Raw genomic sequence first — 72,089 nt, 5'->3', positions numbered from 1 at the left:
CGGGTTTCTCACGTATTTTAGCTCTTTTCCCGCTGTCTTCCCGTTTTAGTATTTTCCCGTAAAATATCCCGTATTTTTAAGTTCTGATTGTGTTAACTCAGAACACGCAACTATCTGGTTTAGTGCCAGAAGACGCGAATGAGAAGTCGCGCGCACTGTGAGAAAATTTTCCGTGCACTCATCCGAGAGCGCGCACACGTCTCTCAGCGCGCAAATATTGAGTTCTCTTTCAAGTCTTGCTCTTGAATGGACAAACTCACGCAAAAAGTATGTCAACATATTGATGAGTATTCTAGCAGACATAGTCTGTATATGGCTTAAGTAAGCTTTATACAGTCCAGAAAAGACGACGCATATCCGAGGTCTTAAAGGGGCAGTAGCCTTTACTGCTGTCTGTTTAATGTCAAACAAAAGACAAGGGCATCACTCACTGCTCTTGATTGAATAACTTTTTTAAGTTTAATAGGATTAATCTTTAATTTATACAGTCATATATGCAATGTTATTTTACATTTGATCAATTTCTGTACCTGAAAACTAATGTTAGACGTACCTGAAAAACCTGAAAAGCATAGTTTATTTTATTAGTATCTTTGCTCAATAGTATTTATTTGTGCTGCTGCTTGTATTTAAATGATTTGTTCTTATTATTTTCTTTTGTTTTATTTGACAGTAGTCCTTTTTTCCCTGAACATAGCAAATACTGAACCGTACCGAAACGGTGAACCTTAAACCGTGATACAAACCGAACCGTGAGCAATCTGTACCGTTACACCCCTAGCGTAACGTATGATAAAATGACTGAAAAAAGGTTGGGAAACACTGGCTTAGGCTACTATCGAAGAAGAAGAAGACAGTTGCAGCCGCGCGGTTGGGAGGAAGAGGGAAAAAGTAGCGGGAAGTAAACTTCAAGGAGAGTATAGTAATAATAAATGATAATAAATGGAATAAATAAATAATAAATGAAAATAATAAATGTTATATTTACCCATGGCCTTCCCTGTTATACAGAAATGTAATAGTTATCAAACCTTCCTTAACTGTATAAATAATAAATGAAATATAGATGAATCATCATTAAAGCTACAATTTTCTCTGTTCCCGTTGTTCTTTGATGAACATTAATGACAGGCTGACTCCACAAAATGACTCTAATTTGCCTCTTTGAAAAATAATTCTCTAATTTAACCTTATTACTATACTAATTGTAATATAAATAATACAAATATTAGAAGAAAAATATTTTAAGTGGTCATTATTGACAATAAATATTGCACAACTAGTATTTAGTACCAAAAGATCTCCTCAAAATATTCAATAAATATTATTGAACTAAAATATAGAACATTTATTTAATTGAAAAATAGTTAAGGTGTATGGTCACATTTGACCATCAATTAGTATGAGTATGACCAATTAGTATGGAATACCTGAAGGCTAAGTACAATAAAAAACATTAACATTAATGTTAACATTGTTGCATTACTCTCCATTATAAAACGATCCTGTATGGTTGATGTAATAATCAATGCACACTATGCTGTACTGTTTACCAAAACTTGCTGCAAACCCCTGTAAAGTGGAGCTGTTGTGTATCAAGCCATTCAAATGTATTGACACAGCGCTAGAAGTATTGAGATTTCTGTGAAGCACGACTGCGCGCGCCGCCGGGAGATGATAGAGCATGTCGCAACTCCGTATGGTTTTTCAACACTCTGGCTTTAACTGTTATGCCATATTAGCGCCAAAACGCTATTTATTGTTTGAATTTCGCATTAAAACTTTAAAAAATGTAAAAGCTTAGACATTGTTTAATATCAAAAGCAGGTTTGGCAATTTGGCGTGAGATTAAGTTGGGCAGCGTGAGAGCGTGAGACAGAGCCTGAAAGCGTGAGTGTCACGCCAAATGCGTGAGAGTTGGCAACCCTAGGCAAAAGAGAACTCGATGTGAGCAGGAAACTGACGCGAGTCTATCTATGCATCGAGTGTGTGTGTGTGTGTGTGTGTGTGTGTGTCAGTGTCCCTTGAATAGCTGACATGAGACGCATCCACACAGACAGGACACTGACACACACACATACACATACACACACACACAGACAGGACACACACACACACACACACACACACACAGACAGGACACTAACACACACACAGACAGGACACTGGCATACAGCGCGCTCTCTTGTGTCTTGTCGCGCTTGGAAGCATGTACATGAATAGGAGCGTGATCATGTAACGCTAAGCAAAAATGGATATAAAAACGGACGCTGTGTTATTTGCGTTAAATATTTTTAATGCGTTAAGCTTCCGTTTCACGTTGACCGAGTTTGGTGGAGATTGAATAAATCACCTACGAGGAGAACGTAAAAACTCAGACCCTGAATTATACAAATATTCACGTTCAAACAAAAACTTTCTGTGAAAAAAAGACACTTATAAACAGACACTTGTAGAAAATAATGTGAATTTTTTTTAAAAATAAATTTGAACTATGTCAGTAAATAATGAATTTAAAGACAAATGTGTCAAAAGTGATCTTTGCAAACACAGCACATGACCTTCTGTAAAGCACATGTATAGAAAACACACTCACACTCCTCTGTTTTAAAAAAAGAGTTCTGTCTGAATGAGTACATGAAATCACGGCTGTCAGATGATAAGAATTGTAACTCAAATGTGATTTAGAAAATGAGTTCTGTAGTGATATAGTGTCATAGTTCATGTCCACATTAACCACTACGTTGTAATACCAATAGCCATGTCATCATACACATTTGTGTCCTCATAAATCACATAAGCAAGCACAGAGAGAGAGAGAGAGAGAGAAAGGGAGTTTCAAAAATAATACAACACTGCCCCCTTTTGGTGATAGAGGGGAGGGCACACAAACAGTCAAAAACATTATTAAACTTTGACATGTTGCCATGGCAGCATTATTTGAAATATCAGGAATTCATTCATATGTCTCTATCTGTCATGTTTTCACATTATACTGATGAAGTTTGAAGTCAATCGTGTGAAAATAAGATGGTGATTCAAAGCATTTTTGAAAGTGACACACTTCCTGCTGCCAGTTGGTGGCGCTATAACTTTGACTCACAAAAGTCATATCCATGTGATCGGCCTCTTACAACGAACACACAGCTGAAGTTTCATCCAAATCAGTCAATGTTTGCACAAGTTATTACACACTTCCTGTTTACCTTTTCTCGCCATAAATTCGTTGCTTCGCCACGGCCAAACCGTTTAAGATATCAAAAATCCGTTCGCAATTTAGCATCCTCTGTGTCTTGACTTCATGCTGACCGAGTTTGGCACTGATTGAAACAATGGCCTCGGAGGAGTATATTAAATTCCAGAGCATGTGTTTTCAGAACAACCCATATTAGCTCACTTCCTGTTGGGCTGACACGTAACTTAGAGCACGAAAGTTGTTTGGCCCGATGAGGTCTATATGTGTACCGAGTTTCATACATGTACGTGCAAGTGTGTTTGATATATAGACCAAGTTTTCAGACCCCACTTTAGGGGGCGCTGTCGAGCCCCCCTGCCACGCCCGGGTACCAGCTTCAGCCCGGCTCTGATGGCCGCGCATTCCGATGTGTGTGCAAAGTTTCAAGAGTTTTTGAGCATGGTAAGGGCCCCAAAAGTGCCCGAGAAGTCGATAAAATAATAATAATAATAATAATTAAAGCTGCGAGCAGCGATGACGGGCCCAAGCCGGTGGCACCGCCACCCCGGTGGCATCAGTTTAACTGTGCACGGCAGGCAATAGGCATTTAAAATGGGAAAACATAAAAGGACTATGTCAAAGTCATCTGAATTCACCACATTAACTGCAGCAGTTGGTGCTGCTATGACATCAAACCACAACAGCCACATCTATGAGATCAATTAAATTTATATGAATTTCATGTCAGATTATGTCAAAGGTCAAATTGGAATGAGTTCAGAATACCATTCGAATGCTGATGTTGTTTTATTCTAACACTTCTCTTCATGTGTTTTTGAGCTACCTTAGCTACCGTTTGTGCACCAATCTTATGCACCATAAAACATGCTTTCATTTCAATATGGGTGGTCCAATAAATTTCTTTTAATAAAAAATGTATAAATGGAGCCAAATCACAGAAACTGCAAAGATGATTTTAATATCAGTGTCAGGTAAGAGTAAGATGCGTGTCTACATTTTATGGAAGTTTATTATAAATAGCCACTTTTATAAAATCATGTGAAATTTATGTTTTAATACATTTATATTATATCAGTAAATAATTAATTTAAAGACATGTGCATCATACGTGATCTTGGCAAACACATCACATGACGTTTTTATTTCAAGTGATAGTTATTTGTGATAGCCTATATGAAAGGGTTAAATTATGATCAAGAGAGAAAGTCACACACACACACACACACACACACACACACACACACACACACACACACACACACACACACACAAACACAATGATAGAGTGAGAGTGAGGGGGAGGGTAAGGACTGAGAGAAAGGCACACACACAAACTCACAGGGTGAGAGAGAGACCCCCCCCCCACACACACACACACACACACACAGATAGAGAGGGGGAAGGGGAAAGACAGGCAGATGGCATTCCATAGACTTAATGGTTTGTATACTGTACAAACTGTACATTCTATCCCCCTACACTACCCCTAAGCCTACATATCGCACACACACACACACACATACACATACACACACACACACACACACACACACACACACACACTACCCCTAAACCTACCATCACAGAAAACATTCTGCATTTTTACATTTTTATAAAAAAATTGTTTAATATGCTGTTAAAGCTATTTTGATTTACGGGGACACATGAAATGTCTTCATAAACCATGATTATGTTGTAATAAACACCCCTCCACCTATATATGTTATATATATATTATGTTATATATACCATGATTATATCCCAAAATAATAAATGTTATATTTACCCATGGCCTTCCCTGTTATACAGAAATGTAATAGTTATCAAACCTTCCTTAACTGCATAAATAATAAATGAAATATAGATGAATCATCATTAAAGCTACAATTTTCTCTATTCCCGTTGTTCTTTGATGAACATTAATGACAGGCATCATCAGTGCTACTGTCACTTTAAGAACAACCGCGGATCTCACGCGCGGTCCCGCGCATCTCATTTCCTCACAACTCTTTAAAGTTCATTTAAGACGTTATTTAACTAATTTAAGACTCTAATATGAGAATACTCAAAATCCTCTGTGTTATTGTTTGTTCAAGAGCAAAAGAGAACTCGATGTGAGCAGGAAACTGACGCGAGTCTATCTATGCGTCGAGTGTGTGTGTGTGTGTGTGTGTGTGTGTGTGTCAGTGTCCCTTGATTAGCTGACATGAGACGCATCCACACAGATAGGACACTGACAGACACACACACACACACACACACACACACACACACACACACACACACACACACACACACACACACCGCAGCATAGCCATACAGTTTAAGTTCACCCACACTATATATTAATAAAAAGGTTTACAGTGCAAATACTGTTGTATAGCTAATACAATAATAATAGTATAGCTATAAATAATAGTTAGTATAGCATGCTATGCCACTTTCATCAAAACATATTACAAAGCTATAGCAATCTCATGTCATTCCGTCTGTTCGAAAAAAAAGTTGCACTAACTGTTCGTTACAAGCAGCATTTGCCGTCAGGCAGGTAACGATAGCTAACATAAACATATTTTTGCTAGCCTACCTGCTGCAAACTTACACTTTTTTTGTACAAGACAAGTAGAGCTATTTTATCCAGTGTAATTTATCACATACCACTATCTTGTTTTTTCTTATCCTCCTCTTCCTTTCTCTTTTTTCTTTTCTGGCTTCCTGAAGCATAAAATTCCGCTTCAAATCCGAAGATTTTGTATTTTGCCGCAGCAGAGATCGCGTGGTTGTCTGGCTGCTGTCAGCGACTTCTGAGAGGGGCCCCTTAAGGGGGATCCCGATAACAGTGTCATTGCACTTTACTGCATTGACTATCAATGGGGCGCTCACACAGTTTGTCGTTTCATTTTATTCTTAACCTGTCGCTGTCTTGGTGCCCCAGGCCAGCTCGAGGCCCCAAGCAATTGCTTGGTTTGCCTGCCTTGTCGCGACGGGCCTGCACACACACACACACACACACACACACACACACACACACACACACACACACACAGACAGGACACTGACACACACACACACACACACACACAGGACATTGGCATACAGCGTGTTCTCTTGTGTCTTGTCGCGCTTGGAAGCATTTACATGAATAGGAGCGTGATCATGTAACGCTAAGCAAAAATGGATATAAAAACGGACGCTGCGTTATTTGCGTTAAATATTTTTAATGCGTTAAGCTTCCGTTTCACGTTGACCGAGTTTGGTGGAGATTGAATAAATCGCCTACGAGGAGAACGTAAAAACTCAGAAACTGAATTATACAAATATTCACGTTCAAACAAACTTTCTGTGAAAAAAGACACTTATAAACAGACACTTGTAGAAAATAATGTGAATTTTTTTTTTTTTTTTATAAATTTGAACTATGTCAGTAAATAATGAATTTAAAGACAAATGTGTCAAAAGTGATCTTTGCAAACACAGCACATGACCTTCTGTAAAGCACATGTATAGAAAACACACTCACACTCCTCTGTTTTAAAAAAAAGAGTTCTGTCTGAATGAGTACATGAAATCACGGCTGTCAGGTGAAAAGAATTGTAACTCAAATGTCATTTAGAAAATGAGTTCTGTAGTGATATAGTGTCATAGTTCATGTCCACATTAACCACTACGTTGTAATACCAATAGCCATGTCATCATACACATTTGTGTCCTCATAAATCACATAAGCAAGCACAGAGAGAGAGAGAGAGAGAAAGGGAGTTTCAAAAATAATACAACACTGCCCCCTTTTGGTGATAGAGGGGAGGGCACACAAACAGTCAAAAACATTATTAAACTTTGACATGTTGCCATGGCAGCATTATTTGAAATATCAGGAATTCATTCATATGTCTCTATCTGTCATGTTTTCACATTATACTGATGAAGTTTGAAGTCAATCGTGTGAAAATAAGATGGTGATTCAAAGCATTTTTGAAAGTGACACACTTCCTGCTGCCAGTTGGTGGCGCTATAACTTTGACTCACAAAAGTCATATCCATGTGATCGGCCTCTTACAACGAACACACAGCTGAAGTTTCATCCAAATCAGTCAATGTTTTCACAAGTTATTACACACTTCCTGTTTACCTTTTCTCGCCATAAATTCGTTGCTTCGCCACGGCCAAACCGTTTAAGATATCAAAAATCCGTTCGCAATTTAGCATCCTCTGTGTCTTGACTTCATGCTGACCGAGTTTGGCACTGATTGAAACAATGGCCTCGGAGGAGTATATTAAATTCCAGAGCATGTGTTTTCAGAACAACCCATATTAGCTCACTTCCTGTTGGGCTGACACGTAACTTAGAGCACGAAAGTTGTTTGGCCCAATGAGGTCTATATGTGTACCGAGTTTCATACATGTACGTGCAAGTGTGTTTGATATATAGACCAAGTTTTCAGACACCACTTTAGGGGGCGCTGTCGAGCCCCCCTGCCACGCCCGGGTACCAGCTTCAGCCCGGCTCTGATGGCCGCGCATTCCGATGTGTGTGCAAAGTTTCAAGAGTTTTTGAGCATGGTAAGGGCCCCAAAAGTGCCCGAGAAGTCGATAAAATAATAATAATAATAATAATTAAAGCTGCGAGCAGCGATGACGGGCCCAAGCCGGTGGCACCGCCACGCCGGTGGCATCAGCTTAACTGTGCACGGCAGGCAATATGCATTTAAACAGGAGAATATTTTAGAATCGCTCGAATATGCCACATTTACCGCAGCAACTGGTGCCACTATCACCACAAGCCACACCCATGATGTAATTTAAATCTAGATTAATTTTAATATCATAGGATAAAATAAATAAAAGTTATATTTTCCTGCTCAAAATTTTGTAAGTCCAGAAGGCCAGTATTTAATTCAAGGTGTTTGTAGTTCTTTTTTACTTATTCACACTAAAGTAGGGATGAAACGGTATGGAAATTTAACATCACGATTATAGTGACCCAAATTATCACGGTTATCAATATTATCACGGTTTTGTTCAAACAAGATGAAAGTGTTCAAAAAGAACAGATGCACACACTTAAAACATTTCAACAAGTTTTATATTTGAAATTAAACAAACAACAAATAACTAAAGCAGCTCTAAGCACTTTTTTAAGCTAGATTCTGTGGGATTTCTTTACTTAATGGCCGTCGTCAATAGCAACGCATAACGCATAAATAATAATAATTTGTCGTAAATATAATCTCTAATATTATCTCTGTAAATATATTCTCAATAAATATTCTCATCAGTGTTCAGCTACGATGCATTTAAATCAAGCATATTTTGTGTTAGAGCCCAAACAGTATCCAAGTGAAATAATGCATATCCATATTTCCATATGATTTGACAGTTTATTTTATTAAATATCAAAATGTGTGCATCATACCTGACACCTAGATGAACACTTTACAGTCAGTTTTATGACTGTCATTCTCTTTAAATGCTAGTGAAGTTTGGTAACGTTATACACGTTTCAATGTTGTATGTAACTTTGCAGACGGTCCCTAACTTCGCCAGCGTTATGCCAGTCATATCAGATGCGCTGTGGTTCTGCTGTGTTTTTTTTAAACCATTTTACCTAAATCACCAAAATAATAAATGTTATATTTACCCATGGCCTTCCCTGTTATACAGAAATGTAATAGTTATCAAACCTTCCTTAACTGCATAAATAATAAATGAAATATAGATGAATCATCATTAAAGCTACAATTTTCTCTGTTCCCGTTGTTCTTTGATGAACATTAATGACAGGCATCATCAGTGCTCCTGTCACTTTAAGAACAACCGCGGATCTCACGCGCTGTCCCGCGCATCTCATTTCCTCACAACTCTTTAAAGTTCATTTAAGACGTTATTTAACTAATTTAAGACTCCTAATATGAGAATACTCAAAATCCTCTGTGTTATTGTTTGTTCAAGAGCAAAAGAGAACTCGATGTGAGCAGGAAACTGACGCGAGTCTATCTATGCGTCGAGTGTGTGTGTGTGTGTGTGTGTGTGTGTGTGTGTGTGTGTGTGTGTGTGTGTGTGTGTGTCAGTGTCCCTTGATTAGCTGACATGAGACGCATCCACACAGATAGGACACTGACACACACACACACACACACACACACACACACACACACACACACAGCATACCAGCATAGCCATACAGTTTAAGTTCACCTACACTTTATATTAATAAAAAGGTTTACAGTGCAAATACTGTTGTTGCATATACTGTGCATAAAATTTGAAAACATTTGCAAAAAACACCACTGTATCATTAATTTTTTTTAAACCTTTAAGTAACCATTTTTTAAACATCTATAAACATTACTTTTACATAGATAGACGGACCAGATATTCCTAACACTTTGGGAATACTTAAGGGTTACTAGTTGTTTTGTAAACTGTCTATAAACATTATCTGGATGGTTATTATAAAGTTGCAACCGATGACTATAATACCTTGTTAAATAGTTAATAAACAGTACCAGTAAAACGTGGGCAGTACCAGTAAAACATGTAAACAGTACCAGTCAAACATGTGGGTTGTCCTGATACTGTACTTCAAAATGTAACAGTGTAAAAATTGCCACAGAATAAAGTAATTGTTCAAGATCTATTGGTAACTCATAAAAATAATGTCATATTTGCATAAACTGTCACTACCGTATATATCCCGACACTAGCACATTAAGATAAGCTATGAAAAAAATCATGTTCCTCTGCCTCTTTCTGGTTAAATAATGTTTATAATAATTGTTAATATAGCATGCTATATTAACTATTCCAGGTTATTTATGCATAGCATAAATAATAGTTAGTATAGCATGCTATGCCACTTTCATCAAAACCTATTACAAAGCTATAGCAATCTCATGTCATTCCGTCTTTTCGAAAAAAAAGTTGCACTAACTGTTCGTTACAAGCAGCATTTGCCGTCAGGCAGGTAACGATAGCTAACATAAACATATTTTTGCTAGCCTACCTGCTGCAAACTTACACTTTTTTTGTACAAGACAAGTAGAGCTATTTTATCCAGTGTAATTTATCACATACCACTATCTTGTTTTTTCTTATCCTCCTCTTCCTTTCTCTATTTTCTTTTCTGGCTTCCTGAAGCATAAAATTCCGCTTAAAATCCGAAGATTTTGTATTTTGCCGCAGCAGAGATCGCGTGGTTGGCTGGCTGCTGTCAGCGACTTCTGAGAGGGGCCCCTTAAGGGGGATCCCGATAGCAGTGTCATTGCACTTTACTGCATTGACTATCAATGGGGCGCTCACACAGTTTGTCGTTTCATTTTATTCTTAACCTGTCGCTGTCTTGGGGCCCCAGGCCAGCTCGAGGCCCCAAGCAATTGCTTGGTTTGCCTGCCTTGTCGCGACGGGCCTGCACACACACACACACACACACACACACACACACACACACACACACACACACACACACACACACACACACACACACACACACACACACACACACACACACACACACACACACACACACACACACACACACACACACACACACACACACACACACAGAAAGAGAGTTTAAAAAATAACACAACACTGCCACCCTTTAGTGAGGGGAGGGCAGACAGAGAATAAATATTCAGAAGAAATATATTAAATAAAATAAATATATTGATCTGAAAAATAGTATGATTATTTTAAAGCTATTTGGTTACATTTTAATAAAACATTGTTTTAGTATGTTTTTAAACACACACACATACACGTTGTAATACCAGTGTAATACCCATGTCATTATACAAATTTGTGTCCTCATAAATCACAAACAAGAGAGAGAGAGAGAGAGAGAGAGAGAGAAACAAGTTTTTTTTTTATCCTGCTTCAAAACTAATACAATGCTGCCATCTTGTGTTCATTGAGGGGAGAGCAGCAGACAGAGAATTTCTGTTCCCCTTTTTTGTCCTTATTTAATCCCTCGCCATGGAAACACCGTTTGAGATATCCAATATCCGTTCACATTTTAGCATCTTCAGTATCTTTGTTTCATGTTGACCGAGTTTGGTGGAGATTGAATAAAACGCCTACGAGGAGAACGTAAAAACTCAGACCCCGATTTAACCAAAAATTTACCTTCAAACCAAAATATCTGACTTCCTGTTGGTCGGAGCTAATGACTGTAAATTAGAAAGTTGTCCGGCTCGATGAGGTCAATATATATACTGAGTTTGGTGATTGTAGATGAAACGAAGCCCTTCACTTTTGTCAAAAGGTGGCGCTAGAGAGCCCCTCATCCCCGCCCGTTTCTGAGGCTTTGTCCATGTGTACTGACTGACATCTCTGATGCGTGTGTTGAGTTTCAAGCAGTTTCAAGCAATTTCAAGCATGCTAAGAGCCTCAGAACAGCCAAAAGATTATTAAACTTTGACACGTTGCCATGGCAACAGTATTTGAAATTTCAGGAATCCATTTCATACGTCTCTATCTCTCATGTTTTCACATTATACTGATGAAGTTTGAAGTAAATGGGGTGAAAATAAGATGGTGATTCAAAGCATTTTTGAAAGTGACACACTTCCTGCTGCCAGTTGGTGGCGCTATAACTTTGACTCACAAAAGTCATATCCATGTGATCGGCCTCTTACAACAAACACACAGCTGAAGTTTCATCCAAATCAGTCAATGTTTGCACAAGTTATAACACACTTCCTGTTTCCCTTTTCTCGCCATAAATTCGTTGCTTCGCCACGGCCACACCATTTGAGATATCAAAAATCCGCTCGCAATTTAGCATCCTGGATATGTTCTCTTCATGCTGACCGAGTTTGGCGATGATCGAAACAATGGCCTCGGAGGAGTATATTAAATTCCAGAGCATGGGTTTTCCGAACAACCGATTATAGCTCACTTCCTGTTGGGCTGACGCATAACTATGAGCACGAAAGTTGTTTGGCCCGATGAGGTCTATATGTGTACCGAGTTTCATACATGTACGTGCAAGTGTGTTTGATATATGGACCAAGTTTTCAGACCCCACTTAAGGGGGCGCTGTCGAGCCCCCCTGCCACGCCCGGGTACCAGCTTCAGCCCGGCTCTGATGGCCGCGCATTCCGACGCCTGTGCGAAGTTTCAAGAGTTTTCGAGCATGTTAAGTGCCCCAAAAGTACCCGAGAAGTCGAAAAAAAAAAAAAAAAAAAAAAAAAAAAAAAAAAACAAAGAATAATCTGAGGAAGAACAATAGGGCTCTGCGCCCTTTCAGGGCTTGGGCCCTAATAATAATAAGAAACAGAGGAAGAACAATAGGGCTCTGCGCCCTTTCAGGGCTTGGGCCCTAATAAGAAACAGAGGAAGAACAATAGGGCTCTGCGCCCTTTCAGGGCTTGGGCCCTAAAAAAACAAAGAATAATCTGAGGAAGAACAATAGGGCTCTGCGCCCTTTCAGGGCTTGGGCCCTAATAATAATAAGAAACAGAGGAAGAACAATAGGGCTCTGCGCCCTTTCAGGGCTTGGGCCCTAATAAGATTTACTTTAAAATGACAAAGAATAATGTTAAATTGTTCGTATGGACATAAACATAAACCTTTAATATAATGAGCTAAATATTGTATTACAGTTGTTAATTTACAGATATTGTTTGTAATTTTGCATGAATTTGTTATTTATGAAAACAGAAAAATAATACAGTGATGTTCCTGTATAAAAAAATGAGAATTACTGTAATTTGTCATTAATGATATAATCCTTAAAATAACAGTCAAGTTGTTAATTTAGATATTGTTTGTAATTTTACATCGTTTTAAACATAATTCAAAATTACAAGAAAATACTGTAAAAAACTGAAAAAAAACTTTTTTCTGTAAAATTAGGATTATTTTTATTGGTTGCCTTATTGGTTGCACCTACATCTATTGTGCGTGGTGGATTTCAAACCTCAAAACGCCCCTTTTTTGCATCTTGTTAAAGTTAAGAATCTTGGAGTGACACTTTTTGTTAACAGTTGCAGAGCTGAAAGATCTGCTTGTGTTTCTGTGTTTCTTGAGCAAGTGAATCCCTGCTCTTTTTTATTCCATATTTTTATTTTGAGCATATCAGTTTTTGGTGTTTTTAAAACAAACTTTTTCATTTTCCACATTTCATCTCCTTTTTATTTAATTCTATTATTGACTACAATTTGTAAAACTTTGCAAAAATTGTTTGGGGATAGTCTAAAATGTTTGGTTAATTATCCTTTGTTAATTCCATTACATTTCTTTGTTTATTTCATTACATATTCAGATTTTTTTGTGAACGTATATGTTCAGACAGGGTTTTTATTTTGTACTGTTTTTATAAAAAATATTTGATTAAGAGACTCTTTTCATGCAGTGGTTTTAAGGCCCTGCCACACCATTCTGATGGTTTGACTCAGACCCAGGCAACGTGAACCAACCCCACAGTCGGCTTTAGTCATTGCTAGTTCAGTTTAGTGTTTCAGGGCCTTAAGAATGATTTTTTCTGTGCAAAAAGCTTGTTTGCTGTAGCCTACAGTAGACCAGAGATAATTCTCAATCCTGAAGTCCTCCCCTGCCCCCCCTCTCTCTGAGAACAGCCAGCACAAGTGTCAGTCATTAACATTTGAAAGGTCTTCTTCACACCTAACAGTCTTCAGTCCTAGCACACCCAGCAGTGTTTCAGCTGTATATGTCCGTGAAATTTCACTGATTCCTGTATACGTCCGCATACGTGAGGTTTCCGGGTTTTTCTGGAAATATACTGTTCCGTGTTACTCTGATCCGCTTTTTCCCACATACATCCGGTAAACATCAAATTACACAGGAGTATACCATGCCCGGATAGTGCCGGATTTCAGTGTTTTCATGCAGTGAAACATAATACATTTAGTTCATCAAACAGTTAACAGAAGGCTTCATAGTAAGTACATAAATCAACTTACTTCATACAATATATGCACACAAAGGTGAAGCAAACACAGAGTCCGTTTGATGCACTCACTCAATTCTGAGCCATTCGCTAACACTAATCAATGCCACCTGCTGGAGATGGGCGGAGCCAGGGCCGGCCCAAGCCTTTATGGGGCCCTAAGCAGAATTTTATTTGGGGGCCCCTTGGTAATTCTTGATAATTCGCACACCCATTATCAATGTTATTAGATGTAGCTGTGTTGCTTACATCATGTCTGCCTGTCATGTTTTTACCCTTTTATGGTCTTTAATTGTAACAGTAGCAAACCCACAAGAGTGGTCAGGTGTTAACTTGCACTTTAATATTCAAAGTCTTACAGTACTACAGTTCAGACTAGGGCTGGGTATCGATTCAGATGTTCCAGATCGATTCGATTTCGATTCACAAGCTCTCAAATCGATTTGATTTCGATTCTCGATTCGATTTTCTTTATTCGATTCTCGATTCAACTCATTGAATATAGATTTAATACATATACTATATTTATAAAAAAGAACAGTGAACATAAGTTTAAAAGTGGGTAATTAATAAAAAGAAATTAAGCCACCTGTATATTAAACTCTTTTATTTTAGGTACACTTGGGTACATTAAAACAGAACCAAGCTTTAATTTTCAAATTCATACAATTATGCTAAATAAAAACAATACAATTTTGATGCAAGATGAAAAATGTATGCTGAAAAAAGTCAGAACAGTCGCATTCCTTGATCAAACAGGATCAGGTTATTTCATTTTTAAGATAAAATAATCATAAAATCTTACAAAATTAGCTGTAACATGGCTAATACTGGCTTATTGGTGGAAGTTCACCCAAAAATAAAAAATATATGTCATCATTTATGCATGTATTCATCATGTATAATAACTGTTTTCCTTTGCTGAACAAAAAAATTTTTTTTTTTGAAGAATATGGGGAACCAAACTGTTTTTGTTCTCAAAATGACTTTTTTTTTCAATATTATGGAAGTCAACTTTTGTGTTCAACAGAAGAAAGAAATTCACATGATGAATACATTCATAAATGACACTTTTATATAAACTAACACTTTAACACTATACTAACAGTAGGCTTAATGTACAGTAACATTGCCTCATTGGAAACTGTAATATTTTTGCAAGAAAAGGAGTTGGTCAACGTGCTCTGGCAGAAGGCAACTTCTTTGAGCGGTAATAATGTCTCCAGCTGTGGAGAAAATTTGTTCAGCTGGGACACTGCTCCCTGGAACACAAAGGTAGCGTTTTGCCTGGAGGGACAAAAGTGGGTACACTCCTTCATGCTTACACCACCACTTAAGTGGATCTTCTGAGAGAGGTATAGGTGTAACTTCTCTGTATTTGCCAACTTCTTCTCGTGCCCTGTCTGCTGCAGTAGCACAGACTACTGTAGCCACTGGTGCATAGGCTGCCACAAGCAGATCCATCAGCGCACATGATTCTTTTGACCTCTTTGTTGGGGCTGGGGAGGGGTCACCTTCACCAAGGGATTTTTGCTCCTGTACAGGTGCACTGCCTCCATTACCAGCACTATCAGATCCTTGCTGCTGATAGTTAGAAACAAGGAAAATGTCAATTAAAATTACATTTGAATTTAATGTTGCCCATTTTATTATTTTACTTTAATTCATTATACTTCCCGGGAAGGTGTTTCGGGCATGTCCAACCGGGAGGAGGCCCCGGGGAAGACCTAGGACACGCTGGAGGGACTATGTCTTCCGGCTGGCTTGGGAACGCCTCGGTGTCCCCCCGGAAGAGCTGGAGGAAGTGTCTAGGGAGAGGGAAGTCTGGGCATCTCTGCTTAGACTGCTGCCCCCGCGACCCGGCCCTGGATAAAGCGGAAGAAGATGGATGGATGGATGGATGGATGGATTATATTTATATGCAGTTGCAAAATATGTGTTTACATTTTTAGTTTTAAAACTTAAAACTTTATACAACTTGTAGCCTACCTTAACTTGCTCAAGAGTGACAATCTCATTGATCAATGTTGTGAATGTGTCCTCGCGTTCCGCTTCAGAGATGAAAGGAAGAGTCTTGAAACGAGGGTCCAGGGCAGATGCAACATACAGCTTCTCTTTTAGATTTGCATATCTTTAAAGATTAAACAAAAACATTTAAATTACCTTATGGCATCAACATATCTTTAAAGATTAGACAATAACATTTAAATTACCTTATGGCATCAACATACACACACTTCCCTTACGAAACAAAAATATATTGCAGTATATTGGAAAATATCATGTAATACATTAGGCGATATATACCAATATATGGGATTTAATATTTATATTTTCCAATATATTGCAATATATTGAAAGCGGCAATCATTTGTATATTTTGCAATATACTGCAATATATTACATATATTCTATATATGTACCATCAATATATTAACAATATATTATAATATATTTCAAGTAATATATTGGTAAATATATTTTCCTTTCGTAAGGGTTACAATTAACAATAAGGTGATCTGTTGTAACATTCACACAAATGTTTACATTTTATATATAGTACTAGCTGTTTTTGTAAACATACCTAAACCTCAAGTTGTCATGCACGGCAGATTTGAGTTCCTTAATGACAGTCGAATCACTGGCAGTCGAGCGCATCTCATCAAGGAGCTGTGCGTGCAATGGTGCAATAATAGAGAGGGTAGCGGAGTTCTCCCCAGAAATCACCAGAGTTGCACTCTTCATCGGCCGAAGAGCTTTCACGATGTCCTCGGCCACAGTTATATCCGCCTCTGTCAGAGTGCAAAGATCCTTTTCGCTCCGACGGACTTCAGGAGAAAGAAGCGCGGCTGAGATTGCCGGTTGCTGCTCCAAAAATCTGTCGAGCATGTCCAGCGCGCTGTTCCACCTGGTCACTACGTCAATTTTAAGTTTGCGACAGGGCAAGTTCAGTAGCGTCTGTTTTTCTTTGAAAACTTTGTTTGCATTAGCACTCCTGTGAAAGAATGTCACTATGCGTCTAACTCGACCTAGCAATCGAGAGATGGCCGGAAGTTTCAGCGCAGCTTGCGATGCTAGATTTATTGTATGAGCAAAGCAGCCAATATGGAGCAGCTCCATCATCTCCACGGCACGTATCATATTGGTAGCGTTGTCGGTAACACAAAGACCGGCTCTTTCTCAGTAAGCCCCCACTCTTCCAACGCATCTGAAAGCAATGCACATATATTTGCCCCTGTGTGACTATACTGCATAGCTCTGGTCTGCAACGCATTTAAAAACGAGAACCCAGTCATCTAAATAGTGACAGGTAATTGTGATATAGGTCTCTTGATGTCTTGACGTCCAACCGTCACATGTGAGGGCCACTCTGTCCGCTGACTTTAGGGACAGAGTTATGTTTTGCTTCACTTCATTGTACAGTCTTGGGATAATCTCTTCGCTCATCCTTTTGCGACTAGGAATGGAATAACGAGGCTCCAGCACATTCAACATGTAATGGAATCCGTCGTTTTCGACTACGCTGTATGGACGTATGTTTTTGCAAATAAAAAATGCAATCGATTCAGTTATCGTTTGTGCACGAGGTGAATTATGAGGAATTTTGCTTGTGAATGCATTTGAAATCTTCGGCTGTGTGCTCGGCTGTGGGGGTGTTGTAACGTCTGGGTGATGTCTCATCAAATGGTTCCGCAGATTCGTAGTATTACTACAGCATTTCACCTCTGCATTACAAATCACGCATATAGCTTTGTTCTTGTCCACAACCCTATCGTCGTCGTCTTGCTTGCGAAATTTAAAATGCTTCCATACCACTGACTTTTTATGTGAAGGTGGTGGCATCAACGTTGACAACGCACCTGAAACCGCCATTTTAAGCACTGAATGAATGAATGACAGGTTTGCGGCGCCTCTCGCTCCTTGGTAACATCGCGCTAGGCAAATAAGCGGGTGACATCTAGTGGAGAAGACTAGTAATTAGATTAACGTTAATCTTACCAGAGAATGTCTAATTACGTTCAATGTTTGCGGAAATAAATATGGAAAAAAATCGATTCGTGGCCTTTGAGAATCGATTTTGAATCGACCACGTTATAAAAAACGATTAATCGAAAAAACGATTTTTTTGCCCAGCCCTAGTTAACATACATGGTTAAAATGACAAATTTTGGAGTTTATTTATTTATATTTATTATAGTATATTTATAACATATGATACAGTTAAGCAACATCACAGAACCTTGAGTGTTGTTTTCCTGAATACCATCACGCCTGAAAATGACAGATTTCATGACAGTTCCATAAACAATTAATTAACATTAAGTTACTTACATTTTAGATTGAATATTCACTGTTTTTGTTCGATTTCAGCAGCAAAAATAGTTCCAAACAAAGATCACAGCAGAACCGTAACGCATCTCACAGCAACAGTGTGTGTTACTAAATGATTCAGCGTTTGAATGAATCGGTTGAATCAAAGATTCAATAATCTTCAAGCCTCATTCTTGAATGAATCATACATTTGAATTAATCAATCAATCAATGACTCACTCATTAAGACTGGCGGTTTAGTTTATTTCTTATTTGTATATTCAAAACATATTTAAAAAATCTTTTTGTTTCAAAACAATCAAAAATGTTTTGCCATTTGGGTATAAAGTGTTTTAATTCTATAATATATAGTGTAAAACCGCCTGAGTGCTGCCCTCTTAAGGTTGAACGGTAGAAGGTACAGAAACATACGCCCTATCTTTAAAATAGATTGTAAACATCATGGAACAAATGCATGCCACTGTATGCATCAGTGGAAACCTGTACATATTCCTGTACCAAATATAACTCAACCATGTATCTCCTTGGGACTAATGTACAGACACAGCCTGACTTCACATTGTACATTTTACAAATAAGTATAACAATTAATAAAACAAAACAAACACTGAAAATGTACATTAAACAATAAAATTGATATATTCAGAGTTTATGCTCTCGCACTGCAGGATTATTGCATGTGATGTTAACTGCGCATGCATCTCACTTGTGTGACTAAAATTCCCTGAGACACCGTTTCAAACTTACACAATATAATATAAGTTCACATCAAATACTTCACCGATAAACAACACAGGAAGATTATATGGCATTAAGACAATGCATTAAAGACAAGATAATGTGCAAACCGACATATTTATGTAAACATTCAGACGGAATGAGTCCATTTGTGAGGGTGGCCTTCTTTACATTACTGATGTATTACCCATAAATAACTGCATTGTCTCTCAGTAGAGCAGTTTAACAGTCTTTTGTCATATATCCTGACTGGAATAATGTGTTTGTAAGAGCAAACAGTCAGAATAAAGTGAGATGATCTGCTGATGATCCTGAATGTCTTGTTGAATGAGTGTTGATAGTCTGAGGCTCATCAATATTAACAGAGCTGCTGAAAAGACTCTTTATTTCATCTCAATAGTTCCTGTTTTCACCTCATTTATTATGATGATGTATTCACATCTCCTGTAAATTCACACTTAAAAGCTCATTTCATTGGTGTCAACAGACACTGCTCGTCTTCACTTGTAGCCTGATGGGATTATTCCAGCATTTATTGTTGCAAGAGAAGTTTGAATTACTCGACACATAAGATAATTAAAACTTCTCTTGCAACCTGAACATTTCACAATTGAAGCATTCAAATTGACTTTCCAACATAAAACACTCAACGTCATTCATTCATTTCTTATTCAATCTTTCCATTTGTCTGATAACCTTCATCTGATTTCATCTGATTTCATCTGTTTTCCTCTCCAGATCAATCCTCCACTGTGAGGATAACTGTACACAAACCTGTATTTTACTGAAGACATGCACCAATATAATATTTACGTACATCCTTCTCCCCTACTGGCCGCTTCAGGAACAACAGGGGTGTAAAACTCCCGTATAGGAGACTTCTCTGGGTCTGCACAAGAGTATTTCCTAAAAGGAGCATTTATTAGATCAAGACTTAAATGGTTAAAAAAGGGGGAAAAATATTAAATGTTTTTTTTTAGGGGGTTTGGCCTTGAAAAAAGAAACAGTGATTTTGCCTCAGTTTCAAAACTAATGATTAACAACAAAATTGTAGATAATTCTTTAGATATTCCGAAATTTGCTGCTCAATTTTTCAGTAATTTGTATTCTTCCCCTTTGACTACTTCCAACATTGATGCTTTTTTAAATATCTTTATGAGTGAGACCAAACCATTGACGAGAACTTTCAGAATGTGTGAGATAAAGAAATAGACATTGATGAGTTGAGAGAGTGCATTAACTTGCTAAAAAATAATAAATCTCCAGGCAATGACGGCCTAACAAGAGAATTTTAGTGAGCCATGATATTATTTTCAAAGTTATCAAATTGTTAGGTTTTGGAGATGTATTTTTGAAAGCAGTTAAAACATTGTACAATGGATGTAATAGTTCTGTCAGACTTGCTTATGTTATTTCACAAAGGTTTGATATTCATCGTGGCATTAGGCAAGGGTGCCCTCTCTCTCCTTTTTTATTTGTATTGTTCACCCAGGTTTTGGCAATGCATGTATAAATAAATCAGTATAATGGTATCTCAGCTTTAGGTGTAGAATTTAAACTTATCAAGTTTTCTGATGACACTGAGAAACAAATTTGAGGTACCCAAAATAATTAGATATATTGAGACATTCACTGCTGTGTCAGGCCTTAAAATGAATTGTGATAAATCTGTATTGTTTCCCTTTAAAGACGGCTCCTCAGAAATAGAAAACATGTTAAACACAAATTAACATATCTAGGTGTAATAATTTGCACATATGAAAAACAGAGGAGTCAGTTAAACTTTGAACCAATTATTGAGAAAAAATTATAATTTGTGGTTAATGAGGGATATATCAATAATTGGGAGTGTATTATTGTCAAAGGCGGAAGGAATATCTAGATCTGTATATACATCTTTATCATTAGATGTGCCTCCTAAGGGGATTAAGGAGTTGGATAAGATACTTTATGAAATTATATGGAGAAAAAAGCCACATTATTTAAAAAAGAGGTAATATGTAATACGTATGTGTAATGTGTTACAGTGAGACAGTACCATGAATGAATGAATGAATGAATGAATGAATGAATGAATGAAGCGTTCATATAGTGCTTTACTATGTTCTACTGTACACCCGAAGTCTGGCCTCACCCACCACTGATGACACCAGCCACAGTGATACAGCACCTGTGCGCTCACTAGCCATAGGTGAGAGGAGCGAGAGATAGAGCCGGTTTAGTGGACGGGATTATTAGAAGGCCAGGATTGATGAAGGCCAATGAAGGGTGTTGGTGTAACAGTTTAGGACCCAGGACCAGTAGTGAAAAATGAAGACCAAGAGTCAGGAGTTAGATTAATTAAAGAAATATTTACTGAAGAATAGTTTGCAGTTTCATCAAGTCTCTCAAGGAGTCTCTCCACCTAACGCACATACAATTTCTGAACAGTTATAATGTTTTCAAGGTCTAGCCACGTCATTACTGCCATGTGGAATGATTCTGATTGGCAGAGAAAATGCACAATCACGGTAAATTTCCACACCAGGATAGATAGCAGAGCATATCACAAAAATGGGTAGACTAGTTGTTGCCCCATGACTAGATTTAGATCACAATGACCCAGGAGGTCCTAGAAAGGCGTCTTCAGGTCTGGTGTCGTGTGCAGAAAACGTCCATCTTCAATATTAGGCCTGCACAGATCATGCAACGCACACACACAAAGCACCCTAGATCACAGCTCTCCCAAGGTTGGAGAGTCTTAACTACAAATCAACAAAACACTTCCCCAAAACATGCTGATACTAGGTGCTTCTCTCTCAGTAAGAGGTACAGACAATAGTACAGTTGTATTCATACAATTCTTTAGGGTTTCAGTAAAAGAAAATATAAAATAAAATGAAAGACAAATCCGTATTTCATCTCTGGAAGCCGGGCTAAATGAGCAATCACTATTATTGCATTCCTGTCGAGTTGGAGGTGTGTGATGCCTCTAAAATCTAAACACACGACAACATGTTGAAATCAAGTGTTTTTGCGAAACATCACACACAACCAGGACAGACCCTCAGTCACCCACTCAGAGGACCACATCGAGGGCTTGGAACCAGAGGGGCGTAAGTGGCATTTGACAAACTTTACAGGAGAGCCAAAACAAAATTTTGACCACACTTCAATCAACTGTATTTATTAACCTTCAACCACAACATTGCAGCCACATTCATACTTATATGAGTAAGTACCTACGTGAACATATTATGGCATATAAACACGATGAACATATTCTAAAATCTTGAAAATACAGCAAAAACATCAAATACGCCTTTTTGGCACCAAACATTTCCAATTCTTCGAAAGAAAAATAGGACGTATCTGCTGATCAATGCAGAAATTACTGGTCAAAACATTGGTTAAAAACACTCTAACTTCATAACATTTCATTTTATTTAAAATACTGTATACATAGTCATTTCATCATTTCAAACTGTTTAACATTTAATTTCTAACAGTTTAATTTCAATTTTTATTCTTGAGTTCACATTAATGTATTTCATTTCAAACAGTTTAATTTCAGTTATCTTGTTTATTACACTTATCACATTTTAGTTCACTTATCTGTTCACTCACTGCCCACTGTCAGTGTTATAGAACTCTGCATAACAGTGATTAATACTTCCATTGGTGCACAGGGTGAGTAGGTCTTTTTTCTTTAAGGCACTGATCCCTGGAGGACTTTCATACATTGAGCTGCAGTGTGTGGTTCTGGTGCCTATGGTGCCTCTTGTTGCCTGTTGTGCCACCATCAGTTTTTGGAAGGTTGGGGCAGTGAAATCATACTTGAAGAAGATTGTTTTTGGTTCATCTTTCGTGTAGCGGAACCATTTAATCTTCTGCCAATGAACTGATTGTCCCTCCTCATCTTTTGTTCTGTTTTTGAGTATGTGGTTGGAGAGGGACTTGAAGTCCAGAAAGTCCTTGTGTCATGTACACTGTATGGGTCGTTCTTTCTTGCAATTCTCACAGGTGTGTATTAGCCATCAGGGGAGTAAATAGAAACCTTTCTTCTTGCAGTTTCCACTGCAGCATGCACACTATCACACTCCCATCTGGCTGTGAGCAGACTCCATGTATTTATGGTCAATAGTGGAGAGGGGCAGTGAGCTGACAGCACGCAGGCACATCATGCTAAAGGCAGCATTCTTGTTCTGTCCACCACAAGTATCTGAATAAAGAACTGCATGTTTTACATGTGGACAAAGTTCTTTAAGGTACTTGTAAACACATGTGCTAATCTCTGAAGATCCACGGCTGCCGACCCTTTATGAGGAGTGCCATGGGATTTTTATGACCACAGCGAGTCAGGACCTAGGTTAGCTTCTCATCTGAAGGATGGTGCATGTTGTGCGCCATATGCATCAGACGTTCAGCCAATGGTCCATGGGGATAACTGGGCTGCCGCTGGAAGAGGTGTTAGTGAAGCCAGCAGGGGGCGCTGCTCTCCCTGTGGTCTGTGTGAGTCCTGATCCACCTTCACCAACACCTCTTCCAGCGGCAGCCCAGTTTTCTTTCCCTGACTAACTGTGCTTAGCACAAAGATCAACTACTTACCGTGATTTCAGACTGTGCATGGATCCTCATGTGTTTCTTAAGGTGACTTTCAATAGCGAAACTCTTTCCGCACTGATCGCACCAGTGGTGTGCGCTGGTGCTTTAAAATGAGGAGGCAAAGTCCTCACAATTTTTATATACGTCAGATGTTAATTTATGTCCCTGGTACACTTAATAAACATTACATAAAAGAGACCAAATCCAGTTCTATTTTGTATTTTTACACTATGTAATGTTTTATTCATTATTTTTACATTTATTCCAAAATAACAACTAAAGGCAGTAACAATTTAAACAATATATTGTTGGGGAGAACAGTTCAGGACGCAGGGACCAGATATGTTTGAAAGAAGACCAGGAATCAAGATGTTCAATCAAATGAAGAGAATTTACTGAAGAATAGTTTGCAGTTTCATCGATAGAGCCAGCGACAGAGTCTCTCGAGGAGGCCAGACTCGACCTTACACAACATTTGATTACATCATTGCCAACAGGTAGACTACTTCTGATTGGCTAAGAACACATATAGTCGAAGCAATTTCCCACACATGAATAGATAGGAGAGCATGTCACAATTACTCAAAACAGTCGTCCCACAATTCCAAGATTTAGACCGGTGGTGACCTCGCGAAGGAGTACAAATAATATTCACTTTATTAGAGCAGGGGTCTCCAATCTCGGTCCTGGATGGTCACTGTCCTACAGAGTTTAGCTCCAACCCCAAATAAACACACCTGACCCAGCTAAACAGTGTCTTTTCAAGGCATTACCTGTTCAAATAAACACACCTGACCCAGCTAAACAGTGTCTTTTTAAGGCATTACCTGTTCAAATAGACACACCTGACCCAGCTAAACAGTGTCTTACAAGGCATTACCTGCTCAAATAAACACACCTGACCCAGCTAAACAGTGACTTACAAGGCATTACCTGTTCAAATAAACACACCTGGCCCAGCTAAACAGTGTCTTACAAGGCATTACCTGTTCAAATAAACACACCTGACCCAGCTAAACAGTGTCTTACAAGGCATTACCTGTTCAAATAAACACACCTGACCCAGCTAAACAGTGTCTTTTCAAGGCATTACCTGTTCAAATAAACACACCTGACCCAACTAAACAGTGTCTTACAAGGCATTACCTGTTCAAATAAACACACCTGACCCAGCTAAACAGTGTCTTACAAGGCATCACCTGTTCAGGTGTGTTTAGTTGAGGTTGGAGCTAAACTCTTTAAGACAGTGGCCCTCCAGGACCGAGATTGGAGACCCTTAAGGTCAACTAGGAACAGATATATGGGTGGCATGTTGAGGGACTCAAAATACCCAAATACCAACATCAGAATGTGCCTGAAAAAGGTGAATAAACATATGGAAACATATGACAAAAAGTATATTTGAGTCACTTATTGAATATAGAAATGATTATATAAAAATGATTATCACTGATTATATGTTGAAGAGGTTTCTTACCCAACCCTTCGGTATATTATTTGTGAACAAAACAATCACATCCAATCATAACCAATCATATCCACTCATAACTGATCATATCCAATCATAAGCGTTGGAGGCATTGCCTCCTCTCATGTGACTTCACGCATTAGGGAATCTGCTTTAAGTCAATGCAGAGAGAGGAGGCGCGTCTCCTTCTGTAACTTCACCTGCGGGTGTCGCTGCTGGACAGTATTACTTTATAAAAATCAGCGACTTTTACTCTTTTATTAGTCAATTTTATTCATATTTGCTTTGTTTCATCTTTGTAATATGAATTATTTTGTCATCCAGTTTTTTTGTTTTGAGGAGGCACTGCCTCCCTTGCTTCCTAGCAGGAAACACCCCATATCACACATGTGGCTTCTCTCTGCTGTGGATCATCTCATGTGTTTTCAGATTTCCTGACTGACTGAATCTCTTGTCACAGTGTGAACACTTGTAAGGTTTTTCTCCAGTGTGAATCCTCTGGTGCAGTTTTAAACTGTTCACTGCAGTAAAAGTCTTCTCACACTCAAAGCACATGTACTCTCTCACACCAGTGTGTATTTTCTCATGTATATGTAAATGTTGCAGCAGTGAAAAACTCTTTCCACACACAGAACATGAATGTGGCTTCTCCTTCGTATGAACTGTCAGGTGTTTCTTCAGGTTTGATGGACAATTAAACGTTTTTCCACACTGATCACACTTGAAAGGTTTTTCTCCCGTGTGGATCCTCATGTGAAAATTAAGGTTTGATAATTGTGTAAATCTCTTCCCACACTGATCACATGTGAGCGGCTTCTCTCCAGTGTGGATTTTCATGTGTCCTTTAAGATCTGCTGGTCGTAAGAAACTCTTTCCACACTGATCACATGAGAACGGCTTCTCTCCAGAGTGGATTTTCATGTGTCCTTTAAGGCTTGATGATCGTAATAAACTCTTCCCACACTGATCACACTTGAATGGTTTCCCTCCAGTGTGGATCCTCATGTGTCTCTTAAGGTGTGCTGACTGTGTGAATCTCTTCCCGCACTGATCACATGAGTATGGCCTCTCTCCGGTGTGGATCCTCATGTGAAACTTCCAAAACATTTTTTTTGAGAATCTCTTTTCACACTGATCACACTTGAATTGCTTCTCTCTGATGTGAATACTCATGTGTGATTTAAGGCCTGATGAATGTGTGAAACTCTTCCCACACTGATCACATGCGTACGGCTTCTCTCCGGTGTGGATCCTTATGTGTGATTTAAGGCCTGATGAATGTGTGAAACTCTTCCCACACTGATCACATGCGTACGGCTTCTCTCCGGTGTGGATCCTCATGTGTTCTTTAAGGCCTGATGATTGTGTGAAACTCTTCCCACATTGATCACATGTGTGTGGTTTCTCTCCCGTGTGGATCCTCATGTGCCGCTTAAAGCTTGATGATTGTGTGAAAGTCTTTCCACACTGAACACATGTGAACATCTCTCCCGTGTGGATCCTCATGTGAAGGTGAAGACTGTTTTTGTTAGAGAATCTCTTTTCACACAGATCACATGCGTACGGCTTCTCTCCAGTGTGGATCCTCATGTGCTGCTGAAGTTTGCTTCTTTGTGTGTAACTCTTCCCACACTGATCACATGTGAACAGCTCTCCAGTGTGGATCCTCATGTGCTGCTGAAGTTTGCTTCTTTGTGTGTAACTCTTCCCACACTGATCACATGCGTACGGCTTCTCTCCGGTGTGAATCCTCATGTGTTCTTTAAGGATTGATGCAACCGTGAAACTCTTCCAACATTGATCGCATGCGTACGGTTTCTCTCCGGTGTGAATCTTCATGTGTTCTTTAAGGCTTGATGCAACCGTGAAACTCTTCCAACATTGATCACATGCGTACGGTTTCTCTCCAGTGTGAACTCTCATGTGAATCTGAAGACCTGGTTTTTGTTGGAATCTCTTTCCACACTGATCACACGAGTACGGCTTCTCTCCAGTGTGGACTCTCATGTGCTGCTCAAGACCACATTTCCTTGAAAATCTCTTCCCGCATTGATCACATGAGTACGGCTTCTCTCCAGTGTGAATTCTCATGTGTCGCTCTAGATGGCCTTTCTCTGAGAAACTCTTTCCACACTGATCACATTCAAACGGCTTCTCTCCAGTGTGAACTCTCATATGGACATCAAGATGTTGTTTGGTTGAGAAACTCTTTCCACACTGAGTGCAGGTTTTAGATTTCTTGGCTCTTGTTTTCTTTATAAATGTCTTTTTAGTTTTTGAGCGACTCAAAGGTTTTTCTCCAGGTTTGGCATGATGTTCCTCCTCCACTTCACTCAGTTCTTCACTCTCCTCGCTCTCTTCCATCATGTCTGAAATGAGATAAATAATTAAATTGAACTTTTAGTACATCAAAATTTTTATGAAAGGACATACGGTGAAAGACAATATTATTAACCCCATATGAAAGGTTTCATTATGTTTCATATAGTGCTGTTTAACAGAGCAAATATTTCTTTCAACACAGCATTTCTAAACAATACTTTATTTAGGAAACCTGGAGGTTTTGTAATACAAATTTAAACAAAATTATACCGAAGAATAAAAAAGTCTACAGGGTATAATTATTAGCCCTCTGATTCTAATAGTCAATAGTGTTTCCCTTTTGCTTGATAACAGCCTTTAGTTATTTGTTGTAGTTCTCAACAAGTTTTAGGCATATCTCCTGTGTCGCAGCCCATTCCTCCTTAGCAATTCTCTCAAGCTCCTCCAGATTTGTTGGTCTCCTGACATGGACTTCAGTTTGCCCCACAGATTTTCTATTGGATTCAAGTCTGGGCTTTGTGGAGGCCAGTTAAGGACTCACTTTGCTTGTTTGGAGGTAGTTCTACATTGTTATTCGGTGTACAATCTATCTAGATCCCACACACCTTCTACCTAGTTTTAGTTTATATTCTCAGGCTAGGTAAAGCAGGTCAAATCCTTAACTAGATCATAAATATAAATTTATACTTACTCTCTAGAAGAACAGACCCCCTCCGTGTCTGGTTCAGATCAACTCATTTAGAAAGCAGAGATGTGGCAAACGGTTTCTTTTATAAATCAATTATAAGTAGATTTATTTATTATTTGTTATTTTCTATTAACAAAAAGTTTTCCATACAATCAATAAAGGTTACAAAAAGAAAAGTTTTAAGTTTCAATAAGTCGGTTCACAAGAGTCACCAGCACATGTCAGGCTCGGATCATCAAGCAATGGAGAAGCAGCATGTCGCTCTCAGCTTCTGATATTCATACAGAGATCAAGACCTTTTATACCTTTTTTAACATCACACCTCTTCATTACATATTCATTCACATATGCACAGTTTATCCAATCCCAGATTTTGAACCATTGTCAACTCCCTAAACTCCTTCAACATTTTAGTATGAAATGCCCTGTATTCTTTCATTCTTCTTTTTCTTCTTGCTTGGATCCTTAATCTCCTCCTTCGTCTCGTCTGCAAGACATCAGCCCGAGGCAAAACCCGCTTCCCGGTTTAATACTTTGTTACATGCCTGCATGCCAATACAGAGCACATCTCACATACCCGTCTTCTACATCAATAAATTACTTTCATACATATGGCTCAGTGTCCCTCTCCATCCTCTCAATAAAACATATTCTACAAAACATGTCTCAGTGTGGTCACCACGACAACCCTAATAAAATAATGTCTAATAAAATAAAACCCCTTCACCAAACAATGTCTCCCGTGTTTCTACTATAAAACCAATAAAACATCCCTCTACAAAGTCCCTGTTTCTGTCTCTTTACTATAAACCAAATTAAAACATTTTCACAAACTCTTTGCTTCTGTGTCTTTACTATAAACCAAATTAAAACATTTTTACAAAATCATGTGTTTGTGTCTTTACTACAAATCAAGAGATAAACATTTATGCAAAATCATGTTCTTGTGTTTTTCCATGTTTACAAAGTCATTCATGAAAGTTGTAAAAGAAAAGCTTTCTTTAATTTTTTCGGCCTCATAAACAGCTTGTACATAAAAGTTCTTATAAAAGTTCTTATAAAAGTTTTTCTGTCATATAAACAACTTCTCACTTCACTTTGCTATTTATGTTTCCCTTTTGAAAGGGAACTCGCGCTGCGTCAGCTGACGCTACGGGGAACGCCTCCAGCGTGACAGGTGTCTGAAATCACAATCGAACCAAATCAATCCTATTGACCGGTGACAGCCCATGATGTCATCAAGGTGCGACCAGGAAGTATATAAGGGCCCCTTGCCAACATGACACCGCTTCTTCGTCTTCAGGGACTGTTTGTCTAAGTCTGAGTAAAGAACCACTAAAAACTGAGAATGAAACGCTCGCAGAAGTCCAAGCACGTGTTCAGGAAGTGCGCGAATCCGTGTCCCAGGTACCTCACGCCTGAGGACACCCACACTCTGTGCGTTTTTTGTCTGGGGGAAGAGCACGCACAGGAGGTTCTCGAGGGAGCTTCCTGTGCTAACTGTGAGAGTCTTCCCATCCTGAGCCGTCTCGCCGGTCGGTTTCTCTCCGATCATAATCCAGCAGCTCCTGGGAGCCTTCCATTCCTCCCGGATCTTCACGATCAGATCTCAGGGGCATGGAGGAACCCGTATTCAGCGCGAATCTTCCGGTATCAGCGAGGGAATTTCGCTGATATCGAGGGATCCGCTGGGTCCGGGTATATGTCGATGCCTCCTATCGACGAGACGTTCGCAAACTATCTCGCGTCCGGGAGGCTATCGACACTGAGTACTCCCACCCTGCCATCGAAGGCAAGGCAAGGCAAGTTTATTTGTATAGCACATTTCATACACAGGGGCAATTCAAAGTGCTGTACAGAAAAGAAGTTAAAATATTCATAAGTGAATAAAATAAAATAAAAAATATACATAGCATAACAGTTATAATAGGAATTAAAAGAAAATATAAAATAAAGATGAAATCCCCTATCTGGGGTGGAAGAAAATGGAGAGTCAGGTTGACTTTAAAAATATTTGTCAGGTAACTGTGCGTTTAGACAGTACCCTTACTTGAGGGCGTTATGTTTTACCCATCAGAGCAGATCTAAACGGGTCTTCCTCGCACTATCTAAGCACTTCTTCTCAACTAAATTGAGGATAACTATGTGGACTCGAACCACAATAACTGTTTAAGCGCTTCTTCTCAACTTAATTGTTGAGGATAACTATGTGGGCTCGAACCACAATAACGGAGGGATTTTGATTTATCGCTCCCCCGTCTCTCAACCTCTTCCACCCAGTCAGCCATAACAAAATAAAAAATAAATAAATAAAAAAGATAATTAAAACAGAAATAAAGTTAAAATATTCATAAAATAAAAAGTAAAATTAACACCGTAAAAGCATAAGATAAGGTGCAATCAGTCGGACGTACAGTAGCACAGCTCATTCAGAAGGCGCTCAAGACAACCTCGCGTCTTAATGGCAGGGCGTACACGTCAGCGGGTCAGGCTGCGGCGGCTTTGCACACCATGGCGGTGTTGCAGGCCTACCAGGCTGATCTACTGAGGGATCTCGATCAGGGAGAGAGCCTACTCCCTAATGCGATGGCTGAGTTTCGCCGCACCATGGATTTTGCTCTCCGGACAACTAAACAAACTGCGGTCGCCATCGGTCGCTCGATGGCGGCTATGGTTGCCACGGACAGACATCTGTGGCTGAACCTGGCGGACATCGGGGCGAAAGAGAAAGCCTTTCTCCTCGATGCCCCGGTCTCACCCTCTGAGCTCTTCGGCACCTCTGTTGAGGCAGTGGTGGGAAGGTTCAGAGAGGCGAGGGTGCGCTCGGCTGCATTTAGATCATGCATTCCGCGGAGATCCGGGGCGGTTCCCAGACAGGCGGGAGGCCCTGGTCCGTCACGGCCGAAAGAAAATAGCCGGCGGCAGGACCAGCGGGCCAGTGTCGCTTCCCGTGCGCCCCCTCCTGGCCGGAGTAGGGCGTGGAGGAGGCGGGTCTCCCGCTCCCGGAGGAGGAAGGATGCTGGGCAGGTGACCCGGAACCAGTGCCGTGGAGGACTCCGCTGGGATGAGCCTCCACCCCCGAGGGGACGCTAGACTCGGCTTGTCCTGTCCTCCAAAAATTGAATTCCCCTTTTTCCCCGGCGCCTCTTACACCAGGCCGGGCGGCGGCCTGTGATGAGCGGAAAAAGGAAGTTACACCAGTCTCTGACGGCCCGCCTGGCATGGTTAGTGAGAGCGCCCTCCCTCAGGATGGTGGCGGGTGATATGCTAGCTTGATGGCTGGGCTTGAGGCGCCGCGAGGAGCGAGTGGTGAGTCCCCCTCGAGAAGGGTGAAACATTTTCTGGTTTTCCAGGACTCCGTTATTTTCGCTCTCCTGAGAGGCTTTGTGGGGAATTATGGAACATCGCGGGATGTCGCAGGGCCTGCAGCTCCCCGTGAGTTGCTAAGAACGATCTTCTTTGCAAATTTATATGTTTGTGAATATATGCTATACTTTGGCTAGTAAAGTTTACCGCCTCTCCGTGTTATTTCTCTCACTGATGTGAGTGGTTGTATTTGCCGCTCTTGCTCGAGGGCTTGTGGTGTGCGGGGGCGAGTTTATTTGCTGGCTTTAAGTATAAAGTAGCCACGACCGGGTAAGCACTTATGCATGAGCTGTAGTATAACTTAAGTATAAAAACAGTGCTGTATTTTTCTGCATCCTTGATTCAGCTTCCTCTTATTTTAGAGTCGTCCGGCCAAGGCCCGCCCCCTTCTCTGCGTTCTGGGGTTGTTTAGTAATGCAGTTTAGGTGTTGCAGCAGGGATAGCGCCTTTGCCAGTGGTCGCGGGGCGAGGTTAAGCGTCCTTCGTGCAATTAGACTTTATTTTGCTGTAACCCGCCTTTCAGAGCTTGTGTGGCCGCCACCTTCTGGCGGCCCCCGGCCTCATCCTGGAGGATGGCAGGGCCGGTGGGTTGCATATTTGTATGATATTTTCACCCTTGCTCTATGTCTTCTGCTCCACCTTCTTTAGGGCTCAGGTTGAGCTGAACATCGCAACCTTCTGTTTGCCGGTTTTGGTCGGATGCTCCCCTGAGGCTGAGCATTTCCAATGGCTGACGCCCTCGCAGGAACGGCAGGCCGCTGTATGTGGAAGTAAGCCGGCTGCCTTGAAGCAGGTGACGTAAGTTGTACTCCCCGAGGGTTTTAACGCATTTTGTTCGCTGAGTGCACTGCTATTGGCAATGTGATTAGGTTCATGTCTGTAGGCACTGCCCGTGAGACTGCGCCGTTGCCGAGGCTCTGGCCTCTGGGATGGAACCAGCCCCAGGTGCGGGCATGTGAAGGCCAGTTGGTTGTGAGTAGCCAGCTTGGGCAGTCTGGGCAGCAGACTCCAGGACAGGTAGTAGGCATCAAAAGGCCTTCTTGCAAGAGAGTCTCGACACCACGGGCCATAAATGTGCCCCGGAGGGTTTTTCTCCATCGACGTCGACTTCAGCAGAAACCTCATCAACTAGTAGGCCATTTTTGGCCTCCTTGGGGATGAGTCCCCAGGTGATAACTGGATGTCCAGTTCTTCGTCAGCAGCAGACAGCTACCGTCAGCCCAGGTGCAGCAGCCAGCCTTCTACCTGCTGCAGACCTCCTGTTTGGAGGTGGGCCCTGCCAGGCCTCCCTGTTTTTGGGTTTCCTTGGCTCAGATGGTAGGCCCCTCTAGGCCTCCCTGAGAGCCTGTTATGAGTAGCAGGCCTTGCCCGGTCTCCCCCGAGGGGTATTCCTGGGCATTTGTCCCTCGACGGCTGGCACAAGCTCCTGGTAGGTGGTAGGCATTACTAGGCCTCCCTAAGGGCCTGCTGTGGGGTAAGCAGGCTCACTTGACCTCCCCTGAGGGGGCGCTCCTGGGCTCCAGTCACTGTATGGCTAGCATGTGTTGCTAGTAGGGAGTAGGCCTCACCCGGCCTCCCCTGAGGGCAGGTCCAGTCACGGTGTAGTGCTGTACCTAGTTATAGCAGGTGGCAGGCCTAATTAAGCCTCCCTGGAGAAACGCCCAAAGACTAGCAGGCAGTAGGCCTCACTAGGCCTCCCTGAGGGCGAGTGCCCGGTTCCCAGTCTCTGTGGCGGTGGGCGTGGAGCGTTAGCAGGTAGTAGGCCTCACTAGGCCTCCCTGAGGGCGAGTGCCCCGTTCCCAGTCTCTGTGGAGTGCTAGCAGGTAGTAGGCCTCACTAGGCCTCCCTGGAGGTGAGCTCTGAGCTTGGATACTCAGGCAGCTAGCTCCTTCTGCTATCAGGTGGCAGGCCTCGAGGGAATCCAGGCCTCCCTGAGGGCGAGCTCCCAGTTCCCGCTCTAAAAGCTGTGACGGTAAGCATGGAGTGCTAGCAGGGAGTAGGCCTCACTTGGCCTCCCTGGAGGTTAGCACGTTCTGCTATCAGGTGGTAGGCGCTGGGCCTCCCTGAGAACGTTCCCCGGTCCCCAGTTTCGGTAACGGATGGTGGCATGGGTTGCTAGCAGGTAGCAAGCTGCACGGGGCTTCCCTGTGGGATTCGCCATTGGGTAGCAGGCTGCATCCTGGCCTCCCCTGAGGGCACGTTCCTGGTCTTCAGTCACTGGACACCTAGCAGTGGCTCTGGAAATTCGCTTTTGGGTGGTAGACCCCAGCAGGCCTCCCTAACGACGAGCTTCGGGACCTCAGTCATCTCTGACGCACGAATGGCTAGGCCTCCTTGAGGGAGGGCCCCCGAGTATGGACGCTTGGTCAGCTCACTTAACGTGCTATCAGGTCGTAGGCCCCGCAAGGCCTCCCTGAGGGGGTTCCGGTTCCGGTCACTGGCAAGCCAGCTGGACCATTAACAGGTTAACAGGCCTCATTAGGCCTCCCTGAGGGCAAGCGCCGCTGTTCGGATGCGCGAGCAGTCAGCACAGGTTACCAGGTGGAGGCCCCTTCCGGCCTCCCTGGGGAACGAGTTCCCTAGTTGGGAACACACAACTGGCCTTACGCTGACAGCTAGTGGTCACCTGCTATCAGGCTCCGGTTTCTAGCCAGTTGCAAGACCTTGAGGCGGTGTTCATACCCTAGCATGACGAGTCGATGCTGCTGCTATGTGGTCCCTGCAGGAAGGGATTTTCATAGATCGCCTACAGCATGGCTACCTACTGGGCAGCCCCTTTAAGCTCCCCTCTCTTGGAGGGTCGTCTGTGAGCCTAAGCTGCCTGGACCTGATCAGGTGGTCGTAGGCCCCTAGTGAGGCCTCCCAATGAGATCAGCTTGTAGGCCAGTCTGGCCTCCTGAGTGTTTCTATTTGATAATAGCTCAGTAGATCCTAGGATCGAGCAGTGTACTCCCGGCAAGGGTTGAAAGCGCTATGCTGATTATTGCTCTCCAGGATGCCCGTCTCTGAGATCCGGGCTGAGGAGGACACTGCCAGTTTGCAGTACCTTGGGTTGGATGCCTCTCCAGGAGACGAGTGTCCAGAGGCTCTGTTCTCGAACAGACAAGGATGGCCGAACCCGTGTATCCCACATTTGGGATACGGGGTCGGGCCTCCCTGGTGGCATTCGGTGAATTCTTCCCGAATAAGTGACTGGCCAGGGCGCTTTGAGGCCCCCTAGCCACATTCCCTTAAAGGAGCCCCTTCTATTGAATTGGTGGATCCAGGCCCTTGAGCAGCCTGAATAGGACCTCTTGCAGGTGCACTAAGGTCCTCACAAGGCTTAGCTTGGGCTATGACCATAGGGAATGCTGTCACTGACAGCCTTGTGTGACCAGAGGGGGAGTGGTTCAGGCTTTTTGAATTTGCTTGTCCTGACGTCTCTGTTACGTATGTAACCTTGGTTCCCTGAGAACAGGGAACGAGACGCTGCGTCTCATTGCCATGCCTCGGGGCCTGCCTGCCAGCCGTCCCTTCAGACGAAGGAGCGGTGCCATGTTGGCAAGGTGCCCTTATATACTTCCTGGTCGCACCTTGATGATGTCATGGGCTTTCGCCGGTCAATAGGATTGATGTGGTTAGATTGTGATTTCAGACACCTGTCACGCTGGAGGCATTCCCCGTAGCGTCAGCTGATGCAGCGTCTCGTTCCCTGTTCTCAGGGAACCAAGGTTACATACGTAACCGAGACGTTTTCTTATAAGGCTCTTATAAAGTCTAACATCAAGGTTCTCCATAAAACCGCCACTATATTTTCTTATATAGTTTCAACATAATAAAACAATACATAACATACTTTTGTGGTTAACATAGGCCTCTCTACACTTGGCACAATTCTTGATCACATATTGGGAACAAAGCCTCCCTATACTTGGCACCATTCTTGGATATATATTGGGAATAAAATAATATATTTCATAATTATTCTAACATGCCCCTCATGCAAATTTTACTCTTTTATTTCCAAATTAAGATAATTCACATAACGCTTCCTTTGCTTGTCATACTTGGTGAATTGAGCATAAACCTGTCCAGTTTCAGTATAGACATTTCTTTGAGATATGTTCATGTATCTCTCTACCCATGGTCTTTTGTTCATTGGTCTGATTGATTCACTACCTATTATCTTTCCGTTAATTCGGGTTGTGGAAGGCCAATTTTTTGTACTCTGCTTAATTATTGTCAGGTATGCGCCAAATCTATTTCGCATCCATTTACCGTTAGTTATTTCATGCGGACATGGCCCAATTAACTGCCCATCAGGAGCTTCACAGATAAAGGTGCGGCTCCTCCCATTACTCATACAGGCTTGACACCAGCTGAATGTCGGAATCAGAGTCTCCGGTATTACTACCTTGCTCCGAGCCGCAATCCCCCTCCTGGAGTCCTGGGCTGTCAATTGGGATGTAGCAATCTGGCTCACTACATTTCTTTTTTATCTTTTTTATAAAATGAAAATTTTATAAAATGAAATAATTTTATTAAATAAAAAATTAAATAATTTTATTTAATTTTCTTACACAATGCCCTCTACATCAAATATAAAATCGTATTTACCAGTGTTCCAAAATCATCGAGTGTACAGTAGCACAGTGCTCATTCAGTAAATGCATTGCTGAACAGATCTGTTTTGAGTCTGGATTTGAAAGTGGCTACTGTTTGAGCACATCTGATCTGTTCAGGAAGCTGGTTCCAGCTGCGGCTGGCATAATAGCTAAAAGCAGACTCTCCTTGCTTTGAGTGAACCCTTGGTATTTCTAATTGACTTGATCCTGATGATCTGAGTGATCTGTTGGGTTTGTATTTAATCAGCATATCTGCAATGTATTGAGGTCCTAGGTCATTGAGTGACTATATACACAAGTGATAGTACTTTAAAATCGATCCTAAATGTAACTGGAAGCCAGTGTAAAGACCTGAGAACTGGTGTGATATGGTCATATTTTCTGGTTCTGCTCAGGATCCTGGCAGCAGCGTTCTGTATGAGCTGCAGCTGTCTAATGGTCTTTTTGGGAAGGCCGGTGAGAAGACCATTACAATAGTCCACCCTACTGGTGATAAAAGCATGAACGAGTTTCTCTAAGTCTTGCCTGGAAACAAAGCATCTAATTCTTGCAATATTTTTGAGATGATAGTAGGCTGATTTAGTAATTGCTTTGACATGACGACTGAAACTCAGGTCTGACTCCAAAATCACACCAAGATTCCTCACTTGATTTTTTTATTTTAGACGTTTAGCTCAAGATATGCGTTCACCTTGAGAATTTCATCTAAAAGGTGAATGATCTAATATAACGTTCTGCCACCTCTGCCATCTGCTATTTTGGGCCTTAGCATCCTTGATCTTATTTTTGTTCAGATGAGCCATTACCATTTCATCTGTATTAATCAGTATTTGTTTTCCTCTAGCCAGACCTTTTAGCTCTGCATATCTTTTACTGATTGCAGCTAATTTCTTTTCAACTGGTAGAAATTTTTTCTCTGGACTCTCCCAGTTTCCAGTTATAATGCGTATTGGTATACAGCTTTTTTCGTTCCGCATTATTAATTGATAACCTGCCTCTATGTCTAGATCAATCTCTAAATCTTTGTCATCCTCTCTACCTTCCAGCTGTCCTAAGCACAAAATTGCTTCCTTTAAAGCACTAAGTGCATTTTCCGCATCCTCAGTCCATTTCAATTTGTTCCCTTTTATTGTGGCATAGATCGGCTTTGCCACTTGGCTAAATTTTGGAATAATGTCCCGAACATAATTCATTAGCCCCATCATCTGTTGTACATTTTTGACGTTTTCTGGTGTCTTTATCTCGGCTATCTTTTCCGTGATACCTCGATTACCTGCAGACACCCAGAATCCTAGAAATTCAACTAGGTCCGTCATGACTTCGCTTTTCTTTATGTTGATTTTTAATCCTGAATCTGCTATCCTTTTCAACACTTCTTTCACAGTGTTTACATGCTCTTCCTCTTCTTCATTTATGATTAAAATGTCATCGATGTATACCTCCACAGGTAAATCTTTTCACACCCGAATCAGTGCTCTTGCATTTCTGTATCACTTGATCTTTCTGTGAGGGAGTTAATTTCCCCCACTCTCCTGCCGGAATGTAACTTGATTTTTGTGCGATACTATTTCTGTTATCTTTAAAGGTTTTCTTGGCACTATTATCTCTCTGCCATGCTGTTTTCTTCGTATTCCAGGATTTAGGCCTGCTAGACTGACCTCTCTCACCTTGTCTAGCTTGGAATCTTGTATTATACGGTCTTGTGCTTTCCACTGAGGCTCTCTGTTTATTAACTATTTTGTTTTTTTTGCTGTTTTTGAACCTTTGCACCTTGTGGTTCCTTTCTTTTTACAAACTGAGTATTTACAAAAATCATATTCAGCTAATCTCTCTATTTGTTTTTTAGTTGTGGTATTTAAGATGGCCACTAGTTTATGTCCTCCTGGTATTTTACGTCCTACATCTCGTTGTAGTCTTACTTTATCTGACATCGGAATTTCATCCTCAATCGATAACCAAATGCTAAGTAAGGGCACTTGTTCTTTATTTGCATTCACTAGCATGTCTTGCCATTGTTTGTATTTGTCCTCGACTCCAGTAAGGTTTCTAACCTTTTCTATGGCCTGTGCTGTAATGGCATGCCCTGTACAAGTGTGTACCAATCTTGTTCTCGCTTCAGAGCCTAAGCCAGCTTGTGTTGCTGATTTAATGATTCTATCCATATAATTATAGTAATCTTCACATGATTTCCTAGATCCTACTTGTTTCCTCACAACATCAGTTAATTTTAACTCTAACAATTTTGCTTGAACATTCTGTTCCTCACTCCTCTCTCCCTCGGTTCTCCGTGGAGTGCTGAACTGTAGTTGCCTCACTGGAGTTTCCCTTTCCCTAGGGGTTACCTGTCTCCCTAACTCTTCCTGATCTACAGCTTCTTTGCTCTCCTCCTCCCAGATTTCTTCCGAGGCTCTGTTCAGATTCTCAATTTCTCTAAAACCTCTTGTTGTTTCCAAATCTCTCTGTAATTTTTTAATATGATTTTTCTGTATTTGTATATAAATACTTTCTGTCCAATTCTTTCACTATTTTTCTATTATACTCATATCCCTAACACTAATATCATACTCCGTGCTAATCCTTGTGGAATTTAGTTCCTCATCTTCACACTCTTCACTTTGACTCTCTTCAGAACATGAATCTTTCTCTCTCTGTTCTTCTTTCTGTCGTTCCAATTGGAGTTCTATTTTCGGAGACTAAGTTTCTTTGTTCACCTCGCTCGTTGTTTTCCATAACCTCTTCCATTTCTCTATTTATTGCTCCTTCCCTTTCTAGAGCATCACTTCTCTCATCAATTGTTTGTTCTTCCGACATTTTCTTCAGAATTTTTTTAATTGATTTCATATACTTTTGCTCAATTGTTTTCTGGATGGAAGTCAATGATTTATGTGTAAAAAGAAGACAGATAAAACTGAAATGTTTATGGACAATCTTTTAGTTCACCAGGCACCTCCAGAAAGCAGAGAAGAAAGAGAAAAGAAGCAAGAATTACCCTACAAGTGGAGGACTGATCCGGAAGGGAAAACAGATCATTCCAGTCATCAGACAAATGGATGAGTTCAAACAAGAAATGAATGCATGATGTTAGAAATGTTCAAACTCCATTTGAAATATTCAACTTGCAAGAGAAATATAGTATAATTCAAACTTGCTTTGCAACAAAGTTTATATTTTAAAGGAATGGTTCACCCAAAAATGAAAATTCTGCCATCATTTACTCACCCTCAAGTTGTTCCAAACCTGTATGAGTTTGTTTTTTCTGGTGAACACAAAGGAAGATATTTTGAAGAATGTTTGTAACTAAGCAGATAGAGCAACCATTGACTACCATAGTATCTTTTCCCTACTATGGTAGTCAATGGTTGCTCTACATCAAACATTCTTGAAAATATATTATTTTGTGTTCAGCAGAACAAAGAAACAAAGGTTTGGAACAACTTGAGGGTGAGTAAATGATGACAGAATTTTAATTTTTGGGCGAACTATCCCTTTAAGATGTGAGTTTAATTGCTTATTTTCTTATCTTGCTTTAATAAGTATTACTGCTTGCACATTTCCAATCATGAAAAAAGGGGAATTCAAGCAGATTATCGGCTGTGATAAGAGTCGTTGTTTTGTCCCTGCAAATCAAGATGAAAGAAATGTGTGCGTGCTTGCTGCAAAAGTTATAATAACCTGAGACACATATTATGATTGCTGTAGTCCAAGGCAAATAGTTTATAATAAGGAGTTATTATATTGTGAGGACAGTCATAGCCTCTTAAGGCCCTAGGATATGTCCAAGTATAAAAAGCTTTGTACAGGGTTTTTCGGGGCCGCTCTTCGGGTGAAGACTTACACATTTTATTGTACACTGCATTTTGGATCATTAATCTTTGTATTATTCTGAAACTTATTTTTTGAGTAAAGCAAAGCCATTCTGAGGTGATTCGAACACTTTTAAATCAAGTCTCAGACTCAGAGTGATTTTTCCTAGAGATATCTTTATTTTGTTGTAGTTTAGAGACTTAAAACTACTTAAACCTTTCTGCTAGGCTTTGGTCCTGACAAACTTATTATCTAGTTAGCTTTTGTAATGCTCATTTATGTTTTATAAAATAACACAAATGCACAGAGTGCGACATCATAATTGACATTATAATTCTAGCATTAACTGTGTCCTACACAGTTAAAAAAAAAAGTAAGTTACATAAAAAAATAAATATTTTCACAAAATAAGCATATAGGCCTATATAAAAGGCATAAATATGTTAAATATTTTTTACTTAAATAATTAAAAGATTAACAAAAAGAAAGATAAAACTGTGCAACTGTGCTGCTGAGTTTGGTTTATTTTGTGAGGCGCGGCGCTCAAACAAGTTCACGGAAACCCATCATATAATATCCCATAATATAATAGGTCTAGCTATCAAATTAGTGCAGAATTAACTTTGTATTGCGAATGCATTAATAAATATAGCTGCAAGCAGCAATACCGGGGCCAAGCGCAAAGAAGAAGACAAGACATGCCAAAATGGCTGGCAGTGTCAGATCAACTGGAGCAATGAGCAATTAATCACCTTTTAAGATGATTTTAGGCAAAAGGCTGAAAAATGCATTGTAGTCTGAGAGTGTCAGACCAACTGCAACAATGAACAATTATACAGTTTAAGCCGATTAGGCAAAATGGCTGAAATATCATATATAGAGTCACTGATAATATAAGTTAATGGTTTATCACTTTTGACCAATAGGTGGCACAGTTACGAAATTGATGTGGTGTGGTCAGAATAAGGGAACAATGACACATGCAAAGTTTGATGCCAATATGTCAAAGCATTGCAGAGATACAGCCTCAAGAGTCATTTTGGCATCATGCCTCAACTTCGTCACTGAGGTTTACAAAAACGGTTTCATCTATTGATGCAAAATCCCTCACTTTTTGTTGACACAGTCTGAAGATGATACGATTCGATTTTGGTGGAAATTGGACAAACGGTCTAGAATGAGTTTGAAAAAGTAGATTTTGATCAAATAAGAACATTGCGGACAGGATGTTTGACCAAATATGTCAAAATTAGTATCTATATTCTTGGCATGAGCCAATAAATGTATTATGACCAGTTTCATTAAACTAGGCTAATTTAACCAAAAGTTATTAGCATTTTCGTAAATGTTGTTATAACTAGGGATGCACCGAATATTCGGCCACCGAAAATTTTCGGCCGAAAATGCCCCAAAAGTGCATTTTCGGTTTTCGGCCTAAAGACTTTTATCACCGAAACAACATGGCCGAAATGTTGTGATGACGCAAACAGAAACCGCGACCTGCACGTGCTTGTCTGAAGCAACATGTCTGCGATGTGGACGTGTTTCAGTATATCTGAGAAACACCCACGTCTGCTCCATGCACAAGCACTGACAGCGAGAGCTCATGTTCTCGATGAGAAGAGGACCAGACTTCACTGTGAAACCGAACGCAATCTTTAACAGTGGGCATGTTTTAAGCGCGGAACACACTTCAATCTGGCGGCAGCGCGCGCGCGTGAACGCGATCATCTGCGAGCGCGATCGATCATCTCTTCCTTAAGAATAAACATGAATGAACATCTAAGGTGTGTTGAGGATACATTACAACTTACTGTCACGTATCATATATGGTGTAATCGCTCAGTCAGTGTTTCAACGGCAGAAAGACCTCTATATAACTGCTGTAAACAGTCATGTAGCATCATTTACCTCAGTCTCCACAGCTGTTAGTTCACTAGAAAAATCTACTCTTTCACTAAATATATGAGCCGTTATATTCATTATATTCTACTTTACCTGTTAATGATATCTTGATTATTTCATGTATGTTTAAATAAAATGACAGACACTGTGTATAAATGATTATATTTCAACAACGAAAGTTATTGCAAAAACTGCCTTATGTGAAGTGTACATGTTTGTGTACGATGTTATTTGAGTGTTGATTATTAGACCTAAAAATACATAGCAAGCAACTGAATTTAGGCTAATAGTTTGGGCTCTGTTTTTAACCTTTAATATTAATGTGCAAGTAAGGGCTCCCTATATAGTTAAGAGCAATATATTCAATAAACTTTTAGTTATAATTTAATTAATTTAAGGACAGACTCTTTTTTTTTCCAGTTAACCAATAAAAATAAATAAAAAGCCATTTTGTAAAACTGCTGTACCGAAACGTCAGTTGTGTGTACCGCTACACCCCTATTCTACAGTTAACATATGGGCTATGGCAGTCTTTGCTTTGATACACTATTATGTTAAAGGCCTACAGAGAAAATAGTTGTATCTTTAAGCAGTTGCACTTGTTCTGAATGCACTTTCTTGTAGTAGTCCTACAGAGAAAATTTTTAAATGCACTAGACCTAAATGCACTGTTTTTATGAGAGAACATTTAATTTAAAAACCTTTCGGTAGGCCTGTACATTATTATTTAATGTACAAATGAGTGGGGTCAAGTTAAACATTTTAGTTTGAATTTTATTTTATACTGTGCATTGTTGCAATGTGCTAAATAAATATTGGCATAACTTGTAACTGATTTATTCTTTGAAACTTTAATATTAATGTATGCAATTGCAATGCCTTGATTTTAGTAAAGTTAGTACACAGTCATAGCCATAAATGCAATGGTACTAATATTTGGAATAATTTCTTTCGGTGTTTCGGCTTTCGGCTTTCGGCCTTGGTTTCCTCTTTTTCGGTTTTCGGTTTCGGCCAAGAATTTTCATTTCGGTGCATCCCTAGTTATAACCTTTGACCACAAGGTGGCACTACCCCAAAACTTTTTGAGTACCTTCAAAGCATGGTGCGGAAGACACATACCAAGTTCCGTAACGATAGACTAATGCGTTTGTAAAATATAGTATTTTAGCACATAATTCAAAATGGCCGATATGGTAAAATTGTCAGAAAATATCAGACAACTCTGCATGCCGTCCTGAATCTAACGAGACCACTTTTATGATTTTTGACAAACAGTTCAAAAGTTATAAGCAAAAATAGATTTATTTTGTATCTCCTGACCAGTAGGTGCCGCTGAGCCGAAACGCTGCATGTTGCCTCAAGTCATGCTTGTGATGACATGTACCAAGTTTGGTTTGAATACGATAAAGCGTTGCGGAGATATTGCCTTAAGTGTGTTTTTGTAACCGCCATGTAAAATTTGTTTGCGCGTTAGTCGAAAACGATTTGACGAATCAACTTGATTTGCAAGATTTTTTGTCAGCATGGTCTGAAGATGATTTGGTTTAATTTTCGTGCAAATCGGACAAACCGTCTAGGACGAGTTCGCAAAAGTAGGTTTTTTGGAAAATTAAAAATGGCGGGGAAATTATCATGACCGAAAATGACGTCATAGGGTGCAATTGAATTGGCATGAGCCAATGAATGTATTATGACCAGTTTCAATAAACTAAACTAATTTAATCAAAAGTTATTAGCATTTTTGTAAATTTTGTTATAACCTTTGACCACAAGGTGGCACTGCCCCAAAACTTTTTGAGTACCTTCGAAGCATGGTGCGGAAGACACATACCAAGTTTCGTAACGATAGACTAATGAGTTTGTAAAATATAGCATTTTAGCACATAATTCAAAATGGCCGACAGCCAAAATGGCCGATATGGTAAAATTGAATATCAGACGACTCGGCATGCCGTCCTGAATCTAACGAGACCACTTTTATGATTTTTGGACAAACGGTTCAAAAGTTATAAGCAAAAACATCCATTTTTTGTATCTCCGGACCAGTAGGTGGCGCTGCGCCGAAACACTGCATGTTGCCTCATGTCATGCTTTTGATGACATGTACCAAGTTTGGTTTGAATACGATAAAGCGTTGTGGAGATATTGCCTTAAGTGTGTTTTTGCAACTGCTACGTAAAATTTGTTTGCGTGTTTTTCAAAAACGATTTGACGAATCAACTTGATTTGCAAGATTTTTTGTCAGCATGGTCTGAAGATGATCTGGTTCAATTTTCGTGCAAATCGGATGAACCGTCTAGGACGAGTTCGCAAAAGTAGGTTTTTCGGAAAATTCAAAATGGCGGGAACATTTTTATGACGGAAAATGACGTCATAGGGTGCAATCGAATTGACTTGAGCCAAGGAATCAGAGGAAAAAAGAATTTTGTTTCTAGCCTTTATGGTTCAAAAGTTATTAGCATAAACATGAGTCAAAATTTGGACTGATGGTGGCGCTAGAGGGATTGAGTTAGAGACTCCAAATTTGCTATGGAGACACTACAGACTGTCCTCTATAAGTGTGCCAAATTTCATAACTTTTTACCATACGGTTCTATGGGCTGCCATAGACTTCGTGGCGGAAGAAGAAGAAGAAGAAGAAGATGAAATATAGCTGCAAGCAGCAATACCGGGGCCAAGCGCAAAGAAGAAGACAAGACATGCCAAAATGGCTGGCAGTGTCAGATCAACTGGAGCAATGAGCAATTAATCACATTTTAAGATGATTTTAGGCAAAAGGCTGAAAAACGCATTGTAGTCTGAGAGTGTCAGACCAACTGCAACAATTAACAATTATACAGTTTAAGAAGATTAGGCAAAATGGCTGAAATATCATATATTGAGTCACTGATAATGTAAGTTAATGGTTTATCACTTTTGACCAATAGGTGGCACAGATACGAAATTGATGTGGTGTGGTCAGAATAAGGGAACAATGACACATGCAAAGTTTGATGCCAATATGTCAAAGCATTGCAGAGATACAGCCTCAAGAGTAATTTTGGCATAATGGCTCAACTTCGTCGCTGCGGTTTACAAAAACGGTTTCATCTATTGATGCAAAATCCCTAACTTTTTGTTGACACAGTCTGAAGATGATACGATTCGATTTTGGTGGAAATTGGACAAACGGTCTAGGATGAGTTTGAAAAAGTAGGTTTTGATCAAATAAGAACATTGAGGACAGGATGTTTGACCAAATATGGAAAAATTTGTATCTCTGTTCTCGGCATGAGCCAATGACTATATTATGACCAGTTTCATTAAACTAGGCTAATTTAATCAAAAGTTATTAGCATGTTTGTAAATTTTGTTATAACCTCTGACCACAAGGTGGCACTGCCCCAAAACGTTTTGAGTACCTTCAAAGCATGGTGCGGAAGACATGATTTTTGGACAAACAGTTCAAAAGTTATAAGCAAAAATAGCCATTTTTTGTATCTCCGGACCAGTAGGTGGCGCTGCGCCGAAACGCTGCATGTTGCTTCAGGTCATGCTTGTGATGACATATACCAAGATTGGTTTGAATACGATAAAGCGTTGTGGAGATATAGGCTTATGAGTGTTTTTGCAACCGCTACGCAAAATTTGTGTGCGCGTTTATCGAAAACGATTTGACAAATCAACTTGATTTGCAAGATTTTTTGTCAGCATGGTCTGAAGATGATCTGGTTCAATTTTCGTGCAAATCGGACAAACCGTCTAGGACGAGTTCGTAAAAGTAGGTTTTTTGGAAAATTAAAAATGGCGGGGAAATTATCATGACCGAAAATGACATCATAGGTTGCAATTGAATCGGCATGAGCCAATGACTCTATTATGACCAGTTTCAATATACTAGGCTAATTTATTCAAAAGTTATTAGCATTTTTGTCAAGTTTGTTATATCTTTTGACCACAAGGTGGCACTGCCCTAAAACTTTTTGAGTACCTTCAGGGCATAGCAAGGAAGTCACATACCGAGTTTAGTAACAATATACTAATGCATTTGTAAAATATCGCATTTTTTTACAAAATTCAAAATGGCCGACAGCCAAAATGGCCGATATGGTAAAATTGAATATCAGACGACTCGGCATGCCGTCCTGAATGTAACGAGACCACTTTTATGATTTTTGGACAAACAGTTCAGAAGTTATAAGCAAAAATAGCAATTTTTCGTATCTCCGGACCAGTAGGTGGTGCTGCGCCGAAACGCTGTATGTTGCCTCAAGTCATGCTTGTGATGACATGTACCAAGTTTGGTTTGAATACGATAAAGCGTTACGAAGATATTGCCTTAAGAGTGTTTTTGCAACCGCTACGTAAAATTTGTTTGCGCGTTTATCGCAAATGATTTGACGAATCAACTTGATTTGCAAGATTTTTTGTCAGCATGGTCTGAAGATGATCTGGTTCAATTTTCGTGCAAATCGGATGAACCGTCTAGGACGAGTTCGTAAAAGTAGGTTTTTCGGAAAATTAAAAATGGCGGGAAAATTTTTATGACGGAAAATGACGTCATAGGGTGCAATCAAATCGTCTTGAGCCAAGGAATCAGAGGAAAAAAGAATTTTGTTTCTAGCCCTTATGGTTCAAAAGTTATTAGCATAAACATGAGTCAAATTTTGGACTGATGGTGGCGCTAGAGGGATTGAGTTTGAGACTCCAAATTTGCTTCGGTGACATTACAGACTGTCCTCTATTAGTGTGCCAAATTTCACAACTTTTTACCATACGGTTCTATGGGCTGCCATAGACTTCGTGGCGGAAGAAGAAGAAGAAGAAGATGAAATATAGCTGCAAGCAGCAATACCGGGGCCAAGCGCAAAGAAGAAGACAAGACATGCCAAAATGGCTGGCAGTGTCAGATCAACAGGAGCAATGAGCAATTAATCACGTTTTAAGATGATTTGAAGCAAAAGGCTGAAAATGCATTGTAGTCTGAGAGTGTCAGACCAACTGCAACAATTAACAATTATACAGTTTAAGAAGATTAGGCAAAATGGCTGAAATATCATATATTGAGTCACTGATAATGTAAGTTAATGGTTTATCACTTTTGACCAATAGGTGGCACAGATACGAAATTGATGTGGTGTGGTCAGAATAAGGGAACAATGACACATGCAAAGTTTGATGCCAATATGTCAAAGCATTGCAGAGATACAGCCTCAAGAGTCATTTTGGCATAATGGCTCAACTTCGTCGTTGCGGTTTACAAAAACGGTTTCATCTATTGATGCAAAATCCCTAACTTTTTGTTGACACAGTCTGAAGATGATACGATTCGATTTTGGTGGAAATTGGACAAACGGTCTAGGATGAGTTTGAAAAAGTAGGTTTTGATCAAATAAGAACATTGAGGACAGGATGTTTGACCAAATATGGAAAAAATAGTATCTCTGTTCTCGGCATGAGCCAATGACTGTATTATGACCAGTTTCATTAAACTAGGCTAATTTAATCAAAAGTTATTAGCATGTTTGTAAATTTTGTTATAACCTCTGACCACAAGGTGGCACTGCCCCAAAACGTTTTGAGTACCTTCAAAGCATGGTGCGGAAGATATGATTTTTGGACAAACAGTTCAAAAGTTATAAGCAAAAACAGCCATTTTTTGTATCTCCGGACCAGTAGGTGGCGCTGCGCCGAAACACTGCATGTTGCCTCAAGTCATGCTTGTGATGACATGTACCAAGTTTGGATTGAATACGATAAAGCATTGTAGAGATATAGCCTTATGAGTGTTTTTGCAACCGCTACGTAAAATTTGTGTGCACGTTTATCAAAAACGATTTGACGAATCAACTTGATTTGCAAGATTTTTTGTCAGCATGGTCTGAAGATGATCTGGTTCAATTTTCGTGCAAATCGGACAAACCGTCTAGGACGAGTTCGCAAAAGTAGGTTTTTTGGAAAATTAAATATGGCGGGGAAATTATCATGACCGAAAATGACGTCATAGGATGCAATTGAATCGGCATGAGCCAATGAATGTATTATGACCAGTTTCATTATACTAAGCTAATTAAATCAAAAGTTATTAGCATTTTTGTCAAGTTTGTTATAACTTTTGACCACAAGGTGGCACTGCCCCAAAACTTTTTGAGTACCTTCAGGGCATGGAGTGGAAGTCACATACCGAGTTTAGTAACAATACACTAATGCATTTGTAAAATATAGCATTTTAGCACATAATTCAAAATGGCCGACAGCCAAAATGGGCGATATGGTAAAATTGAATATCAGACGACTCGGCATGCCGTCCTGAATCTAACGAGACCACTTTTATGATTTTTGGACAAACGGTTCAAAAGTTATACGCAAAAACAGCCATTTTTTGTATCTCCGGACCAGTAGGTGGCGCTGCGCCGAAACACTGCATGTTGCCTCAAGTCATGCTTGTGATGACATGTACCAAGTTTGGTTTGAATACGATAAAGCGTTGCGGAGATATTGCCTTAAGAGTGCTTTTGCAACCGCTACATAAAATTTGTTTGCGCGTTTATCGCAAATGATTTGACGAATCAACTTGATTTGCAAGATTTTTTGTCAGCATGGTCTGAAGATGATCTGGTTCAATTTTCGTGCAAATCGGATGAACCGTCTAGGACGAGTTCGCAAAAGTAGGTTTTTCGGTTAATTAAAAATGGCGGGAAAATTATTATGACGGAAAATGACGTCATAGGGTGCAATCGAAATGTCTTGAGCCAAGGAATCAGAGGAAAAAAGAATTTCGTTTCTAGCCCTTATGGTTCAAAAGTTATTAGCATAAACATGAGTCTAATTTTGGACTGATGGTGGCGCTAGAGGGATTGAGTTAGAGACTCAAAATTTGCTATGGTGACATTTCAGACTGTCCTCTATTAGTGTGCCAAATTTCATAACTTTTTACCATACGGTTCTATGGGCTGCCATAGACTTCGTGGCGGAAGAAGAAGAAGATGAATAATAATAATAATAGGAACGGGAACGGTTTCAATAGGTGCCTTCGCACCTTCGGTGCTTGGCCCCTAATAATAATAATAATAGGAACGGGAACGGTTTCAATAGGTGCCTTCGCACCTTCGGTGCTTGGCCCCTAATAATAAATATGGCTGCAAGCAGCAATACCGGGGCCAAGCGCAAAGAAGAAGACAAGACATGCCAAAATGGCTGGCAGTGTCAGATCAACTGGAGCAATGAGCAATTAATCACGTTTTAAGAGGATTTTAGGCAAAAGGCTGAAAAATGCATTGTAGTCTGAGAGTGTCAGACCAACTGCAACAATTAACAATTATACAGTTTAAGAAGATTAGGCAAAATGGCTGAAATATCATATATAGAGTCACTGATAATATAAGTTAATGGTTTATCACTTTTGACCAATAGGTGGCACAGTTACGAAATTGATGTGCTGTGGTCAGAATAAGGGAACAATGACACATGCAAAGTTTGATGCCAATATGTCAAAGCATTGCAGAGATACAGCCTCAAGAGTCATTTTGGCATCATGGCTCAACTTCGTCACTGCGGTTTACAAAAACGGTTTCATCTATTGATGCAAAATCCCTAACTTTTTGTTGACACAGTCTGAAGATGATACGATTCGATTTTGGTGGAAATTGGATAAACGGTCTAGGATGAGTTTGAAAAAGTAGGTTTTGATCAAATAAGAACATTGAGGACAGGATGTTTGACCAAATATCGCAAAATTAGTATCTATGTTCTCGGCATGAGCCAATAAATGTATTATGCCCAGTTTCATTAAACTAGGCTAATTTAATCAAAAGTTATTAGCATGTTTGTAAATTTTGTTATAACCTCTGACCACAAGGTGGCACTGCCCCAAAACTTTTTGAGTACCTTCAAAGCATGGTGCGGAAGACCCATACCAAGTTTCGTAACGATAGACTAATGCGTTTGTAAAATATAGTATTTTAGCACATAATTCAAAATGGCCGAGAGCCAAAATGGCCGATATGGTAAAATTGAATATCAGACAACTCTGAATACCGTCCTGAATCTAACGAGACAACTTTTATGATTTTTGGACAAACAGTTCAAAAGTTATAAGCAAAAATAGCCATTTTTTGTATCTCCGGACCAGTAGGTGGCGCTGCGCCGAAACGCTGCAAGTTGCCTCAAGTCATGCTTGTGATGACATGTACCAAGATTGGTTTGAATACGATAAAGCATTGCGGAGATATAGCCTTATGAGTGTTTTTGCAACCGCTACGTAAAATTTGTGTGCACGTTTATCAAAAACGATTTGACGAATCAACTTGATTTGCAAGATTTTTTGTCAGCATGGTCTGAAGATGATCTGGTTCAATTTTCGTGCAAATCGGACAAACCGTCTAGGACGAGTTCGCAAAAGTAGGTTTTTTTTTTTAAATTAAATATGGCGGGGAAATTATCATGACCGAAAATGACATCATAGGTTGCAATTGAATCAGCATGAGCCAATGAATGTATTATGACCAGTTTCATTATACTAAGCTAATTAAATCAAAAGTTATTAGCATTTTTGTCAAGTTTGTTATAACTTTTGACCACAAGGTGGCACTGCCCCAAAACTTTTTGAGTACCTTCAGGGCATGGAGTGGAAGTCACATACCGAGTTTAGTAACAATACACTAATGCAATTGTAAAATATAGCATTTTAGCACATAATTCAAAATGGCCGACAGCCAAAATGGCCGATATGGTAAAATTGAATATCAGACGACTCGGCATGCCGTCCTGAATCTAACGAGACCACTTCTATGATTTTTGGACAAACGGTTCAAAAGTTATAAGCAAAAACAGCCATTTTTTGTATCTCCGGACCAGTAGGTGGCGCTGCGCCGAAACACTGCATGTTGCCTCAAGTCATGCTTGTGATGACATGTACCAAGTTTGGTTTGAATACGATAAAGCGTTGCGGAGATATTGCCTTAAGAGTGCTTTTGCAACCGCTACGTAAAATTTGTTTGCGCGTTTATCGCAAATGATTTGACGAATCAACTTGATTTGCAAGATTTTTTGTCAGCATGGTCTGAAGATGATCTGGTTCAATTTTCGTGCAAATCGGATGAACCGTCTAGGACGAGTTCGCAAAAGTAGGTTTTTCGGTTAATTAAAAATGGCGGGAAAATTATTATGACCGAAAATGACATCATAGGTTGCAATTGAATCAGCATGAGCCAATGAATGTATTATGACCAGTTTCATTATACTAAGCTAATTAAATCAAAAGTTATTAGCATTTTTGTCAAGTTTGTTATAACTTTTGACCACAAGGTGGCACTGCCCCAAAACTTTTTGAGTACCTTCAGGGCATGGAGTGGAAGTCACATACCGAGTTTAGTAACAATACACTAATGCAATTGTAAAATATAGCATTTTAGCACATAATTCAAAATGGCCGACAGCCAAAATGGCCGATATGGTAAAATTGAATATCAGACGACTCGGCATGCCGTCCTGAATCTAACGAGACCACTTCTATGATTTTTGGACAAACGGTTCAAAAGTTATAAGCAAAAACAGCCATTTTTTGTATCTCCGGACCAGTAGGTGGCGCTGCGCCGAAACACTGCATGTTGCCTCAAGTCATGCTTGTGATGACATGTACCAAGTTTGGTTTGAATACGATAAAGCGTTGCGGAGATATTGCCTTAAGAGTGCTTTTGCAACCGCTACATAAAATTTGTTTGCGCGTTTATCGCAAATGATTTGACGAATCAACTTGATTTGCAAGATTTTTTGTCAGCATGGTCTGAAGATGATCTGGTTCAATTTTCGTGCAAATCGGATGAACCGTCTAGGACGAGTTCGCAAAAGTAGGTTTTTCGGTTAATTAAAAATGGCGGGAAAATTATTATGACGGAAAATGACGTCATAGGGTGCAATCGAATTGCCTTGAGCCAAGGAATCAGAGGAAAAAAGAATTTCGTTTCTAGCCCTTATGGTTCAAAAGTTATTAGCATAAACATGAGTCTAATTTTGGACTGATGGTGGCGCTAGAGGGATTGAGTTAGAGACTCAAAATTTGCTATGGTAACATTTCAGACTGTCCTCTATTAGTGTGCCAAATTTCATAACTTTTTACCATACGGTTCTATGGGCTGCCATAGACTTCGTGGCGGAAGAAGAAGAAGAAGAAGAAGAAGAAGAAGAAGATGATGAATAATAATAATAGGAACGGGAACGGTTTCAATAGGTGCCTTCGCACCTTCGGTGCTTGGCCCCTAACAAAAGCGGTTGTGTGGAAAAGTGCTGAACTAAATTGTTGTGCCATCTAGTGGTTTAATGGAGAATAGAGTCAAATGGCCAATTATATATAAGTATTCTTATGCTGGGCTTGACTTGTTTGAGTGTAAATGGTTGTAGGCCTAGTATATGGGTTGTGACAAAAAAAAAAAAAAAGGGGTTGCAACAAAAAAAGTTTAAAAACCACTGTCCTACATGTTCCATTTTACATTTACATTTATGCATTTGGCAAACGCTTTTATCCAAAGCGACTTTCATTGCAATCAAGGCACACATTTTTGTCAGTTATTGCTTTCCCTGGTAATCGAACCCATGACCTTGGCGTTGTTAGCGCCATTGCTCTATTGTTTGAGCTACAGGAAAGCTCAACCCTGTTGAGTCACAGGGTTGATGTTCCACTCAACCCTGTGACTTCTGACATGAGTTTCCTCCTTTAAAAAAAGAGCATTTCTTAAAACTGTGACACACAGGAAGTGACATCATCTGGACCCTTTCTACAGCATGAGACCCTTTCTCCATTTTCTCAGTTTTGACACAAACTGTACAGTGTTCGCATTCATCAACCCTGTTACCAAAGTTACTGTGAGAAGAATAATCTCTATAACTATGAGTAACTTCTATAAGAGAAACTTTATCACGAATGAATGAAGAATAAACACCAACCTCTTTGTTCTTCAGGATCTTCAGTGTGTTTCATTCTGCAGGTTCTGGATCACTCGTGTTCTCACTGTCCTCTTTAATAAACTCAGTCTTTGCAGATTTCAGCTCTTCCTGATGCGCTGATGCTCGTCTTCACTTGTAGCCTGATGGGAATATTCCAGCATTTATTGATCAACTGATGTGGGAGGAGCTTCACTGATGATGTCACTGCAGTGGGAGGAGCTTCACTAATGATGTGACTGTTGTGGGAGGAGCTGCACTGAAGGAAAAATATATCAGTTACTGAGTTTGTCATATAATAATTGAAACATCTAAGAATGTATGTCCTTTTTGTTTTGTAATTTGGTTTTATATACTTCTGTTATTGTTCTAGCCATGGCAAATTTTCCGAATAAGAGACATTTTTGTAGATTTACTAAATGGTTTATTCTTTTGCAAAAGAAGAGTCAACAGTCACACAGCCATCATCAATGTCTGCAGACTAAACTCTCAGTCCCTTCTTCTTCCCTCTCTAAGATCAATGTCAGCATTCGGATTCTGCTGTAGTTTTCCACACATGGTGAAAGTTTGAAGCACATGCACAAATAACCCCATATATACAAAACAAATACTCTCAGTCTACCAATGAAATGAGCTTTAAGTGTGAATTTGCAGGAGATGTGAAGACATCATCATAATAAATGAGGTGAAAACAGGAACTATTGAGATGAAATAAAGAGTCTTTTCAGCAGCTCTGTTAATATTGATGAGCCTCAGACTATCAACACTCATTCAACAAGACATTCAGGATCATCAGCAGATCATCTCACTTTATTCTGACTGTTTGCTTTTACAAACACTTTATTACACTCAGGATATATGACAAAAGACTGTTAAACTGCTCTACTGAGAGACAATGCAGTTATTTATGGATAAAACATCAGTAATACAAAAACAAACACCATTGACACTAATCTCTAATCATCAACCTCTACTGCTAAATAACTGTGAATCGAGATATGCTTTGTTTTTACGAGAACATTGACTGTTATAAAGAAAGATGGCAGCATCATAATTGTATTTCTACACACAGATTGGTAGATTGGTAAAATGTAGTTTTAGTAAACTTGAAACTAAAGTTCAGGTAAATGTTTAATTGTCCATCTGATTAGTAAAATAAATGTATGACTCTGCAAATCAATTAAATATAATTTACAACAACTGCAAACAACTAATGAATTGTGATTTGTATGGCAACATGTTGTTCATTTGAACTAGGGTGATTAATCGGAATCGAACCGCAATCACAATTTGGATTATGTGCGATTATGAAAGCGCAAAGGCTGTGATTTTAATGATATAAATATACGCACAGTGTGTCAGTGAAGAGCGGCTCTGTGATCAGGAGTAAACGCTGCTCCGTCTGAAAGTACTGCGAGTTTGAGTCGCTTATAATGTGCGTTTGAAAAAACAACACGTGTCAAACATCTTCAAAGTAGTAAATCCCAAATGTCCAACAAAATACAACGTTTAATAACACATTAACTCATGAGTGTTTGTGAGTTGATGTGGCTTCTCTTCACAGAATGAGACAGATGATGGATTATTTTATATAATTCTATACAGTAATAAAGTCTATGTCAATCAGCACTGCATACTTTATTATTATGATAATACCTGAGAAGGCTTGAAGAACTCAAATACACCATATCTTGATGCAGTCGTGTTTATTGTCAACATATTTAATCAAAGCGTTTCTATAGTCTTTTATTCAGCTTCACATTAGGGATTTCCTGCACACTATTACTCTGGCTTCAGTATGAATGAAACTTCTGGGCAAAAAATAAAAAAATAATACTTATAATACATTTATATGACAACCCATATGTTTGTTTTGCTTCAATGTATAGAGATCGCTAAGACATGTGACCAACTGGGCGGCAACGTCATCAGAATGCAAAGAATTATGGGTACGTTTGGCCCGTTTACATGGCTTGGGATAGCAGGCTAGTGTTCTGGCATGAAAATAATTAAACATTAGAGAGAAAAACAGAATATAATCCTACAAAATGCAGCGGGCTAAAGAAAACATTGTCAGACCATATTGCCTAAAACTAAATCCTAATGCAAAGACGAGATATGATGAGAAAATAAAGGGAATCGAAGGACTGGATCCTTACGAGCTGAGCGACTGGTCAAGGGACGTCAAACTGTTGCCCAACTTCCAGCACCCATATTTTTTATATATATATATATACATACATACACACACAACTACATGATATTAAGTGTTGTTAGTGCACACACACGCAAAGTTTTCAGAATTCAAGTCGCTGCAGTCTTTTTTACAGATGGGTCTGGGACCTGGAGATTGTAAAAGTGGGGCAGAAAACTGTCGTCCGTTCAAAGTTATGCTAAGTTTTAAGCACCACACTCCTCGCTCTCTCTCATCTATCTGCATACAGTCAGAATTCAACAAACCTGCGTGCGTGCGTGTGTGTGTGTGAGTGAGGCCGGCTACTCACTGCAAGGGTGGCGTGTCCGTTTTTATTTCGGCTCCCATGTTAACAGGTTAGTGCACACTGCCTGCGTGAGACGCGGAAAACGCGTGCATGCTAGAAATAGAACAGACGCCTATCTTTCACGCGACACGCACGCGTGTTGGAAGCGTTTAACATGAAGTATAGGCCTTCCACTTCGTCACCTAGCAGCAGCATCGCCGCGTCAGACACGCTTCTGGTGTGCAGACACAGAAACGCCACAAAGCTGACACACAACGCCACAAAGCTGACACACAACAGAAACGCCACAAAGCTGACACACAACAGAAACGCCACGCTCACAGTGTGTAGCCGGCCTGAGAGAGGGGGGAGCGGGCGCAATCCAACAGTGGACACAGAAAAATATACTCCGTCATTTTGTTCATACAGGACATCATTCAAACTGCAAAGTGTTTACTTATATTTGTATATCCCGTTCTTAAGCTTTATGCCACTTCTATCGTGAGAACGACTATTGCAGTTTATTACACAGCAGGTAGACGGCAACACTGCGTTCTTCCCTCCATGCAAAGAAGACTGGCGACCGGCGCCCGTTTGTGCCGCGGATTCCCAAAATGCTTTGCGTTTTCCACTGGGAATACGTCATGATGACGACACATTAGCAATCTCTATAGGAGATTTTATCCCCACAGTGGATGCATATAACCCAGCTAACAATGACCTGGCGGTCCACCAGCGTTTTTTGGGTGGCACAAAGTCAGCGGCTTGACACGGTTGGACCTCCGTCGGCACACCATCGGCACGCCGACCAATCTGAAAATGACGTCGGTCTGCCAGTGTTTTTTGGGTGGCACGCCACTGGAGTTTTGCCGCGGCTGGGCCACCGTCGGTACACCAGTGGCAAAGCCGATTGTCGGTCACTGTCTGTTGTGACACCTTTATTTTATAAAAGTACATTTATTTTATATGTATATTTATTTAATTTATTTTTACAGTTAAAAAGAATCTGAAAGCACTTAATAAAAAATAGTGAGACTGGTTATATGACTAGCAATATTAAGCCAAAGCAAAGCATTTGTATAGAAAAATACTGTCTGCATGCAATCACACTTTAAAATGAAATAATAAGGTTGAGTGTTCCTTAACAAAATAATAAAAAATATTAAACTAATATAATATAAAACTAATATAAAAGTGCCACTTTGTCTCACTATCAAGTGCAGAGGTGGCATTTTGCACCTATGAACTACATATAAATTAATTTTAAATTCATGATTTAATATTAATGAGGTTTTTATGTATGTAATGTTGTAATTCTAGTTTATGTAAATGATGCGTGACTGTGACTTTATTGCGCGTGCGTGTTGAACGGCGGACAGTTGCCATGGAAACGGGGATCCGACACAACTGACAAGCAGCACAACTCCTTCTGTCGCTGTTGTTTTCACTACTTTCAGGTGAGTTTAGTCTTTAAAATCACACAAATAATACACACAACTGTTCCTGACACCTTCTTACGTGTAATTGACACACTTCTGTTGAATATTTACTTTAAAGAAATGGTTTAGTGTCTTCGGAAAAAGACCGTTAGCATCTCAGCTAAATAACTTATCGATTGAGCTCTTGTTTATGAAAGTTTGAGCTTTTAATCAAATCTTTATGTGAAAATTAGAGGTTATGATCGTTTTGTAAAGGTTTTGCTGGTAATCTGTCAATGGTATGAGTCAAAAACCTAAAAGTATAAACTGTAACGTTACTGTTAATCGGTGACGTCAATTACATGGAGCGCGAAAATTAGCTGCAAATTGGTAAACAGAAATTGTAAAAAAATGTTCTGTGATTTCAGGAGGGACAAAATAACCCCTCTACAACAGAGTTGAAGCTCCTAAGATCCCAACATTCCTGAAGGAAGCTCCTGACAGAGAAGTGGGAAACAGGTGAACTGAGGAAGTTCATTAAATAACTTAATATGCATTTAATTTACAGTATATTTCAAGTAATATCACCATTATTTTACATTATTTTCTTTTCCAAATTTATAAATTTAAAGAAGGCTTTGACATCTAAACGTAAGTGACACTGTATGAGCAATAATCAACAAGTAAACCTAAAAACATAAACTCTTAATAAATTATATTCTGTATATTCTTCTTTCCCTTTTTTGTTTTTCTCCTCTTCTTTAGCTTCTCTCCTTCTAATAAACTGGCATTATATACTAAATATTGTTGGCTTGGTGCTTATGTTCCTAGATTCTTCCATGCTGATGTTCTGCACCACAGCAGAGTTGGAGCGGATCTCCTGTCAAAGAAAATCTCCAATACTCATACGACTAGTAAGAACAATCTCTAACATACACTAATGTTCAAAAGTGTGGGGTTGGTACAGCTTTTTATGTTTTTGAAAGATGTCTCTTTTGTGCTTACCAATGCTGCATTTATTTGATTAAAAATACATTAAAAACAGTAATATTGTTACAATGTAAATCAGCTGTTTTCTATGTGAATATATAGTAAAGTGTAATTTATTCCTGTGATCAAAGCTGAATTTATCATCATTCCTCCAGTCTTCAGTGTCACATGACCCTTCAGATATCATTCTCATATGAGGATCTGATGATCAACACATATTAATATGAATATTATCAGTGTTGAAAACAGCTTCATGTTTTGTAGAAGCTGTGATACATTTTATTTTTCAGGATTATTTGATGAATAGAAAGATCAAAAGAGTATATATTTATACCTCTTTTTATTTGAGATATAAACTTTTGTAAAGATAATAAATGTCTATATGTCTTTTACAAACGTCTTTACGTTCACTTTGTTTTGATCAGTTTAATGCATCCTTGCTAAATAAAAATATGAATTTCTTTAAAAAGAACATCTTATTGAACCCAAACTTTTGAACAGTAGTGTACACAACATTTATAGGTTTGGGGTCTGTTTGACAACAACAACAAAAAAACTGTGCTACAGTTATATGAGATTAAATAGTAAAAAGTGCACATTATCATCTTTTGCCTGAAATATGAACTAATGCTAATCTTTCTCCTGTTACTCTCCTGTTTCTATCTCAGGATGCACAGCAAGGTTACTAGAGATTACGCCAGCTCCAGTTTGGATCCAGCCTCACTCACGAAGACTTCAGATGATTGCAACTATAGATGGGAATGCAAAACTGCCAGATATTGTCCTTATATTGTAATCGTTGGCCCGGTTATACAGACAGGTCTTAGATTAAGCCAAGGTTAGGGCTTAGTTCAATTAGGACCATGTAAGTAGCTTTTTTAAATGTGCCTTAGAAAAAAAAAACACATTACTGGTGTGAATCTTGAGACAAAACAATGACACTGGCATATTTTAAGATATATCAGGTCAAGTTGCTTTCAGTTAAAGGCTTAGTTCACACAAAAATGAAATCCTAGGGTGTGTATGACATTGTTCTTTAAGCCAAACACAATCAGAGTCATATTAATACAATTTATTAAATGTATTAATTTAATGTCCCTCTTCCAAGCTTTATAATGGTAGTGAATGGCTGTTTCTGTTTTGAAGTCCATAAAAGTGCATCTATCCATCATAAAACACGGCTCTGGGCGGTCTGCCGGAAGCTAGATATTTTACTTTATAACATGTTAGATCTGGACATTTTTCTTACACAAACCCATCGATATGCTTTAGAAGGCCTTGATTAACCCCTGGAGCCCTTGTGGAGCACTTTTATAATGGATAGATGCACTTTTTTGAGCTTCAAGTTTTGGGCTGCCATTCACTGCCATTGTAAAGCTTAGAAAAACCAGGATATGTTTTAATATAACTCTGTGTTCGTCTGAAAGTAGAATGCAATATACACTAGGGATGACTTGAGGGAGGGTAAATCATGGGGTAATGTTAATTTTTGGGTGAACTATCCCTTTAAGACAGCTCAAACATGCATTTTAGTCCGGGTACTAGCTTAAAGGGGTAGTTCACCCAAAAATATAAATCCTGTCATTAATTCCTCTCCCTCATGTCGTTCCAAACCCGTAAGACCTTCGTTCATCTTCAGACACAAATGAAGATATTTCTGATGAAATCCGAGAGCTCTCTGTCCCCTCCATAGACAGCAATGTAATTAACACTTTCAAGGGCCAGAAAGAAGTGACTCCAGTGATTCAAATTTAATTTAATGAAGCGACGAGAATACTTTAGTGTGCATAAAAACAAACAAAAATAACGACTTTAAAGCGATAGTTCACCCAAAAATGAAAATTAGCCCATGATTTACTCTCCCTCAAGTCATCCGAGGTGTGTATGACATTCTTCTTTCAGACAAATAAAATCTAAAAAGTTATATTACAAAAGTCCAGGCTAATCCAAGCATTATTATAGTAGTAATAGTTGCTCTGTTTTCCATAAAAAGTGCATCTGTCCGTCATATAACTGCTCCACGCGGCTCTGGGGTGTTAATAAAGGCCTTCTGAAGCGAATCGATGCGTTTGTGGAAGAAAAATATCCATATTTAAAACTTTATCAAGTAAAGTTCCAGCCGATCGACTTTGAAAGTGGAAAGTGCCTTCTCGCAATTCAAGATGCGTACGTGATGTCATGACGAGTGGACCTGGTCGCGTTTATCTTTCGATCGGCAGGGGAACTTTCAACACTTTTTCCATAAATTGAACACGGAAGGCGGTCGCCCAAAACTTTACTTGATAAAGTTTTAAATATGGATATTTTTCTTACACAAACGCATCGATTCACTTCAGAAGGCCTTTATTAACACCCCGGAGCCACGTGGAGCAGTTATATGACGGACAGATGCACTTTTTATGGACTTCAAAAACGGAGCAACTATTACTGCTATAATAAAGCTTGGATTAGCAAGAACTTTAATATAACTCTGATTGTGTTCGTCTGAAAGAAGAATGTCATTTACACCTGGTATGACTTGAGGGGGAGTAAATCATGGGGTAATTTTCATTTTTGGGTGAACTATCCCTTTAATCACAATTTTGTTCTGGCCTGCCACTGCCAGTTTCCTACTCAGTGTACATTGTATCCCGCGCATGCGTCGTGGTATAACACAATAACAGCATCGGCTGCCACAGATCTCGAGAGCGCTGCACTGTTTACAACCAATGTTCCCTCTAAGCTGTGAGCTCTAAGCTCTCTAACGTGCTCGGCCACGCACTTGTGATGCCATGCAGAAAGAATAAAATTAATAATAATAAAATGCGTAGAAGATTGGCACAGGCTAGACCGATATTGTTGAATAAAGTCGTTATTTTTGTGTATTTTTATGCACACTAAAGTATTCTCGTCGCTTCATTAAATTAAATTTGAATCACTGGAGTCACTTCTTTCTGGCCCGATATGAGGGAGAGGAATTAATGACAGGATTTACATTTTTGGGTGAACTATCACTTTAAATCTTGTCTGTGAAACCGAAGGTTTGCATGACAGGTTTGCTGATAAACAAACAGGGATATATCAGTACATGTAACTCCGAGAAAGAGTAAACAATGTTCATTTACATACATTATTAACATTGTAACAAAGTGGGTTGAAAATCTGAGAACTTGCTCTAAAGATGTTGAAGGATAGCATAATTGTGTGTGTTTAACTGAACACAACTTTAAACTCATGACTTGCATTATCTTAAAGCTATTGCTATATGGACACTTAGTATTGTAAGACTGTATGTAGCGATGTTATCTTTTGTTCAAACCATGGTTCTCTACTATAGTAAAATTGTAATAATACCAGAGTAAAATTATGTTTATCATATAGTAACCATAGGTTTTGACACCATGGTTACTTTTGTTGTTATGGTTTTACTACAATCATTGATGAACTATGGTTAATTTTGTTAGCTTATGAAAACAAACCATGGATTTACCACAGCCTTGCAATAAAACCATAGTTAATTTTCATAAGGGTACAAATAAACTTAAATTGAATGCTCCTAATTTACTTGACTAATGTTTAATAACAGCATCTGATAAATGTATTGTTTAATCTGTTCACTGAAATGTATTTAATAAAAATAAATCTGCAACTGCTATTGAGAGGTCTGCATTGTTTTTCTCCATTATGGACATTTTGGTTAGCTTATGGAACTGATTAAAAACCGTGGACCGACGGTGGGCCGCCAGAAAACATTTGTTATAAACCAGCGGCTCAGTAGCGGACCACTGTCGGAAAAGTGGTGGCTGCCGCTAGTGGTCCGCTAGAATAACGATGAGCAAAATCCCAGCGGGCCGCCGGCGGCAGCCACCGGTGGGCCGCCAACTTTGCCTCCAGTGGTCCGCCACTGGCCCGCTGGTCGTATGTTTGCTGGGAAGGCTCATATTTTGAAATTGATTTCACAGATAAATAAAGCAGGACTTATAACAGATAAGAAATTGATTACAAACCCGAATAAAACAAATTTAGGCGGCAAGATAATGTGCAAAACGAATTATTAATGTAAACATTCAGACGCTCCTTAGTCTCTTAGCAATATAGTAATCACTAATGAAGAGAAGATACTTACACACAATCCACAAAGTCTGTCCCTTCTGGCTACTTTAACTGTTAATAACTAAACACAAGCACATCTCTTCTTCTTCTTCTTCTTCTACAAGCACATCTCTGCATCCTCACTCTCTGATCTCTGGTTCTCCGCGGGAAGTTTTGGAGCAGTCCAAATCACCAGCAGAGGTGGGGGAGTTTGGAAGAGTCCATTTGTAAGGGTGGCCTTCTTTACATTACTGATGTATTACCCATAAATAACAGCATTGTCTCTCAGTAGAGCAGTTTAACCGTCTTTTGTCACATATCCTGACTGGAATAATGTGTTTGTAAGAGCAAACAGTCAGAATAAAGTGAGATGATCTGCTGATGATCCTGAATGTCTTGTTGAATGAGTGTTGATAGTCTGAGGCTCATCAATATTAACAGAGCTGATGGAAAGACTCTTTATTTCATCTCCATAGTTCCTGTTTTCACCTCATTTATTATGATGATGTCTTCACAGCTCCTGTAAACCCTTACGAAAATAAACCATGGTTTTACTACAAATAAAACCAAAAAAACATGGTTATTGTAGTAAAACCATGGTAACCGCAAATGAACCATGGTTTTGCTTCTCTGACCATAGTTTAACCATGGTTTTTGTGGTAAAACTGTAGTTATATAAATGGTATTCAATTAGCCAAAAAAACCTGGTTACTACATTTTTACTACAATAAAACCATGGTTAATTTTCGTAAGGGAATTCACACTTAAAGCTCATTTCATTGGTAGACTGAGAGTATTTGTTTTGTATATATAACTACAGCAGAAGCAGAATACTGACATTGAGCTTAGAGAGGGTAGAAGAAGGGACTGAGAGTTTAGTCTGCAGTAGGGTTGGGTATCGGTTGGGTTTTATCCGATACCAGTACCTACTCTGTATTTTTTAAACGGTTCCGGTGCTTAAACGGTTCTTGAACCGGTACTTAAGAAAATGAAACCACACACACTTTGTCAAAAAAATAATACCCTTTTATTTACAGGGCCAAACTGGACACAATATTAACTTAAATCTTTAAACAAGTAACATGATAATAATAATAAATAAACCAATATAAAATTCAAATTCAAATTTACATAATATCAAATAAAACAATATTGTATCAAACAATATAATAATACTGGGGATTAATAGAGATTACAACAAGGGTAATCTAATCTCCATTTTCTCTTCCTAATGACCTGAACTGAACAGTGCAACAACTTAAATATTAGAATAGAAACAAATAAAAGTATAAAACAGGATATTCACAACAGTATTGCACATTTAAAGAAGCTTTTGTGACTGGTGGTGAGGACACTTTACATCAGTTTTTAACAATTCTTCTGCAGGAATATCACCATATTGGCCTTCTCTGGCAATATACGGCATCTTTCCTGACTTATGGCATGCCCAGCACAGGTGAAAACCCTCTCAGAGGGGGTTGATGAGGCCTGCACACACAAGTACGCCTCTGATAGGACAGACAAATTAGGGAGGTTATCCCTCTTACCCCCCCCACCAGGCCACAGGGTCTTGTCCAGATGGGATGGCTGGCAGGCCTTTGTAGATCTCTATCTCTTTCTGGACCTGCTCTGTGATGGAGAGGGCACTGCTTTTGGTCTGAGTTGTATGAAGTTCTCGGTCTTCATCCTCAAACAACTGCTCCAAGGCTGACATCTTGTACATACAAACAAGTTCAGTATAGCACAAAAAAACAACTATTCATTAATTGTAAACTAGATAGACAGTATATGGTTGAACTTACACATCTGCCTGCTTGGTCCTCCTCCTCACCTGCCTCAGTCTGATGAGGGTCCTCCTCTATTGGAAGCTGTAGACACAGAGTGCCCAATCAAATCAAATCAAATCACTTTATTGTCACACAACCATATACACAAGTGCAACAGTTGGTGAAATTCTTAGGTGCAGTTCCGAGCAACATAGCAGTCATGACATGACATGTACAACATTTAAAGCAACATCAGATTACAACATCTGATGCGCACACAATTACTCACAGCACAGTAAACACTACAATAAACAATAAATAATTTACACAATGTGAGTGTAGTTCTCACAGCTTTAACCAATATACACATACTTACAATATACATATACTTTAAACAATATACACTAAACATACATTAAACAGTATACATTAAGCTATAATAATAATAATAATATACAATGTACAGTATACAATATTATTCACAGTAGAGATCCAATGTACAATAGGTGCTATATGATAAATAATGTGTATATAATGTGTGTGTATCTACAGTGGGTTGTGCTGAGTGATATTCTGTCAGTGTGTGTTATGATCCTGATGGATCAAGAGTTAAGGAGTCTAATTGCTTGTGGGAAGAAGCTGTTCTGGAGTCGGCTGGTGCGTGTTCTGATGCTGCGGTACCGTCTGCCTGATGGCAGCAGTGAGAGCAGCCCATGGCTCGGGTGGCTAGAGTCTCTGATGATCCTCTGAGCTCTCTTCACACACCGCCTGGCGTAAATGTCCTGGAGGGAGGGAAGCTCACCTCCGATGATGCAGCTGGCCGTGCGCACTACCCTTTGCAGGGCTTTGCGGCTGCGGACTGTACTGTTGCCGTACCAGGTGGTGATGCAGCCAGTCAGCAGGCTCTCTATGGTGGTTGGTGAGCTTCCCTCCCTCCAGGACATTTATGCCAGGCGGTGTGTGAAGAGAGCTCAGAGGATCATCAGAGACTCTAGCCACCCGAGCCATGGGCTGCTCTCACTGCTGCCATCAGGCAGACGGTACCGCAGCATCAGAACACGCACCAGCCGACTGGACAAAATATCACTCAGCACAACCCACTGCAGATACACACACATTATATACACATTATTTATCATATAGCACCTATTGTACATTGGATCTCTACTGTGAATAATATTGTATACTGTACATTGTATATTATTATTATTATAGCTTAATGTATACTGTTTAATGTATGTTTTAGTGTATATTGTTTAAAGTATATGTATATTGTAAGTATGTGTATATTGTTTAAAGCGGTGAGTAGTAGTAAATATGCTATACCTTATGTCAGAATGATTTATGGCTTTGACCTTTGACCTTTAGGGGGCGGGGCTTTCCGGGTGAAGGGGGTTATCCGGTATAGGTCATAATGACCTTTGACCTTGTTGTTTCCCTTCCCCTCCCCTCCGGTATAATAAATCATGTTTTGACAGAAAGTTTTTATCTTTGATGTTACGGTTTTATTGTTTGAAGTTAGTATAATATATCATGTTTTGACATAAAGTTTGAGTTTTTGACATACGGTTTTTTGTTTGAAGTTAGTATAATATATCTTGTTTTGACATAAAGTTTGAGTTTTTGACATACGGTTTTTTGTTTGAAGTTAGTATAATATATCATGTTTTGACATAAAGTTTGAGTTTTTGATGTCGCTGTACTGTGAAAACTGAAGTGTATTTCACACAAACAGGATTCACAATATATCATGTATTGACAGAAAGTTTTTATCTTTGATGTTACGGTTTTATTGTTTGAAGTTAGTATATCATGGTTTGACAGAAAGTTTGAGTTTTTGATGTCAGGATCTCCCTCCCACCCTCCGCATTTCCAGAGCATATCTGACTGTGCTGTGACAGTCTGAAACATATCACACACATGCATTCTGTTCTTTTAAAATAATATAAATGAAAAAATACCTCACACAAGTTGAATGTTTATAAAATAGCATATTAAAAAATCCAAATATTTACAGAGTTGAAGGAAAACAAACCTGCTTTTGAAGCAGCACAATACTAATCATGTCTTGACACAAAGTTTGAGTTTTTGACGACTCAGGGGTGTGTGTGTATGTGTGTGTATGTGTATGTGTGTGTGTGTGTGTGTGTGTGTGTGTGTGTGTGTGTGTGTGTGTGTGTGTGTGTGTGTGTGTGTGTGTGTGTGTGTGTGTGTATGTGTGTGTGTGTTATTTGCATGATGATGATGATGATGATGATAGTTGAAAAATACTATAATCTTTAATGTCAAGTAGGATGTTGAAAGAAACCATTCTGTGTACATGACACACTTTATGGAAAAAAATATATTTGAAATGCTAGTTTGTCAAAAGAGAAAGTTCAATCATATATTTTTAAAAAAATTCTTAAATGAAAGGTCTGCGTTCAACACACGTTTTCCCATGTGAGGAATAGCTTGAACTCACAACTCTTTGTTGACAACAAGCATCTTCACCTAAAACAGAACTCACTCCAGCAAACAAAGAAATGTGGACAGTGTTATGCTATCTGGACAAGGTGGATAAATCATAGTGGAGTAAAAAAACACCATTTGAAAAACCACAATGCATTATAAACAGTGCTTTTCTTGTATGGTGTACATTTGAGCTATATTTTATTTGTTATTTGGGGGTCTTGAATTTACATGGTGTGTTGCACACTCATCTTTTTTTTTCCTTCTCATTTTGTCTACGGGTTTTACCAGAGTTGTACCTTTGTTTAACAACCTCAAACTTTAATGAATGTGAGGCTTTCAGTACAATAGTCAGATGTGATTCAGATGTAATTGTTTTAAGTGTAAACTGCACAAATTCATTTGTGTTGATGCTTCATGCGACCCCACATCATAAATAGCTGTAAAGTTGTTCTCTTCTCAAACAGCAAGGACTATTACTTAAATTCATTATTTTATTTATTCCAATAAACATTGAATGTTGACAGCTCTCAAAAAGAGTCTTCACCTAAAAACAGTGAAATGTGAACAGTGTCGTCTGCTTTCTGAACAAGATGACTAAAAACTTGTCTAACTTTTGCAACATTTTGCAAACTTCCAAAACTGCTCACGAATGGATTTTGTATATTTATTATAATTGGTACTTCACAATATGTGCTGTGCCCTCTTTTCTTAGTTATTTAGTCTTTTGAATTTTACATGGATGTTCTAGATACACATAATTCCTGTGTAGAGTTTATGTTTGAAAGTTATCTTAGCCTTTACACGAGTGTGGAACTTTGCATCACAGCGTTGTGACATTTCCCTGACAAAATATGTAGGTGTGTAAAAATAAAAAAATCTGATTTTAGCACAACTACTGTGTAATCAAGAAGGTATTCCCTGTGGTTGTTAAACACTTCAGGTAATTAATTTGAAATGTAGGTGTTCTGCTTTTGTGACACAACATGTATAAATGTTTAAATCGACTTTGGGTCATTTCATTGGAATACATGGTTTAGAGCATCATGGTTTTAGTTTTGAAAAATACAGAAATAAAGGAATAACTATATGGCTTACTGGGGGAAGATAACTGTGGGTGTAAGTGACTTTTTGTCTTGTTTTAGTAAAATAACCGTACTTGGTCAATCAAAAGTTGCATTAATGTTTTTATTATGTCTAATCAATTTCTTGAGAGAAACCGAAAGGTTTGCAATGCCATCTAGAGTTCACGATGCCAGACCCTTGCCGATTTACCAGAGCTGTGTTGTAAAACATCGCAAAACATCGTTAGACCATGTTTTACAGCCTTTGACGCTTTACTGATTCCATGTTCCGACCAGACATCCTTTCTCGTACACAAAAACAGAAAAATACAAAACAGCATGATACAAAGTATTTACATTCTGTATGATGTCGTAAAAGTTTAGACGTTCAACTGTCTGTGCGTGTTTGTGTGTGTGTGTGTGTGTGTGCAAGGTGTTAGATGGTTGAAAGATCAAAGAATGAGTAAATAACTAAATTACCTAAAAATAACATTTTAAAACGATATTTGGTCAAATTATTTTACCAAAGTCTAAAAAAACTACACTTTGCATGGGGCTACCTTTTACTTTGGTCGGGGAGATACAGCTATACACACCAGTTCTATCCTCGTTTGTCGTTTGTGTGTGATGACGTCTCAAACAGAACAGATTAAGCTATTTGATGTTAAATGTTAAAAACTGCTCGTTGGAAAAATTTTAACTACTGTTGCGTGATATGTCTAATGCTTACGCATTGTAATCGTCACTTACAGTAACTTACTGGTGCATCTGTTCATCTGGTACCTTTCATGGCAACGGAACATTTCAACTTTGCGTTAAACCTGGTTTGAAACAGTGGTTTAGAAACACATTTTACCTCTTCTGAAATTGTTTACATCATGTGAAAACATTGTACCTATCCTATCCTGTCTTGACTTTTTTGTTTTTAGCATTTTTAATGTTGTGTAATGTTTTAATGGGGAACCACTCTTCAAATGTAGGCCTGTGTGAAGAGATTTTTTATAAAAACAACCCTGATTGCAGTGTTTAACCTCAAAAGTTTCACATTTAAAAAGCATATAGTTTTATACTGCTTCAGAAACACATTTTTACTTTTCTGACAAATGCCTGAATATATTACGTTTTTGTATTTAGAGGTCTGCATCACTTTAAAGTTTTAAAGTTATATGTGAAAGTGTGTGTGAAAAACTTTCTTCAAATGTAATAAAAATGTTCTTTAATGAACCCCCCCCCCCCCCCCCCCCCCGATCGTAGCCTACTGTTTGGAGACAAAAGTATAAGATTTTTAATTAAAAAACCTGAATCCAGCGTTTAATCTAAAACTTTTCACATTTTATAATTTTAAAGCATATAGGTTTATACTGCTTCAGAAACACATTTAACTTTTCTGATAAATTCCTGAATATAGTAGGCTACGTTTTTGTATTTAAAGGTCTGCATCACTTTAAAGTTTTAGTTGTATGTGAAAATGTTAAATGCGTGTGAAAAAACTTTCAAATGTAAAAAAAACTTTCTTTATTCTTGATCGCAATGTTTACCACCCCAACTGTATGGGGCAAGATTTTTTTATAAAAACAACCCCTGAATCTTTAATCTCAAAACCTTGTTTCACATTTTTACCATTTTAAAATCATATAGTTTTATACTATTTCAGAAACACGTTTTACTTTTTCTGATAAATGCCTGAATAAGAAATGTTTTAGTTGTTAACGATCTGCATCGCTTAAAAGTTTTAAGTTAGTATGTAGAAATGTTACATGCGTGTAAAAACTTTCTTCAAATGTAAGAAAAAAACTTTCTTTAATGAAAATTACCATGATGATGTAACCACGTTTCACGCTTTTAAAGTTTAAAGCGCATAGTTTTGAACAGTTTAAACTTTATTTTTTTTAAGTAAAACTCTATTATTTTTATAAATGTTATTTAATTATTTTGCCAACATTTAAATCTACGTGTGTGTGTCATTTGTTCAATTATTTTACCGTTTTATTAAATCTGTATGGACTGGGGTGTATTCTTCTGCGCCGAGGGGAGTGTAAGGTCTGGGGGGGGGGGGTTACGCACAGCTCCCCAGAGTCCATTCATGTTTCATCGTCAGAGAGAAAGGATGTATTTGCTTCTTAGTGAGTAAGAAACAACTGTTTTTGCCTAAACTAAATACAAATTTAACAGCTTGGAAGGACGCTTTCGCGCAGAGCTCAGTAAGATGTAATGTTTTGAAGATGTAATGTGAAACAACTTAACATTGTTTGTTTGATGTGATTTTTAACCACATTTCTTTGATATGTTTAATGCATACTTGTTTGAAAACAGTGTTTTCTCTATCTTTACAAACCGTACGTCAAATATATTCTTTAACTTGTTTTTATATTTATGCTTAAAAACATTTTAAATGATTGAACATTGACTTTTTACAAAGTTTTATGTGAAATACAATCTTTGTTTAATAAAAACTATTCCCTGATCTTGTCACTGTTATCCCAACACAATCTCTCAAATTTTAAAACGTTTCAAGCACATTCATTTATATTATTTTAAAAGAACAGAATGTTTGTGTGTGTGTGTGTGTGATACGCTTCAGACTGTCACAGACAGTCTGTATACTCTGGAATGCGGAGGGGGATCCTAAGGATGTAGGCTACTACGCTGCTAAAAGATTATAATTGGGTAATAAATTAGGAGAGATCTAAAGCGGTATGCTTATTCACCCGAACCTGTCACACACACACACACACACACACACACACACACACCCCTGAGTCTTCAAAAACTCAAACTCATGACATGATTAGTATTGTGCTGCTTCGAAAGCAGGTTTGTTTTCCTTCAACTCTTTAAATATTTGGATTTTTTAGTAAGCTATTTTATAAACATTCAACTTGTGTGAGGTATTTTTTCATTTATATTATTTTAAAAGAACAGAATGCATGTGTGTGATATGTTTCAGACTGTCACAGCACAGTCAGATATGCTCTGGAAATGCGGAGGGTGGGAGGGAGATCCTGACATCAAAAACTCAAACTTTCTGTCAAACCATGATATACTAACTTCAAACAATAAAACCGTAACATCAAAGATAAAAACTTTCTGTCAAAACATGATATATTGTGAATCCTGTTTGTGTGAAATACACTTCAGTTTTCACAGTACAGCGACATCAAAAACTCAAACTTTATGTCAAAACATGATATATTATACCGGAGGGGAGGGGAGGGATTAAATCATACTAGAGCGGGGTAAACTGGGGTAAATCATACTAGAGCTGGGTAAACTGGGGTAAATCATACTAGAGCTGGGTAAACTGGGGTAAATCATACTAGAGCGGGGTAAACTGGGGTAAATCATAATAGAGCGGGGTAAACTGGGGTAAATCATACTATAGCGGGGTAAACTGGGGTAAATCATACTAGAGCGGGGTAAACTGGGGTAAATCATACTAGCACAGGGTAAACTGGGGTAAATCATACTAGAGCGGGGTAAACTGGGGTAAATCATAATAGAGCGGGGTAAACTGGGGTAAATCATACTATAGCGGGGTAAACTGGGGTAAATCATACTAGAGCTGGGTAAACTGGGGTAAATCATACTAGAGCTGGGTAAACTGGGGTAAATCATACTAGAGCTGGGTAAACTGGGGTAAATCATACTAGAGCTGGGTAAACTGGGGTAAATCATACTAGAACGGGGTAAACTGGGGCAAATCATACTAGAGCGGGGTAAACTGGGGTAAATCATACTAGCACAGGGTAAACTGGGGTAAATCATACTAGAGCTGGGTAAACTGGGGTAAATCATACTAGAGCGGGGTAAACTGGGGTAAATCATACTAGAGCTGGGTAAACTGGGGTAAATCATACTAGAGCTGGGTAAACTGGGGTAAATCATACTAGAGCTGGGTAAACTGGGGTAAATCATACTAGCACAGGGTAAACTGGGGTAAATCATACTAGCACAGGGTAAACTGGGGTAAATCATACTAGCACAGGGTAAACTGGGGTAAATCATACTAGAGCTGGGTAAACTGGGGTAAATCATACTAGAGCTGGGTAAACTGGGGTAAATCATACTAGAGCTGGGTAAACTGGGGTAAATCATACTAGAGCTGGGTAAACTGGGGTAAATCATACTAGAGCGGGGTAAACTGGGGTAAATCATACTAGAGCTGGGTAAACTGGGGTAAATCATACTAGAGCGGGGTAAACTGGGGCAAATCATACTAGCACGGGGTAAACTGGGGCAAATCATACTAGAGCGGGGTTAACTGGGGTAAATCATACTAGCACGGGGTAAACTGGGGCAAATCATACTAGAGCGGGGTAAACTGGGGTAAATCATACTAGAGCGGGGTAAACTGGGGTAAATCATACTAGCACGGGGTAAACTGGGGTAAATCATACTAGAGCGGGGTAAACTGGGGTAAATCATACTAGAGCAGGGTAAACTGGGGTAAATCATACTAGAGCGGGGTAAACTGTGGTAAATCATACTAGAGCGGGGTAAACTGGGGTAAATCATACTAGAGCGGGGTAAACTGGGGTAAATCATACTAGAGCGGGGTAAACTGGGGTAAATCATACTAGAGCGGGGTAAACTGGGGTAAATCATACTAGAGCTGGGTAAACTGGGGTAAATCATACTAGAGCTGGGTAAACTGGGGTAAATCATACTAGAGCGGGGTAAACTGGGGTAAATCATACTAGAGCTGGGTAAACTGGGGTAAATCATACTAGCACGGGGTAAACTGGGGCAAATCATACTAGAGCGGGGTTAACTGGGGTAAATCATACTAGAGCTGGGTAAACTGGGGCAAATCATACTAGCACGGGGTAAACTGGGGCAAATCATACTAGAGCGGGGTTAACTGGGGTAAATCATACTAGAGCTGGGTAAACTGGGGTAAATCATACTAGCACGGGGTAAACTGTGGTAAATCATACTAGAGCGGGGTAAACTGGGGTAAATCATACTAGAGCGGGGTAAACTGGGGTAAATCATACTAGAGCGGGGTAAACT

At 39.3% G+C, this 72,089-nt stretch overlaps 1 protein-coding gene across 1 annotated transcript; it reads right to left on the bottom strand.

Annotated features, from left to right (window-relative positions):
• Positions 1–24,136: 24,136 nt before the first annotated feature.
• Positions 24,137–61,958, bottom strand: LOC307129192 (uncharacterized protein). Its single transcript, XM_079821406.1, has 3 exons — positions 61,830–61,958; positions 52,840–53,095; positions 24,137–27,599 (listed from the first exon to the last, which is right to left on the bottom strand). Exons 2-3 carry the CDS (start codon positions 52,871–52,873, stop codon positions 25,612–25,614), a joined length of 2,022 nt encoding a protein of 673 aa, XP_079677532.1. The 5' UTR covers positions 52,874–53,095; positions 61,830–61,958; the 3' UTR covers positions 24,137–25,611.
• Between the last annotated feature and the right edge of the window lie 10,131 nt (positions 61,959–72,089).

The sequence above is a fragment of the Gobio gobio genome, assembly GCF_949357685.1.
Source record: "Gobio gobio genome assembly, chromosome: 1".
Lineage (NCBI taxonomy): Eukaryota > Metazoa > Chordata > Actinopteri > Cypriniformes > Gobionidae > Gobio > Gobio gobio.
Note: the sequence above shows the minus strand (reverse complement) of the source record. Positions and strands in the feature narration are given on the sequence as shown.

Coding starts and splice junctions, on each gene's coding strand:
- LOC307129192 (XM_079821406.1), bottom strand. CDS start 52,873: ATGAAACACACTGAAGATCCTGAAGAACAAAGAG. Junction 27,600..52,839: donor AGATCCTGAAGAACAAAGAG/GTTGGTGTTTAT, acceptor ATCTCATTTCAG/ACATGATGGAAGAGAGCGAG.